The sequence below is a fragment of the Adiantum capillus-veneris genome, chromosome 8, assembly GCF_014529385.1.
Source record: "Adiantum capillus-veneris isolate H3 chromosome 8, ASM1452938v2, whole genome shotgun sequence".
Taxonomy (NCBI): domain Eukaryota; kingdom Viridiplantae; phylum Streptophyta; class Polypodiopsida; order Polypodiales; family Pteridaceae; genus Adiantum; species Adiantum capillus-veneris.
Window position 1 is genome coordinate 42,647,877 of NC_140938.1, and position 72,089 is coordinate 42,719,965.

The window sequence follows — 72,089 nt, forward strand, 5'->3', positions numbered from 1 at the left end:
ACACACACACACGCATATATATATCTACACATATACACACATATATATACATATGTATACATGTATATGTATACATATATCTATATATATATGTGTGTGTGTGTGTGTGTGTGTGTGTGTGTGTGTGTGTGTGTGTGTGTGTGTGTACATATAGATACATATACATATACATACATACATACATACATACATACATACATATATATATATATATATATATATATATATATATATATATATATATATAGTTTGATCGGGCCCTTATCCACTTATTATCATTAACAACACATGCGTTTGTAATATTCTAAATGGTATAAAGGGACTAACCATGGCAGGTGGCCAGGCACAGCACTTTGATATCTCTTTAACAATTGCTTTGTAATCTAAGGCACCATTTCGACCGCATGGAACAAGGCATAGCCTAGGGGTGGGTGCATGTGTTGGCATCAAAATCTTGGTTGAAAAGAAAGCGTTAAATTTTTGGACTCCCCCCCCCCCCCTTGCGCATGAATGAGAAGGCCCTTTTCAAAGCCAATTATAGAGAAATGTCTAAGCAGTGGACACCACTCAATTGCAACCAATCACATATCTCCAACACCTTGTTGATGGTGTAGCAACAAATTACTTCTTTCTTTGGTGGACTTTGTGTCTGATTGGGTGAAAGGTGGAAAATCCTAGGAATAAGTGTTGGAGCACAGCACTCGAAATCTACATCCTTGGACCCTACAATGTTGTTTGAGGAGACACTATTTGTGTGGCATAAAACCATGAAAGAGGTTCTCAAATTGTTGTAGGAACCATGAATTTGTTACCATACATATGTGGTAGTGATGTGTGTGAACACAATTAGGACCGCCAAGGCATTTTTCCCCTCACTAGGAGGTTTTTTCCCCCATGCATTGTATATACGCCCATCACTCTAGGGATAACTTAACTTTCATTGTGCACTAAGCAATACTACTCTCTATTGCGTGCCTTGAGATTCTTTGTCTTCTTCAATATGTGTGTGTTTCCATGCAACCCTATTTCCAACAATTGGTATTAGAGCAGGTTGCATCCTCTCAGGCTTAATCGTCAGCATCCCCAACACATGCATCCTCACTTTCTTAGATTTCGGTGAGATTTAGTGAGAATTAGCAGGTCGATAAATAAGTCGGGAGACCTTGTAGAGCTTAGTCTCCATTCAGACTCATTTCGGCTCCATTCCACTATAGGCAGTAATGTGCAGGCAATTTCATCATTTTGTGAAGAATTTCTTTCATCAAACTTCTGCTAGTACTTGGAGGCTTATGACCCAAGGAAATCCTGATTTTGTCAAGGTCGATGTATTATGCACATTGGTGTGCAAGAGTCACTTTCAAGAAAAAAACAGGGCTAAACAACGTGCATTTGAGTAGGCCTTTATTGCTACTCAAATAAAAAGTGGTAATATCAATATAGCCACTTCTCATGGTTTTTTTCTGAGTGGTAAATCACCCGTTCCTAATGCTTCTGTTGGAAGCACTTCGTCTGGGAATTCTGGTGAAAAATGGCAAGAAGAAGGTGCGTTGCCATTATTGTAAAGCTAATAATCACTTGATCAAGCAGTGTCCAAAATTGAAGGCAAAAGAGGCTAAGAAGAAAGAGGTTGGTTCCACTACAAGTGTAGCAGTTGTAGAATCTTGTATGAAAGGAGATTGTGGTGCCATGTAGATGCAGAATGGGCTTTTAGTGCAAAGTGTAGTTATGATCCTTTTGGCCATGTACATGTATGTTAGTTGTTGCACATTCTCATGTGTGGTACTTTGATAGTGGTGCTACAAAGCACATCACCTCTCATCGTGACTTGTTTACCTCTCTCGAGAATGTCCCTCGTGGGAATACAGTCACTTGTGCTTACAATGCCTCTTATCCGGTCAAGGGAGTTGGAAAGATTGTGTGGAATGCTGGCAAATGGTAGTTCTTTCACACTCGTTGATGCACTTTATGTACCTTGGATCAAAAAGAACCTTTTGTGTGTATCTGCACTTGCTAGACTTGGTCTTGTTCTCAAATTTGTGGATGCCAGATGTATAGTTCATGTTCTTAGTTTTGGTGATGAACTTGTCGCATCTGGCATTTTATATCGTGGGCTGTATAAGCTCACTTTGTATGACAAGTGTGGATAGAATCTTGCAAATGCAGTTGTGGATTCAAAGCCTATTTCAAATGCAAAACTTTGGCATGCACGTTTTGGGCATCTGAATTTTGGCAGTTTACTGCATTTGCAAAAATGTGTGCTTCTTTGCCGCCTCTTGAAGCACCTGTGAAGCATGTTTTTGAAGGCTGTATTTTGGATAAGATGCAGCGTTCGAAGTTTTCAAAGGATGGTTCAGTAAGGGCTACATGCAGGTTTCAGCTTATGCATAGTGATGTTTATGGGCCTATGCAAACCCCATCCTTAGGCAATTACCTGTACTCTGGGACTTTCATTGATGATTACTCCAAGCATGCATGGATGTATCCGCTTAAAAACTAAGTCCAAAGTTTTTATGTGCTTCAAGCAATTTCTGGCAATGGGTAAAAATATCTCTAAATGTACTATGGGCACCCTCTGCTCAGATCAAGATGGGGGGGGGGGGGGGGGGGGGGGGAGTATATGTCTCATGAATTTAATGCAGATTGCCATATACACCTAAGAAAAATGGTGTTTTTGAAAGGAAAAACATGTCGCTTACAGAGATGGCACGATGTTGGTTAAGAGCCAAACTTTACCACATTCGTTTTGGCTTGAGGCCATCATGTGTGCTACTTATGAACTTAACAGGTGTCCTACAAAAACTTTGCAGTCTATGACTCCATATGAAGCATGGAATTACAGAAAGCCATCTATTGATCATATGCAGGTTTTTTATTGTTTGGCTTATGCTTTGGTGCCACGAACGCAACGTGGATTAAAAGGCTATCAAATGCATTTTTGTTAATTATAGTATTGAAAGCAAAGGTTACAGGTTATACCATCCATAAACAAAGAATATCTTGGTTTCACCTGATGTTGTGTTTGTGGAAGATTATGTTCAACCTTTGCTATCATGTACTAGAGATATTAATGTAAGCTCACATGACATTTATGACAGTTTGTTGCCTCTTTTCAGTGATATAATCTTAAATGTAAATTCCAATGGGGAAAATGTGTAGCATATGGGGGTTTTTGAAAATGCAACGGATCAACCTATTTCTGATGCAGATGTACTTGATGTGGAAAGGGCAGAGAATGAGCAAGCTAGAGGTATGCCAAAATGGTTGGTGCATAGTTTGCGTGACAGTAAATTGGATGCACCTTTGTCTAATCATAATCGTTTAGTTTCTCACCATGCATCTTATGCATCGGATTGTTATGCTTTGGCTGTTTCTATCTTATGTGATATAGAGGAACCTATGTCTTTTGATGAAGCATAGAATTTTGAAAATTGGATGGCTACCATGCAATTAAAATATGATGCACTTATAGAAAATGACACATGGACTTTATGTGATTTTCCTCCAGGCAAAAAGGCCATTAGTACAAAGTGGGTTTGCAAGTTGAAACGCAAGTCGGATGGTGAGATTGATCGCTATAAGGCTCGACTTGTGGCAAAAGGCTATGCACAACAAAGGGGCATAGATTATGAAGAGACTTTTGTTCCCACTTGTCATATGACTACTGTGCATTTTCTATGTGCATTGGCAACTCGTTTTGGATGGGATGTACATCAATCAAACATTGTTACCTTTTTCTTGAATGGTGAAATATTATAGGAAGTTTATGTAACGTAGCCTCGTTAAGAAAGCTTTGTATGGGTTGAAGCAGTCACCTCGTTCTTGGTATGAGAAAGTTGACACTCATTTGTTTAAATGAGGCTTTTGTAACATTCCAATAGGAAGAAATTTGTATGTAAAGCGTGAAGGTGATGTACTTCTCATTGTTGTTCTATATGTGGATGATTTGCTAATCATTGGTCTGAATGAGACACATTGTTGAATTAAAGGTTGATTTGAATGCTACTTTTTGTGGAATGATCATATCCTCAGGGCTTGGCACTTCCTTATACTCTATGCGCCAGCTATCATTCACCGCCTCACTCCCAAGGGGGACATGTTACCATACATATGTGGCAGTGATATGTGTGAACACACTTAGGACCGTCGGGGAATTTTTCCCCTCACAAGGAGGTTTTCTCCTCCATGCATTGTATATACGCCCATCACTCGAGGGCTAACTTATCTTTCATTGTGCACTAATCAATACTACTCTCTGTTGCATGCCTTGAGCTTCTTCATCTTCTCCAAGCTGTGTGTGTTTCCTTGCAACCCTATTTCCAACAAATTTCTTCCTTTGGCTAGCTTCCCTCTACGTATATGAGTGCGAGGCCTATTGGGGTAAGCTTAGCTTATTCCCATGTTTCTTTGTCACCTCTACCAATTTTCTCATATGGTCAAGCTACCCTCTACAAACTAAACTATAATTTTCTCTTCATTGCTTATTTGGCTTCAACACTTTGAGCTTGTAGAGGGAGCCTTTCAAAGCATTAAGGTCAACCAAGGGTGCAATACTTCACTCTTACTAGTTCTTTTGAGATCCACATATAAAATAGTCACCAATCTTTTTGTACCACATACACATCCGCTTAAGCTTTGAATTGATTAGCATTTTTTGCATTGTCTTCAACAAGCAAGTTATCCTGCATCCTTCAAGCCTATGAGTTTACCTAACATGACTTCCATTGTTTTTCTTTATTGATAAATATTGGTGTTGCTTTCATGAAATCTTTTAGAAGTTATGGCTTTCCCTTGATGCCAACTAGTTATGTATCTAATTAAACATCATGTCCTTTTGCTTTGAAGCATCTAAAGATTAATCACATACTACATCAAAGATTGTACATTGTGGCACTTACTCGAACAACCCACATGTACATAAATTTTAAGCATTCCAAGGTTGACTAGTAGTAGCTCAACTTTGTAATTAATCTCCCTAAGTATGATAGTTTGGCAAAAAACACAAGGCTGGTTTCCAAAGGTTTACATATTTCAACTTGCCGGATTAAGGATTGATCCTGGTTGTTGATGTTAACAGTTTAGAATGAATATCAAAAAGCGTAGCAGTAATTTTTTGTGTCTAGCATTACTGCTATCAACAGAGACAATTTTAGTACCAATACATAGTTTGTGCTCATTTCTTCTTGTTTTTGTGAGGAGCATCTCCTCTAATCATTTTGTGGTTAAGATATACATGATTACCATCAATGATGTATTAAATAATAGAATTTAACTTCTCTTTTGCTATAGTACACAACTAGAACCCAAATGTAGTATTGTTTTTGTAAGCTATTGTCCTCTTCGTCACTTCGAATAATCAATGGAGGGAGTCGATGGCATAAGCTGGTTTGACACTCATGGCATGCTGGAGCAATATTAAGAAAATGAATTAAGGATATGATTTAGCTTCTTTATTGCAAGTCACTAACCAACTTATGCGATATTTTTGTACAGCGGTCTTTAGTAAGACAAACTTTTGTTATATTAAAATAACCAAAATGTTGCAAATATTGTTCCTCGTTGGAAAAGGATGCACATTGCAGCATTAGCACCTGGACTAGATCCTAGAACTTATCATTGAAACTCAATGTTTTTATAACTTTAGAGAGTAGAAATGAAGCACTCCCTACAATGAGTACATTATGACAACAAATGACAGGCAATTTCACTTATAATCACCAGTTAATGTCATGTAGCTCCATATCCAAATGGTCAAAAAATAAGTCTTCTACAAGTCTTTATATGGCATGTTTTTAGGAAAACAAAAATGATAAAGACTTCAAAAAGTATGGCATAAGTTCAATTCCATTTGTATTGTTGGTCAGTGGTTATAACTATACATCGGCTTTATGGAAATCAAGAACATTCTTTTCTATGTATTTTGATGGCAAAGAAAAGATCAAGAACCAATTTTACAAATGCGACAATGCCAACAAGGCATGTATTGCCAGTTCACAGCCACATAATGGATTAAACATGCTTAGGAATACAAGTAGCTTCTTCCCTCATGTTTTTGCCGTTTCACCAACCTGAAAGGGTGAGAAGACCTCCTGCTTATGATAGAGGTGGGTATATCCGTATTCTTGGCAAAACATGAGCGATTGTAAATCTTCTGGGCTTGTAGTAAATGTTGCCTCTTAGATAGTACATTTACCGGGTTATCAAAAGTACTAGTGCAGGAATGTTATCCTTGAAACAAGTGAACGTCACCTACGAGAGCTGCTCTAGCTTTCAGATAATGGTGCGTTCAGTGTGCGTAATTTAAACATTTCTGTTGGAGACTTTCTCCTTGCTGAGGCTACCTTCATCCCTTGCGCATGGCTGAGTTACAAGTGAGCTTTATGACAATTCAAAGGTTTCCAACAATTTGAGGTGCAATTGTTTACCCTAATAAGTTGAAGACAACTAAGACAATAGTTACAATCATTTCTCTGTTTAAAGCTTCAGGAGATTTGATACATAACATAAATTACAAGATACATAGGACAACTCTCCGGGTAATCAAATGGAAAACAGAAGCCATATTTAAACCTGATGGAGCCAATATGAACTTTACACAATTCCATATCTCTTGCCTATGTCCCAAAGTTGCAGCCATCAAAACAACAAACAAAAGTGCACGCTTGTGTGTGCGTGAGTTTTTTTTTGTGGTAGTGGTTTTGTGTGTGTGTGTGTGTGTGTGTGTGTGTGTGTGTGTGTGTGTGTGTGTGTGTGTGTGTGTGTGCACGCGCGCGTGCATGCGTGGGTGCGTGGGTGTGCGTGGGTGCGTGGGTGTGTGAGTGTGACATTACTAAAAAGAGTGTGTGGGTAATCTATAGATCAATAAGTGAACCAGCCATACGAGAATAATCGATTCTATCCTTTGTAAACTTGGATCTGTTCATGCTACAGTATCAGACTAAAAGTGATGCTGTAACCTTATGGCATTGTAGTAAATGTACACAAGAAAGAGCTTAAAACAAACAGTCAAAGGACGATTGGTATCTTGCACTATGCTAATGCTCATGACACAACTCTCGACTGCCAATCTTGGGATTCAGAGGAGAAGACGTGTGTTAGGTATGCAGTCAAAGCCCACAGGCATAGCATACCTAGAAGTTGGAGGACCATAACCAGAGTCTGCAATGACCCGTTTACAGCGAAAGTCTCTGCTGTTGCCTCCGCCCCTCTCAGCGAATAGAGTAGTCCTGCCACTAGTTGTGTTGCTCGATTTAGCTGATGCAGCCTATAAACCTGCAAAGAAGTAAGGCCTACTCAATATGTTCTTCACAGACAAATAGCCAACATAGCAAAGGTCACTCTCTATCCTTGACCAACAGCAATAATATTTAAACACCAATCTGAGTTGGCACAGAAGCTCTCAAAGCATCACCATTCCCAATGCTTCAAGAGAGAGTGTCCTCTAAAAGACAAAGACAATCCTAGCAGAAAGCATCAGCAAACATAGCAGTGACTTGCTTGTACATGGCAAGATGTACAAATGTTATTTATTTGATTTTTGGACTCATTATGTCCACAACTCCATGTCTCAATCAAGCATATTTGTTTTGCTTTATTGATAATTTAATGTCACCAGAGTTGTTGGTTGCCCCTGCTCTACAGACAAGACTACTCGTACTTTTGCATTGTCTCACATCTTGCTGCTGTTAAGCAAACGGTTTTTTTTGTTTGTTTGACCAAGGACTTGAATTGTGCATTGCATGCCCATAGGTGAAGACCTGTTTCGAATCCTAATCTTTGATAAAACCCCTCCATTCTCAGGATTCTTTTTCTTTCAAGGTTCGAGCATCTTTTTACAGCGGTGTTCAAGTATTCAATTGCCTGCTGGTCAAGGGACGAAAATTCCTTCCCTTAACCTTCAGTTTTGAAGTTTTACCCTTCTGTCCCCCAATCACCTCTTCAAGTCTCAAATAGATAGTTTGCTATCCTATGGAGGAGTTTCTAGAATGACACACCTTTAGCGCAGTCACCAATTTCTCTTTAGTCACCACCCTCATCCATTTCTGTAGGTTGTGTAGACAAATTCTGACCATGCCATGGTACCCCTCGTAACATCTTCAGAGAGTTGGTGCAAGCATCTACCCTTCATGACTGAAGATCATCACCTTGGATCTACTTAAAAAATCTCTTGCTTGAAAGCAGAGACATACCTGTCCCCACCATTACCGTCGACCCTAGCCTTTGGCATCTGACAACTGATGCACCAACTGAGAGAAAATCCCCTCTTACCCAAGCTATCCCTTTTTACTTAAGGGAGAATTTAGATGCTGCATAGAAATACAGGCCAACCATACCATAAATTCTGGCGCTAACCACGTACCTGGAAAATGATAGGGATCAATGGCCAGACAGACCACTTCTTCTCTTGAACTACATGCTCAAACGCATACTGGACTGCCAGGCCAGCAATATAAGGTAGAAGAGCTGCAGCTGCTGCTGGTCCAGTCCAAGGCCATACAATCGCAAATGCTCCAAGTGGTAGCAATACGGCAAGGGACATTGTACCATACGTTGAAATCTTGTAGCCCAAGCTGGCTCGGGTACCAGAATTCCAGGTCAATACTCCAGTAGCCTGTTGAACTTGGTGTGCAACCAGTAGAAAGACGAACACTCCAGCATAAAAGAGGGTTTCCGTGAAGAAAAGAATAAGAAAATCTGGCCAAAACATGGCACTTTAGAAAACCCAACAGCAAACGATAGATAAATTATCCAGAGGTGCCTTTCATACCTGTTACTAGAGAGTCCTCAAGTAAAAGTTCAAAAATTTTCCTCAAAAAAAACGGTGGAAGTACCACAGATGATACTAGAACAGCTGGACCAAGAACCCATAGGACAGAAATCCATGCCTCGTTACTAGTTTGAACTGGTTGCGCTGCCTTTTTTGGAACCTGTTGCTCTATTTTTGGACCAAGGGAGAAGAATGAGACGATACCAGGTCTACCCCTGTTTTCTAAGCTATGCTGTGCAACAGCATCGCCACTGCTGCCTGCATACGCAGGATCGGTAGCAATTCCTTCTGGATCAAGCAATGACTCCTTCTCAGGTTGCAATTTCACACCACTGTTAGAATCATCAGTACTGTCCAGTAAAGCATGGCAAGTAAATCTTCTGTTTTGACTGGATTTGGCAAGCAGCTCATCTGTCCAACCAGAAAGCTTCCTAATCTTGGAAACATCAAAACTGTCATGTTTATCTGCAGTGTCGAATCAAGGCTTTAGTGCCAAGATACCAGAGAACAGTGCACAGGAGTATTAGAGTTACAACAAATATATACACCTGGGTCCAAGCAAGGCCACAGACTTGTTCCTCTTAGGTTAAGCTTTGATATTCTCGACCCCAGCACTGTAGACTGACATCATCAAACACCAAAGAAAGAGTTAAGGAAACTAACTTGAGAGATCTAACAACAAAAGATCCAAAAAAGAAGCAAAAATGCAGGCTGCAAGTACTTTCCAAGAAAAGAAACCAAGGAAAGTAAGTCATATAAACATCTGAAGAAGGTCAACATTCCCGATAATATTCAACCGTCATCAAAAAGAGGGAGGATTGCCTGGCCTGCTGCCCACACCAAAAAAAGAAGAGAGAGAGGTCGCTTGCTGCCATAAAGCAAGAAGAGGGGGTGCACTGATTTTAACCCTTTTGCCAAGCAGATGGCTGCCCACTTATTAGTGGCTGGCCGGTCACTTTAAAGAAAGGTTTGAACCTGTTCAAAACTCAATAAAAACTTCTGAGCTGAAAACTATGCTTACACAAACACACCCCAAGCATCCCTGGATGCAATCTCAGGCACGAACGTAATGCAGACATAGACTCCTTAAAAGCATCTGTTTTCCCCAAAAAAGCAGCCTGCTTTTTTGAAAGCATCTGCATTCTTCAAGCTTCTCAAAACCCATCTTCATTCATGTTCTTGCATCTTTACATGTAACTCTTACCCAGTTCAAATTTCCTCCTCATACCAATGGAATATTCTCAAATCAATGCTTACATCACCCATCTTGTGACGCATTGGGAATATCCATTACCAGGCCTCTCCACCAAACTCACAGAACAACTCCTTCGCGATGCGTCATATGATGGGTGATGTTTGTTCCTGACGGCTTTTGAGTTCTTCTAGATCTACGACTCCTAACTAAACAAATCTCAAGTGCACAAATTTAAATATTCTAATTTACTTACAAAATACCAAAATACTCCATTTAGCAACATCCCTCTTAACTTCTAAGCAGTTGTCCTCAACTATAGTGCTTGTACATATCCTTCGAAAATCTAAAGATAATGTGCTCAATCATCCATTGAGCATCCAAAGTTGAGCAGTCCTTGAACTTTACCAGATACTTCCGTGTAATCTTTCCGGACTTAAGTGGCCGCTTCCGATGATGAATGATGTGCTCCGGTTGGAGTATGTCTTCTGTTTCAGGAGGTTCCTCAACAATAGGCTAACTCGAAGGCGGACTGACATATGGATGAAGTCAACTAACATGGAAAGCATTATGGATCCTCCAATTCGGCGGAACCTCTAATGGGAATGTAACATCATTCACTTGGTCAATTACCTTAAACGGCCCATGGTAACGGCTGGAAAGTTTAACCAACTTCCCCTTATAAGTCGCTAATTTCTTCAGTCTTGTCTTCTTGTCACGTGCACATCTAACCCTATGTGCATGTGGACAAGCTACTTCATGACAAGGGTTCAGTTAGCCTATCTTAGGGAGTGTTCTGGCACTTTTGTGAGTCTGTTCGCAGACCGTGCATGCCCAGGCACTTAGAGTAGATGCATATCCTATGGTTGCACACAGCATGATCATCAGCATCACCATCGGAATCCATCAGAAGCATTTTCCAATGCATGAAACAGATTTTCCATATTTTAGCCATTTTTCACTTATTATTTTTAAGTGACTTCTGTTGGGAACTCGGTAGGGCAAATGAACTAAGCAAATATAAAAGAAAACCGAGTGCTAGTGCAATCTGGCAGAAGAGGAAGCAGTGCACAGGCAAGTCGCTTGCAATAGGCATCTCTCTCTCTCTCAAGCAAGCAAGAACTACCCCCAAAGAACCCTAGCGTTTTCAGCCTTGAAGACCTGGCTTTCCTGCCCTAAACCTCAGCGTTTTCAGTCTGGACAATCAGCATTTTTCAGCAAGAAAGACCAGCGATTAAAGCCAGAAAAATCAGCGTTTTTATACGCAAGCAAACCAGCGTTTTTGATAGCAGCAGATCAGCGTTTTTGTACAGTAGAGTTGGCATTTTTGCAGCAGCAAACTTCAGCGATTTTAGCAGTTCAAATCAGCAGATAAAGCATCGTTTGAAGCCATCAAATGAGCGTTTCCAGCCAGCAATCATTAGCATCGTCGTCGTCGCCGTCGACTCCAACCTAGACACACTTTGCATCAGCATCTTGTACCAGTTTTGTGCAATCAATAGCATAGACCTCTCTCACCGTCGAGAGAGGGGCCCTTGGAGAAGGGTTTGACAACTTGTCTGGTGTCGTATTCTTCTCTCTCTAGCTCTCAGTTTCAGTACCTTCATTCACAGTGTTTATCCACTCTGTTTGTGATCACTTGCACTCTCACATTAAAGGCACAGAAGGCTCTCCCTCCCGTCAGTAAAAGGAACCTTGAGCACAGTTCGGAGCACTCATCTTAAGCAAAGTTCAACATTTACTTCCGCTGCACCTTACATTGGTATCAGAGCTTTGGCAGTGTTCTATATCACTCAAGGAAAGAACCACAAGATCTTTTTTGCTTGTTGCAGTCGCACGTGTAACAAACTGCTGACGTGTCAACCCGCTGAAGAACGGAGCTACCAGCCGAGGAGCCTAAACCCTAGAAGAAGCAGAAGCAGCAACATATTTTCAAAAATTGCCTAACTGCTAATGAAGAAGGGCTTGTCCAGCCTCCCCTTGTTTCTCTTTTCACTCATTGAGAGCGGACCGTGCACTTAGCGGCCGGCCAATCGACGTGAGGTGGGAAAAAGCAACCTTGGTGTGAGCGCAAGGCCACCAAGGGGTGCGCCCGCGGAAAAGAGAGGAGCTCGGATGAAGAGAAGATACTTCTCTAACACGGATTGCAAGCGAAAGAAGAACCTCAAGACCCTCAAGAACCAAGAACCACAAGAACCCAAGTTCCTCGTGAACTTAAGAACCCACGACTTCAGTGTATGGTCATTACCCGAAGCGGAATGGACACTTCGCATGGAGTTGATGAGCATGGCAGTGGCGAAGAAGAATTTTCCCCACCAGGAGGTTTTTCTGACCCTCCCCCTTCCCCATCTACGCCACGGATTGCACCAACTCCTATGGAGGCTTTGGTCAAGTCGATGATAGACATGATGGCACAACAACAAGAAGCAAATCGCGTTGCGATGGCACAACAAGAAAGGAAAGCAGAACGATAGGAAGCCGTGGAGCGTGAACGCCAACAGAGACAAGAAACCTTGGATCGTGAAGCACGCTTGGCGGCCGAGGAACGAAAAGAACGAAAAGCAAAAAGAAGGGAAGCTTTCGAGCGTGAGCGTGATCAAGCGCGCTTGGCGGCCGAAGCAAGACAGGCAGCTATGGAGCATGAGCGGAGCAAGCGCGCATGGCAACCGAAGCGAGACAGGTAGCTATTGAGAGTGAGCGTGAGCAAGCGCGCGAAGCAGCCGAAGCAAGACGAGCGGTCTTGGGGGCCGAGCGCGAGATACAGAGAGACCTACGCATGCAAGAGTTGGTCCGACAAGTTCTCACCTCGAAGTCCAAACCGGCCAAAGATGTTGAGATTCGGACTCCAACCCAGTCAAAGAGAAGTTGACTTTCAGTAAGTATCATGGAAAGATGGATGCTACTGTTATTCATTCTTGGTTGCATCAATTTAATGCTTATTTTGCGACAACTAAGAAGACAGGCAATAGCAAGGTTTTAACGGCAGCCATGTACCTTGCCACTGATGCCATTAATTGGTACCACGCATGGCAAGAGGCCCAGTTGGCCGCGCACCTAGAGGAAGCCGACGAGGACGCGCCCCTTTCCTTCAATTGGGCCGACTTCCAAGACAAGCAAGGCACAGTTTATGCCACCACAATACCTAGCGCGGTTGAAAGAGGATTGGCGCAATCTCAAGCAAAATGTCATGCCAGTCATGTCTTTTTCTAACCGTGTTTTGCAGCTCGGCACCCAATTATGCAAATCGGATGATGAGCGGAAAGAGGCTTTCCTTTTTGGGTTGGACGAATATATCAAGTTTGATGTAGAAGTCTTCAACCCCTCGGATCTCAACAAAGCGGTAGCAATTGCTCTCTCCCAAGAGATAAAGCACAACAAGGGCAAGCCTAAGGAGAACAAGTCGTCTCAAAGTACCTCCCAGACTTCTCAAAACCCTCAGAATGGTAAGAATGGTAACTCTTCTAGCCAATCTTCCTCTAATTCTTCGGAAAAGAACTCTAACAATGAATCTAAGGGTAAAGCTAAAGCACCTGCAAAACCTAAGCTAACCCCGGATGAAAAAGCCGCACAAGGAATTGTAGGAGGATACATAACAACTGAAGAACAAGTGATTTCTGCCAAGGAAGGTAGATGTTATCAATGTCACGTCAAGGGTCACATTAAAAGCTTGTCCTAAGAAAGCCCCACCTAAAGAACCTAAGACACCCACAGCAACCATAAGCACTTTAATGAACCAACTGAATCTTCTCATGTCTCTGACACACACATTGATGAGTCTCTCATGAAGTGTTATGGTCATGTAAAGGGTCGGCATTTTATCATATTGTTTGATCCAGGCAGTATGCATGATGTGTAGTGCCTCTCTTGTTGAAAGAGCCCGTCTAGAGGTTAGTCAGAAATCTCCTCTCGAGGTCTCTGGCTTCGCCCCCGGTATGGACTCTCTCATCATGAAAGAGTGCCTTGATGTGTTGTTTACAGTTCAACAAGCTGCTTTCCGTAGGAAATTTCTCGTGTCTCCTCTTTCAGGATGTTATATGCTTTTGGGCATTAGATGGTTTCGTAAGCATAACCCTCTCATTGATTGGGAGGCCAACACTCTCACATTAAATGCCAAGACTGACTCTCCCATGATCATTCGTGCTGAGGAGGGTCTACATTCTTTGCCTCTCATTTCTCATGTGCAGGTAAAGCGTGAATTACGACGAGGAGCACAAGCGGCATTCATCTATGCTACTCCAGTTTCCCAGAGCATTCAGGCTCCAAACAGGTATTCAGATTTGTTTACCAAGTTTAAGCATCTCTTTTTGCAGGATGATCTTCCACCCCGTCTCCCACCGGAGCGGCCAAAGAACCATCGCATCGAACTTATGGAGGGGGCACAGCCTATCAGCAAGGCTCCCTACCGTTTGAACAAGACACGGGAGGAAGAGTTAGAGAGGCAACTCACGGAGTTGGTGGCTCGAGGATTCATACGTCCGAGTGTAAGTCCTTTTGCTGCTCCAATTTTGTTTGTCCGCAAGAAAGATGGTTCGTCTCATTTGTGTGTTGATTACAGGGCATTGAACAAGATGACCGTCAAGAACACGTTTCCGATGCCTCGCATTGAGTATATCCTTGATAGACTCAATGGGGCAGGTTTTTAGTAAGGTCGATCTCAAGAGTGGATACCATCAGGTACGGGTATTCAAAGGCGACATCTTCAAGACCGCTTTTCGCGCAGAGCGAGGGAAATGGGAGTCTGTTGTTATGCCTTTTGGATTGACAGGTGCTGTGGGTACATTTAATCGTCTCATGGTAGGCCGTTTCGGCGATATGGTTCGCCGAAACGGTTGGTGTATGTGTGTTCATCTTTCTTGATGATATTCTCATTTTTTTTGCATCGTGGGAACAACATGAAAAGGATGTCGAAAGGGTACTAACCCGTTTGGATGAGTGACAGTTGTACATTGCAACTAAGAAATCAGAGTTTTTTCTCACTGAAGTTACTTATCTTGGTTATATCATTTCTCTAGACGGCGTCAAGCTAGACCCCGCAAAGGTGGAACAGGTATGTAATTGGGATTTGCCCAAAACTGCATATGATGTGCGTTCTTTTCTTTGTTTATGTCAAGCGTATGGTTCGCACATAGAGAATTTTGCACGCATTGCAATTTGCCGCACCTATGACTGATGTTTCAAAAGGAGTAAAGACGCACCATCAGCGCGTAGACTTGCCCGAGGCAGCCATTGAGGCTTTCACAGCTCTCAAGGTTGCGGTGACAGAAGCACCGTGTCTTATCCTTGCCTCTTGGGATGACCCCTTTGAGGTATGGACGGATACGAGCAATGTCGCCATCGGCACTGTGCTTCAGCAGCATGGTCGTCCAGTAGCTTTCCTTAGCCGGAAGCTCAATAGTGCAGAAAAGAACTATTCAGTTTATGATAAAGAACTTTTGTCTATCATTCACTCTCTTAAGCATTGGAAGCATTTTATGTATGGTAGAGAGTTCACAGTTCGCACAGATCACCAAGCCCTCCAGTCTATGCCTAGTGCTCATTGGAGTGATTGCCAAGCACGGTGGTCACATTTTTTTGAGCAATTTGGAGGTTTGATTGAGTATGTGCCTAGAAAAACTAACCCTGCAGATGCGTTGAGTTGTAAAAGGACAGATTTTGCCTCGAGTCAAGATCCACAGTTTCTATACAGGGGGTGTCTTTCGACAGCATGAAGAACCAATATGCGGATTCCGAGTTTGGTAAGCAATGGTTGCAGGCACTTGCTTCCCAAGGCCCAAGCAACTATCTCATTCGTGATGGTTTGTTGTCTTTTCGTCAACGTCTATGTGTGTTGTCCTCTCTCAAGCCAACCATATTGCATGACACATGATTCTCTCACGAGTGGGCACAAGGGAATGAACACCACTTTGAAAAAAATAGAAATATTCTTTTATTGGACTAAAATGCGAAAAGATGTGTTTCGTTATGTCACACAAGGCACTATATGTCAAAAGGTCAAAGCTCCTCGGGGTAAGCAGCAAGGCCTCTTGCTTCCGCTGCCTTTTCCCGATGGTCCTTTTCAAGATATTCCATGGATTTTGTGACTAACCTTCCACCTAGTTTGCATTCAAGGAACACTCAATGTTTGACAATTGTTGATCGTTTCAGCAAGTTTTGCATGTTGATTCCTTGTAAGGCCACAGTCACTGCACAAGATGTAGCAGGGTTGTTCATAAAGCATTGGTACCCCCTTTGTAGTTTGCCAAAATCGATTGTTTCAGATAGGGATGTTAAGTTCACGTCCAATTTTTGGCGCGCACTCTTTGAAAATTTTGGCACTAAGTTGAATTTTTCATCAGCTTTTCATCCACAATCAGATGGTCAGACAGAGAGTTACAATCAATTGGCTTTTGATGTTTTAAAGTCATATGTGCATGATCAACAGTCTCATTAAGAGCTCTATCTCCCATTGGTTCAAGCTATTTTGAAGGACTCTTTTTCCTCTGCCATTGGTCGAACTCCGTATGAGGCGATTTTTGGGAATTACAGGTTGGCTCGCTACTGCTGCTCGCACCCCCATATAAGGGAAGTATGTGCCACTTCCCCCAACTTTCCAGCCCCGTTTTCCAGTGATTGCTCGCGTCCCTTGTATTCGGCACTTTCTTATGATATTGATCATTCGTTCGCGTCCCTCATTCTCGTGTCCCTCTTGCGTTCAGTTTTCAAGTTGTGTTCTTGTATGTGCGTTTGCTTGCCTGCAGGTCCCGTTTGCATCGCAGGTGAGCCGACGCGGCCCCGTTTCAGCGACGCCCCGAACGAGGGCGTCACACTTGGTATCAGAGCTTCGGCTCGAGTCCCCGCCGACCCGACGTTGGCCCACGGCCCGTGGTTGTCACCACGTTTTCGGCCCGTTCTGCCTCGTTTTTCCACGTTTGCTCCGCGTTCTCGGCGTTTTCTTGTATGTGCGTTTGCTTGCCTGCAGGTCCCGTTTGCATCGCAGGTGAGCCGACGCGGCCCCCTTTCAGCGACGCCCCGAACGAGGGCGTCACACTTGGTATCAGAGCTTCGGCTCGAGTCCCCGCCGACCCGACGTCGGCCCACGGCCCGTGGTTGTCACCACGTTTTCGGCCCGTTCTGTCTCGTTTTTCCACGTTTGCTCCGCGTTCTCGGTCCGCGGGGCCCCGTTTTGACCCGTTTCACCGCGTTCCTTGCGTGATCGCCCCGTTTTGCCCCGTTCCGCGCGTTTTCTCCACGTTCTTTACAGTTTTTAACCGTTTTGCCTCATTTGACCCGCGTTTCGCCCCGTTTTCACCGCGTTCTTCGCAGTCTTGGCTCGTTTTGCCCCGTTTTGCCCCGTTTTTCAGCGTTTTACCTCGTTTTGCCCCGTCTTACACCGTTTGGGACCGGTTTTCACCGTTTTTGAGCAGTTTTTCGCAGTTTTCGCCGTTTTGGACCCAGTTTCGCACTGTTTCATAGTTTTTCAACGTTTTCAAGCCGTTTTGCACAGTTTGTCAGTTTTCGACATTTTTGAGTTTTTTCTTTTCGGTTTCGGCCACAAAAATACAGGAATGGCTGGAGATCAAGAATATGATGACGGCTACAGAACCGAGCCTGATCTAAATAAGAAGAAGAAGAAAGAAACGAAGACAAGACAGGATGCACAAGACATAGTAGAAAGAAGACTCGAGGCCCGCATCATGGCCTCCGTGGAACAACAAATCAGCCTGATGTCGGCTAACCTGGGGGAATTGATTCAAACACAGCTAGGCCAACGGTACGAAGACCAACCCGGTCCCAGCAATGTCAACACGCGACGTAACACCCAAAGACGGACACGGCCCGAAGACGAAGATGATCAGGATGATCGAAGTGAAAGACGCTACTACAGCCCGGACCGACATCTAGAAGACGAAAACCGACTTGGAAAATTCAAACCCAGTCCCCCAGAGAAATACAAAGGCAACCGCTCCTCACTGGCACTCAACAAGTGGTTCAGCGAGGTAGAAGACTACATGCAGTGGAACAGCATAGGCAGACGCAGATATGTGCAAGTGGCCAAAACCTTTCTGGCCAACGACGCCTATGTCTGGTTCCTCACTGAACAGCAATCTAAGCACTGGGAGGACTGGGAGGATCTACAAAAAGACATGCTAAGCTACTTTGTCCCAGAAAATGAGGGCAACAAAGTTAGAGATTCGTGGCGCGATCTACACCAAGACGGCCACATATCAGACTACATTGTCAAGTACCGGCGACTCATGCTCCAACTCCCATTGATGCACGCAGCAGACAGGCTGCATGGGTTCCTGTACGGCCTTAAGCACTGGGCCCGCCGAGAGGTAGAGAAACAGAGTCCCAACACCTGGGAAGTGGCCGCCAACATGGCAGAAAAGCTCCGAGACTCAAACACCATACCAAGTTTGCCTCCAAACAACCGTCCCAACAATTTTGCACCCAACCACTGGCCTAACCCACCCGTCGGGCAAGGTCGCGGATTTGTACAGAATAACAGAAGCAATGTTACCCGCCCCCCACCGCCCAATCTCCACCCGGGACTAGGCCGCGGAAATGGCGCCTTAGTCCCACGCAGCGTTTTTGCAAGCAACTCCTACAATCACACACCCAACAGTTTTGCCTCCCAGAACTACAACGGCAATAATAACAACATGTCCCCTGACCGCGTGTGGTGCAACGACTGCAAGAAGCATCATGGTCCCTACTACGCTTGTGTACGCACGCGCGATTACGCCTCAACATCATATGGCAGAGCCAACACCATACAAATCGAAGAACCACCCTCCCCCCCCCCAACGAAGAATCGAAGAAACGGCTGACGCTAGCGCTGACCAACAACTTCGGATTGGAGCTGTAGCCCTCCACCCTCAATGCATGGCAGCATCAATCACGGACATTCAGAACTTGTACGTCCAGACAACGATTGGGACCCAGCAACAATGGATCATGGTAGACTCAGGTGCTACACACAATTTCCTGTCCCCTCAGTGCAGCACGTCAAGTCAGGGTAGAGATGGGTGAATTCACATGTCGCCTAGACTTCATAGTGGTCCCAATGGACGACTTTGAGGCCATCATTGGTCTGTCCTTCAACGACAAGTATTTCATTGCCCTTCTCGGCATGAAGGTGGATCAGTTACTGCTGAATAATCAAGGCAAAGCAGTGACAGTGCAAGGCGCCAGACTCACAACGAAGCAAGCATTCACCCATCAGGCGCACACGCAATCCAAAGTCCCTACCACCAACCGCCAAGACCCTGCACAGTTAGCAGCGATGAAAGGAAAACAGAAACTCCCAGAATACTCGTCCCCCAAACTCAACCTCATGAGTGCCAAGCAAGCAGAGAGGGCTCTCAAGAAAGGAGCTCAGGTTCATCTCTGCATCATGCAAGCAAAGGAGCAACCCACAGCAAGGCTCAACTCCATCACCATCGAGCAAGCTAAAGTGGGCGACCCCTCCCTTACCCCCATCCTCCAGAAGTACAAGGATGTGATGCCCCCATAACTCCCCCCTGGCCTACCCCCCCCTCGGCAAATTCAACATGAGATTGACCTCATCCCAGGAAGCACACCCCCGGCAAAGGCCCCCTACCGCATGAACGACACCGAGCTCAAAGATCTCAAAAAGCAACTCCAAGAGTTAGAAGACCAAGGGTTCATCCGACCAAGCAGCTCCCCTTTTGGCGCCCCAGTCTTGTTCGTCAAGAAGAAAGACGGTTCGATGCGACTCTGCGTGGATTACCGGGCTCTGAACAAAATCACTATCAAGAACAGGTACCCAGTCCCCCTCATGGAAGATCTGCTGGACAGACTACAGGGTGCCCAATACTTTACTCGCATCGACCTCCGATCGGGCTACCACCAAGTCCGCATCGCCTCTAAAGACATCCCGAAGACTGCCTTCCGCACCCGCTACGGCTCCTGGGAATGGATAGTCCTGGGGTTCGGTCTCACCGGCGGTCCGGGTACTTTCTGCAGAATCATCCATGACAGTTTCCGCGACATGATTGACGACTACCTCATCACTTACATCGATGATCTGCTCATTTACAGCAAAACCTTAGAAGAGCACCAGAAGCATGTCGCAGCAGTACTCCAGCGCCTCCGGGAACAACAACTTTATGCCAAGCTGGAGAAGTGTGAGTTCGCGGTCCAGAAGATCGAGTTCCTTGGTTTCATTGTCACATCCGAAGGAATTATGGTGGATCCCAAGAAAGTGGACGTTGTCATCAAGTGGGCCCCACCGACATCCATCAAAGAGGTCCGAGAGTTCGTGGGTTTCTGTCAATACACCCGCCGCTTCATCCGCGACTTCAGCAAGATTGCGGCGCCACTGACAGAGATAACCAAAGGCCACAAACCCTTTCAGTGGACCTCTAAAGAAGAAGAAGCATTTGAGAACCTAAAGATAGCCATGTGCAGTACCCCTGTCCTCCGACTTCCCGATTTCACCAAACCCTTTGAAGTCCACACCGACGCCTCCGATGGTGCCATTGGCGGTGTCCTCATGCAAGAACATCAACCCATCGCCTACGAGTCCCACAAGTTCACAGATGTGGAGACCAGATGGACCACCCATGAGAAGGAAATGCTCGCTGTCGTCCACTGCCTCCGAAAGTGGCGACACTATGTCCAAGACAAACACACCAAGGTATACACGGACAACATCTCCCTCAAGTATTTCCAGACACAACCCAAACTCACCCCCAAGCAAGCTAGATGGCAAGATACTCTCGCAGAATACGACATCGACATCATACACAAACCAGGTACTACAAATGTCATGCCAGATGCTCTCAGCCGCATGCCCACCCTCACGGCTATCTCCACAGCAACCAGCACTTTACGCCAACGGATCCTCGACGCCCAAAAAGCTGATCCTGCTGTCCTCCGCATGCTCAACGACCACATCTCTGGGAGAGCGGCAGTGGGTCTTTTTGAAATCAAAGATAACCTCTTCTACGCACATGGAAAAATCTACATCCCCAATGACCCAGAGTTAAAGAAAGACCTCATGTGGGAAGCTCATGACTGCAAGCTAGCTGGACATGGGGGCCAGAAGAGGTCTTATGACAAACTCCATCAACACTACATGTGGCCAAAAATGAAGGACGACGTAATCGACTACGTGCGTACCTGCCCAACGTGCCAACTGGTCAAAGCTCAAAGAGTCAAGCCTGCTGGCCTCCTCCACCCAATGCCAACACCCTCCCGGCCTTGGGACATGGTAAGTATGGACTTCATCGTCGACCTCCCCCCCTCCCACGGCCACACCACCATCATCGTGGTCGTCGACTACTTCACCAAGCAGGCTCACTTCATACCGGCCAAGCCTCCCGTCACAGCCTATCAAGTCGCCAAACACTTCTTCGCCAAAGTATTCAAATACCACGGCCTCCCATTAGCCATAGTTTCTGATCGCGACACCCGCTTCCTCAGCGACCTCTGGCACGAGCTCTTCAAACTGCTAGGAACCCAGCTCCGCTTCTCCTCCGCCTACCACCCAGAAACCGATGGCCAAACAGAAAGAGTCAACCAAGGCATTGAAGACTACATCCGCAACTACGTCAAAGCAGATCAAAAGGACTGGTCCGAATACATAGACATCATGGAATTCCACTACAACAACTCCATCCATAGCAGCACTGGCTACACCCCCTTCGAGCTCTCCACAGGTAAAGAAGTCATCACCCCTCTTGCACTGGCAACCGGCGACGTGCATGCCCAGGATCTGGAATGTGAAGAGTTTTTGCAGCAATGGCAAACACGCATGCAAAGCGCAAAGAAGAGTCTCGAGCAAAGCAAGGTACGCATAGCCAAATATGCCAACCAAAAGAGAAGACCGGCCGAGCTGTTCCAAGAAGGTGATTTGGTACTGGTAAGCTCCCAAAATATCAACCTCCCTCAAGGCCTCTCCCCGAAGTTCAACCACCGATTCTACGGGCCATACAAGGTGCTCAAAAGCTACAACGACATCACCTACAAGCTGGAGCTACCCCCACAAATCAACATCCACAACGCTTTCCATGTAAGTCTCCTCAAGAGGTTTGCACCGGATAGCACCTATGGTCGGAATGTCCCCGAATATGTAAAGGATGGCCCGCCCAATGAGCCGGAGGCCATCCTAAAGTCGCGCTTTGGGCGCCGGGGACAACTATTCTATGTCAAGTGGCGCAACCGACCCATGACGGAATGCACGTGGGTACCTGAAGAAATCATGCTCCGTCTCGGACGACCCCTTGTGCTCCGATTCTACAACATGCCCACTGAAGAGGAGGACATCGATCAACATGACACCACATAGAATAGTCCTCACCCCCCTTGTAAATAGCACCACCCTAGGTAGCTAGACATTTTGGAACAACAACAAACTCTCATCTTTGTAAATATCCACCCCTCAACCTCGGCAACAAATTTTGTATCGGCACGCCTCAAAACCCCGGCTTGACGTGGGCGTCAAGCTCTCTCAACCCGGGGGAGTATATAAGGGAAGTATGTGCCACTTCCCCCAACTTTCCAGCCCCGTTTTCCAGTGATTGCTCGCGTCCCTTGTATTCGGCACTTTCTTATGATATTGATCATTCGTTCGCGTCCCTCATTCTCGTGTCCCTCTTGCGTTCAGTTTTCAAGTTGTGTTCTTGTATGTGCGTTTGCTTGCCTGCAGGTCCCGTTTGCATCGCAGGTGAGCCGACGCGGCCCCGTTTCAGCGACGCCCCGAACGAGGGCGTCACACCCCACCCCCTATCGCCATCTCCTCCCCCCCCCCCCGGCCATCGCTACCCTCCCCCCCCACTGCCCTCGCATCGCCCCCTTGCCTGCCCTCTAGCGCGTAGCACCCCTGCCCGCCTCCTACGTGGTCTCCCAGTCTGCTGTCCATCCGCCTGCCGTGCTGCCTTTCGCCAGCCACGCCCGCTGCCCACCCCTTCCCCGCTACCCGTCGCCAGCCCCCCTCTTGCTGCCCGCCCGCCCGCTGTCCCCCGCCGCTACCATGTCCGCCTGCCGCGCCCCCTTCTTGCACTTTACCTTTAGCCATTGCCCCTCCCGCTCCATTTTACCTTCAACCACTCCTGCTTGTCGAGCCTCACCAACATCCTTGACGTGCTCAGTCCTGCAGGACTTTCCCTCTTCATCAACATTTCTCCGCCTTTTCTTCACAGCAGCAGACACAGATGGAGGCTCATGCTCCGCCACTGAGGAACTCCAATGAAGTCCCCTCGCCCGACCCCGCTAAGCCCATCATTCAACTTGCTCTTTCATCGACAGAGCAAGCGAAACTAGCCGCAGAGGTAGAGCGCATGCAAGCGACTTCTGTCATCTGCAAGATTCTCGCACCAGACCTAGCAGAGGAGAGCTGCGTGATCTTCTCCAGGCCCGCCTTCTCGCAGAGGTGGGCAAGATCTTGGACGTTCAAATCCTCGGACGAGGCTACTACCAGATCGAGTTTGAGACCTCCGAGATGACATCCAAGGTCATCGCCATGAGCCCTTTGACCATCCGAGCAGTTCGAGCCCACTTTCGACAATGGAGACATGGTTTTGACCCTGCTTCAAATGTTTTGGTAGAGGAGGCAGACATTCCCATCTCCGTCTGCTTTCCTAGTTTGCGGAGGGAGTACCTACTACTTTTGTCTAGGATAGGCTCAGTGATTGGGATTGTCCGGGAGACACCTCGCACGGCAGCCTCAGTAGCTGCCAAGGCGGCCGGCATTCCCTCAGTTCGCGTTCTGGTTAGGGATACTCACACTCCCGAAGGTCATCCTACTTCCTCGGGTGAGTGGGGGTTGGTTTAAACAAAGCGTGGAGTATTCGGGCCTCCCGAATCAGTGCTTCATTTGTCGACAGATGGGCCATCTTGCGAAGGCCTGTCCACAGAGGAGGCCCCGACCTACACCACAGGCCCAGCCCCAGCCTGCAAGGGCTTGCCAGCAGCCACAGGCAAAGACACAGAGCACACAGACAAAGCCACCCTCCGAGCCTGGGGCTCCAGCGGAGGAGGGATGACAACAGGTTCGTGGTCGACGACGGCAAGGGCCACAACGACAACCTGGCACTCAGGGTGGTCCTTAGGCTGCCCAGCAACAGGGGTTCCCATGGGGAACCGATTCGGTCCTCTAGAGCAGGATGAGGTCCCTGCTCCAGCCCCCACCTCAGCTTCACCCTCTACAGCCCCCCCTCCCCCCGAGTTCCCCCCCTCCTCATCAGCCCCGCCTCCTGCTCCCGCCGCTTGGCCCCTCTACCTTTGTCGATCCCCCTCGCCCCTCTTCTCCCCCACTTCCCCCTCCCCCACCTCCCCTTGCTCCTACACCCCCCCCTCCCGCTCCAGTTCCACAGTCGACCCAGGGGACAGGGCCATCCTCGACTGCTAGGAGATCTCTTGGCAGCACCTTTGCCACGAGTCGCTTGGCGAGAGAGGGACAGCCTTTCTTGCGACCCCCTCTACAGGTACAGACGTCTCCCTTTGCAGCAGTCCCTCGTGGTCTGACGAGCTTTGACATTCGGCACCGATGGGACTTCTTTGACTACGACTTTAAACGCTTTTTCGACGACTCCTCAGCAGACCATGAGGCAGCCTGCTTCAGGGTTCATGTTCTGTTCCTTGCAGCTAGGGGGATAGAGGCCTTGGACTCAGCGGTTGGCTTCTCTTTTCCCCTTTGCGGCAGGGACCAGATTGAGTGGACTCTCGACTCAGTGTTGGAGTGGCTCCAGACACAGGTCCTAGAGTTCTCTCCCCACATGGGAGACCTAGGAGTTACAGACATGCTTCAGACTCTGTGACCATTGGCCAAGTTTGTTATGACCCCTCCAGATGCAGCAGGATGTAGACACAATGTGGTTCACTTCTTTGCTTTACAAGCATCTGGCATGCAAGATCTGGTACTTCCTTCATCATGTTGATGACTCCTTTGAGCGTGTGAATCATATACTTTTCTAAGGGGAGAAGGTTATTGCCTGGCTTGGTTATGACTGGGTAGTTGAGAACAGATGGTCTCCTACTTTGCTAGGAATAGAAGCTATCCCAGGATCGCCATCTGTTAATGGAACAATAGGTTCGGTCGATACGGAGATGCTGTGGAGCGTTTCTGCAATAGGTTTCGTTTGTTGGATGCTGCTCAAACCATTTCCTTCGCCAGGTTGGTTGATTCTCGATGATCGTTTGTACCTATATAGTAGTTACAGGAACATCCTTGTAATCTCCTTTATGATTGGGCTCGATGGTAGGCAACATTTTTCTTTTCCGTAAGAGCCTCCTGCCTCATCAATGGAAGTGCGATCATTTTATACCCTAGATTCTTCACCACTTCGTCAAGTGTGATCATGAGAAGAGCAACTGACTCCAACACCTTGAGTTCATACTAGAGATACTTTTTGTGTGAAGGATCCTTGAATTCTGATATCCGCCGCTAAATTTCATCTTTTGCAGTGTCAGAGATTGATGTCGAGGCTAGATCTTCAAATTCGTGCATTGATGTTTTTGTGCTCGTACTTGGCATATCTGCATGGTGAGTTTCGAACGTGAGTTGTCCATGTCCTTCTGTTTGTGTGACTTCTATAGGAATTGGCTGGGCTTGCTTTGTCTGCGTTGCGCTCTAAGCAATCAAGTCTTTTTTTGCCTTGGCCAGTTGTTTCCTCAGCTCTTCAACCTCTTCATCTTTAGCTTTTTGCAAAGCTCTATGCCCGGCTGCTATGATTTGCCTGTCGTACTGCTCTTGAGCAAGGGCATTCTTTAGATCCTAGACCTCTTTTGTCAGCGAGGTTGGTTTAGCTGACGTACTTGTTGAACTTGGCATCTCTTGCAAGGCTAAAAGCTGTCTAAGAGTCTTGCTCACCACTGCATATGACTCTCCAAGCTTTTCATTATGTTCCCTCTCTTTGGTTAGCTCTTCCTCTAGTCTCTGTTGCTCAACCTGCAGATTTGTGTTTGATTCATTGAAAGCCTGAACTTCCTTGTAGTAATAAGCAGCAATTTCTTGTTCTCTCTGTAATTCTGACTAGAGTTGTAATTGTACTTTCTGTAACTCCTCAATTTTGTTTTGCAGTTCCAGATTGTTTTCAACCACTTTGGATGCCTCCTTCTCTGTGTCCTCCAACTCTAACTTGCGCAGGTTGTAGAGTGCTCTTTGACATTGAAATTGGAGCTTGATCTAGTCCAAATGTGCGTCGATGTCAAAAGACCTGATCAATTGTGTCCCTTCATCTACCACAGCCTGCGAATGAGGCGACCTTGGGTTTTGTTGACCTTTTCGACCTTGATCAGAAGTACCAACCTCAATCGTCGTTTTTTCTTCTATTACCTGTGCTTCATGAGCAACTGAAGTTGTGGTGTATTGCTGTCTCATCTTCTTGAACTGTCTACTTTGGTGACTAACACTTTGTCTGTCATCTATTCAAGAGGATCCATGGTGCATTCCTCTATTTCCTTCTCAACCTCTGGATTATCTGACTCTGGAGTAGGGAAATATATTTTTTCCTCTTTTTCCTCAAAGGGAGTTTCTCTCTCCTTTGACCTAGCTTCATCGTTGTTTGGCACATCTGATTCTGTTTCTTCGCTATTAGTGTCATGTTTACTTGAGCTTTGCCTTGTTTGCTTTATCTCTGGTTGCAGTCTTGTAGATGGTCTTGCTACTGGCTTCACTGCTCTTTTGGATTTGTAAATTAGATCCAGTTGTGCTTCAGCAGGTGGTAATTCATCAATCATGCCTAGCGCCTGGTAGTCAATTTTGGTCAGCATTGGTCCAGCATTCATATATGACTTGCTTTTGTGACTTCCTTTGATGTTTGCTTCCACTATATTGTCAAGGAGGTAGTTGTCAAAGTCACAGCTGACCACTCTTCTTTCTGCCAACCCCATTGGCTATGACCACTGCCATGTGCAAAATTGGTTCCGTGTAGCGCGGTGGCTTTTGCACTTTGAAGTGTTGCGACATTAGCCATAGTGGCAGCTCTGTCTCGGAATAGATCAAATCTTGATAGGTCAATTTGTGTCCTTTCTGCTTTAGAAATGCCTTGTCATTTTCTATTGCCTTGGTTTTTTGCAATAAATTGTGTGTTCCTTGCTGTACGTGAAGAGCTTCGTTGATTATTTCTGCATTGATTTTGACCTTGACTGTAGCTCCGTCTTTGTCAGTGAGAGTGGCTTCCCCATTGTACTGAATTAAAGCTAATAAGTTCATAGGCTCTTCACAAATCTGTTCCCCATGGAGGTAATCTTAAGAAACTGTCCAATTGTAGATATCTGGCCCCTTCTGGCACTTCGGATCTTTGGTGTAACGCCCACAGTTCCTTTGGAAATAGGGTGGCCTTCACTATCACTCCATCTACTGCTTGGAACTTCCCGATAAAAATGTTTGCAGGTATTGTTTCTAGCTCCTATTCTGTGATGTGAGCTTTCTCGTTTGAGGAGATATCAATGATCTCGTATGGAGCCACCTCCCACTCCTTTTGTGCTTTCCTGTGGGGCATCCTGAGACCAATTTCAAGTTGAAAATAGGGTTAAGCAACAACCAAAAATGCTATCGGGAAGCTTGAAAAAAATGCAAACTTTGACTATAAAATGAAAAATGAGTATACCTTTGTCAAAACTACCCCAAATTTCACCAGTGCATCTAAGGTTACTATAGTCACAAAGGCATGAGATCACAGATGAAATCTGGCTCTGAAATACATTGATCGTGATCCATGTTATGAAACATTCTGAAGATATGATGATACCATCTGGTAGGACTCATCAAGGTGATGCCTTGGTCCAAAAATTTTGAGATTTGGATCACTGGTTAGGAACTTAGGCCAATTCTTGGTAATTTTCTTCAGAGTCCCAACGTAACCGCGAAACGTTTCACCCCGAAACGTGGCGTTTCACCCCGAAATGTTTCACTCTAGGCTACGGCCTCACTGAAACGTTTGACCGAAACGCCAGTTTTGTGTATATATAGAGTTATATACTGACAAAATAGGTGTTCATAATGCAGTGAGTAGAAACACATGCTATGTTAACCTTGAAATAGCATATACATAATAAATAAATAACTATTTAATGGCCAAATTCTCTAAAGGAAATTTTTTATTTCAGGCGTTTCACTCCAGGCGTTTCACCTTGCAGGTGAAACGTTTCGGCCGTTTCACCCGTTTCGCATTTCAGGCCTGCTGAAACGCGTTTCGCGGTTACGCTGCTTCAGACTTAGAGAATTTGGATATTTTGGTTGGGATTTTGGGACCCAAATGAATTGATACTTCTGGCTAGACTTGGTGTGATGTTCTGAATCATATGATGTGATTTTGTCTCCGTTTGGATAAAAAGGTACATGGATCGCGACCCATGTTGGGAAGGGTATTGGGGCACCCTTTTGCATACATGTTCCTATAGGTCTTCCTAGCACACTGGTGAAACTTTTTCAAGTTTGGACTTATTTTTCCTGTGTTTACTCAAATTTTCAGTTTATGGTCATGTCTGTCCCGTCTTGACTATATCTGTTCTTTTGGATCCAATTTTGAGCACCTTTCTTGACTGATATCTGATAGTTCGTTGACTCCCGATGATTCATGCCTGAAAACCACTGTTTTGCCCAACTCCCTGCCAAATTTCATCAATTTCTAGATTCATCTGAAGTGAGAAATCGATGCAGGCAATCCTCACAACTTTATAGGTATCCCTTTGCTTTGCCCCTTTAGTGTTGCTTCTCTTGATCTTTAGGTTTTACACACTTCCGGATTCCCTTTTGTTTTGTACTGCTTTAGAATAAAGCCACTGGAAAATGCTGCTCTGTTAGTGGGTTAGCTTCATGCTCCCATCCCAACCCTATTCCATAGTGTTTTTTGGAAATAAGACCATTTTAGCCTTGATTAAATCAAAAATGACCCTTTGCAGACTGAAAGTACCAAATCACTTGGTTTAATGATTCCAATTGTATAGTTAGTTATCCTTTTGCCTCCTCCAATCAGTGATCTACTTCTGCCTTGTTTTCGTCATCAAAGTACATGGATCGCGATCCATGTTGGGAGAAGTTTTGCAATTCCAATTAGTAGAGTTTACCCTTGGGCTTATGGGGAACTCATTGCCCAAAGTTTATTATTTTGAGGATTTTGGGAACATGGATCGTGATCCATGTTCCAAATCCTTTTGCAACTGTTTTTGCATGGGGTAATTCTGTCAAATGTCAAGGGTCTACTGAAGAGAGGATTTTGGTTTTGGGCAAGTTTTGGACTCCCCAATTAGCTCTGACAACTTGCAGAATTTTCGTCTTGATTTTGATCTGAGCTATTGTTTTGGTGTTGCTCATGCAGTGTGGAGCATATATAAATATTCTTGTAGGATTAATGATCATACCTGTCAGATCTGGTGGAGTAAGGGCCATTGTAGTGGTCGTAGCATGTAGAAACAAGGCAGGATTCTCTAAGCTTCCTTGGCTCTCTCTCTCTCTCTCTCTCTCTCTCTCTCTCTCTCTCTCTCTCTCTCTCTCTCTCTCAGTGAATGCAAATGAGATTAACCTGCCCCATTTTGACCATATGTTCCCTACCTACTCGGAATGCCCCATTCATACTTACCTCCATTGCTCATATCTTCCTGTTCATATCACCTGTGGTTTGAACCATTCTTCATTCGGATATTCGGTCGACCAATGGCCTTTAATCTGCAGTTTTGATCCTTCAGAAGTTGGATCAAAATCCATCTTGTGCCAAACCTTTTCATATTTGTCATGTTTAAAGCCCTTGCTTTGAAGATTCGGCGTTTGCTCTCAGAAGTCAATTCCGACTTTCTTGGCTCAAGTTATTAATTTTTGTTGATTATTTATCTTTTTTAGATTTTTAGTGTTTAAAAAATAAAAGAAAATTTCCACAATTATTATTAAATGTCCAAAATTTTGTCAAAATTATTGTAATCACTCATATATACATATTCTTAGCCTGGCATCTTATTGTTCGTGAATGGTGTCAATATGGCTCATGATTATGCCTGCTACGAGCTAAAAAGCTCTGAAAACCTGATAAAAAAGAAAATAATATATACAAAATGATGATTATCTTGCTGCTAGTTTTCTCCCCTTCCCATAGTGAGTCGTCCTTGACGAACATGTGTCAAAGTGCATGGGAACGAAGTAAATGTCTATGCATAGCCGTATATTGTGGCTCTAGGATGCGAATGAAAGATATGCATGGGGTAACAAAGTGCGGTGCAAGATGTGGGTTCTGAACCATATGTTCACGGTTGTTGATGATGGGGTTAGTTTGAAGCGCGTGGTCCAAACAAAAGAAGTTGAAGAAGACGTGCTCTGTCTTAAACAGTGGCACCTCGTAGTTTTGACACTGCATAGTCTTGTGATTAATGACTCTTTTTTGGATGCCACTGAAATTGCTTTGATGTGGATTTCGAGTTCGAGGCATCTAGTCCGCGAGTTGGTTTCGGTTTCCATTTCAAATGACTTCTTCTGGTTGTTGATGGTTTGCTTGTATTGACTTTGTTTTCTTAACAAAATTTGTAGCTTTTTGTGGTTGCGTGTGGTATGGATTTGTTTGTGCGACGTAGGTTAAGTTTCAGTACAATGTCGTTTAGGTATCCATATTTTCTTCGGATGGGTTTGTATAATGGATTTTTTTACCCAAATTTTTTTGATCACGTTTCTAGAACATTCTGGTATCGGATAAGGGATTGGTTGAAGAGGTTCCCATAGGTAATCTGATTGTACAAATGGTGTGGCGAAAGATTTTTCATCTAACATGAGTTGTAAGGTATCATTCTGCCAATTTGGTGTGGTTTTATAAGTGCGCATCCACGACACTCCAGAATGACTGCTTCATTAAGGTCTGTATCTGCAACTACATGAAATTGATGAGGATAAACTTTTCCCTCATCAGTTATTGGTAGATTGACATGTCCCAGGCTGTTCATTGTTCCTTGGTTGGCCACCTTGAACCAATAGTAATTGGCGTTAGAGGTTCCCTTGTCAATTTTAAAATGTGGAGTAGTTGACGACATTTGCTCGTGTCCCAATGTCCACTAATGCTCGCTCGGTGGTACCATCATGAAGTTGGAGTAAAATTCGTAGATCTATGCCACCTAACCGTGTAGGCTCCGTTTATATTGATGCTACTGGAGGGAGATTAATGCAATTATTCTGCCGGCGAAGGTTTGCTTGTTCCTTCCGCTTTAATATTCTGATCTTGGCCTCATCTTTAGCCTGCTCCTGAATAGCATGGGCTCGATTTCTCCGCTAGTCTACTGCATGAATTGTTTGGAGCTCTTCTGGTGTCAAAGGGAGAAGATATTTTTTTAACCTGCACCCACTTATCCGATTAGGCATCTCCTCACCTGCCAATGTTGCAAGCTTGATGGCGCCTGTCACGTGACACATCCCAACCCTATGTGTCCGTGGACAAGCTACACCACAGCAGGGTTCAGTCAATCCAGTCAAGTCTAGATTAGCAGTGATCTGGCACTTTTGTGAGTCTATTCGTAGAACGTGCATGCCCAGTCACTTAGCATAGATGCATATCCTCCGGTTGCACACAGCATGATCATCGAAATTCCCATCAGAATCCATTAGCATCAATTAGGGGAATTTTCCAATGCATTTAGCCTATTTTCCTATTTATTGGTATTTTCACTTATTATTTTTAAGTGACTTTCCAACAAAAGTAGGTAGGGCAATTTTGCTAAGTTAATATATAAGCAAACCCAAGTTAGCACTTTCTGGCAGAAGAGGCAGCAGGAGCTTCCCACTCAACAGGCAACTTCTCAGCAGTACCCTCCCTCAGCAGTAGACCCTCGCCATCCACTCCTTCTCTTTGGCGTTTCTCCCCTACAACAAACCATCGCCTAGAGCCCCATCTTTGGCGTGTTTCCCCACATCAGCCTATCACCCTCAAGCATCAAAGTCTAGCGTTTTTCCTCCTGACCATCATCAGCGATTTCAGCCATTTACTAACGCTAGCATCAGCAGCAGATTCAGCGTTTTTCTTCATTGAATTCAGCAGAGCATCATCAGGCACATCAGCGTTTTTGCTTTGAAGATGCAGATCAGCCTAGCGTTTTTGGCAAGAGACATATCCAGCCAGCGTTTTTTATTCTCAGCCCCTTACCGCATCAGATCCCCGCAGTTTTCAGCCTAGACACAAAAGCAGATCAGCCCCCAGTCGGTTGCAGATGTTCCCCCATTTTCAGCCATAAAAACGCAGCCAAAACAGTCATTTTCAGCCACCGAACAGTCCCGAAATTCAGCAATCAGAAGATCTCAGATTTCAGCCACCAAGTCGTCGTCGTCATCACTGTCGTCGTCATTGGCATAGTCCCATTGCATGAGTCCATGTCATTCGCATTGTACACCTTTGTGCAATCAAAGTAGACCACTCTCGCCGACGAGAGTGGGGCCTTCGGAGGAGGGTTTTACAACCTCTCGGGTGTCGTATCTCTTCTCTCTCCTTCTCTCAGTCTCATTCACTTGCACGCACAATCCACTCAAATTTGTTCGTGATCATAGCACTCTCCATAAGACGGAAGGCTCTCTCCTTCCCTAAGAACTAAAAGGAACCTTGAGCAATAAAGATCACTAATCTTGAGAAAATACAACATTCATTCCGCTGCACCTTACATTGGTATCAGAGCTTTGGAAGTGTTCTGCATTACTCAAGGAAAGAACCACAAGAACTTTTTGCTTGCTGCAATCGCCCGAACCCAAGTTTACTTGGGCGTGGCGATTCCTAATCGTGTTTTGTTGAAGAGTGACAAGAATCCCAAGAAAGAAGGGCTTGTCCAGCCTCCCCTTGTGTCTCTTTTCACTCATTGAGAGTGGACCGTGCACTTAGCGGCCGGCCAATCGACGTGAGGTGGGAAAAAGCAACTTTGGTGTGAGCGCAAGGCCGCCAAGGGGTGCGCCCGCAGAAAAGGGTAGAACTCGGGTGAAGAGAAGATCATTCTCCAACGCGATTTGCAAGCGAAAGAAAACCTCAAGAACCCCAAGAACCCAAGACCCTCAAGACTCAAGAACCTCAAGAACCCCAAGATACTCAAGAACCTCAAGAACCTCAAGACCCTCAAGACCCTCAAGAACCAAGTTCCTCGTGAACTTAAGAACCAAAGATCCTAGTGCATGGTCGTCACCCGAAGCGGCATCGATACTTCGCATTCAGGTGATGAGCATGAGAGAGGCGACGAAGGATTCTCCCCACCAGGAGATTTTTCCAACCCTCCCCCTTCGCCATCTACGCCACGAGTTGTCCTCATTCCTATGGAGATGATGGTCAAGTCGATGTTGGACATGATGGCACAACAACAAGAAACGAATCGAGTTGCATTGGCACAACTCGCAAGCAAAGCAGAAGAACAAGCAGCAAAGGACCGTGCACAAGAAGCCAAGGACCGCGAGCGCAATGAAAGAAACGCCACACTTGTTGCAAAACAAGAAGAAAATCGACTTGCTCAGGAACGTGAGCACCTTGCTCAGGAACGTGAGCGCATTGCTCTTGCCGCAAAACAAGAAGAAAAACGACTTGTTTTCGAACGCGAGCGCGATGAACGAGAGGCTCAAAGGGAGATTCGTCATCAAGAATTTATTTCCCACATCCTAGCCTCGAAGACCGAACCACCCAAAGATCGTGGGAGTTCGTCAAGTGGCGCAAGCCACGACGTGGATTCCAACCATCCAGTCACAGAAAAGTTGACTTTCAGTAAGTATGACGGTAAGATGGATGCTACAGTTATTCATTCTTGGTTGCATCAATTTAATGCTTATTTTGCGACAACTAAGAAGACACGAAATAGCAAAGTTTTGACGACAGCTATGTACCTTGCCGGTGATGCCATTAATTGGTACCACGCATGGCAAGAGGCACAGCTAGCCGCGCACCTTGAGGCAGCCGACGATTTCACGCCCCTCTCTTTTAGTTGGGCTGATTTCCAAGACAAGCTCAAGACGCGGTTTATGCCACCTCAGTACCTAGCACGATTGAAGGACGATTGGCGCGCTCTCAAGCAAAATGGTATGCCGGTTATGTCTTTTTCTAATCGTGTTTTGCAACTAGGTACCCAATTACGCATATCGGATGATGAGCACAAAGAGGCTTTTCTCTTTGGATTGGACGAGTATATCAAGTACGATGTCGAGGTATTCGATCCAATCGATCTCAACAAAGCGGTAGCGATTGCTCTCGCACAGGAGATGAAGCACAACAAGGGAAAGCCTAAGGAGAACAAGACTTCCACAAGTACCTCGCAGACTTCTCAGAACCCTCAGAACGGTAAGAACGGTAAGAATGGTAAGAATGATAACTCTTCTAACCAATCTTCCAACAGTATCTCATCAAAGAATTCTTCCAATGAATCTAAGGGTAAGGCTAACACAACTGCTAAACCTAAGCTCACTCCAGATGAAAAGGTAGCACAAGGAATTGTAGGAGGAGACATCACGTCGGAAGAACGAAGCACTTATTCTAAGGAAGGTCGTTGTTTTCATTGTCACATTAAGGGTCACATAAAACAAACATGTCCTAAGCTTGAATCGAATGAATCTAAAGAACCCACAGCACCTACTCCATCTGTCAATGCAATGAATGATAACACGGGTGTGCCCAAAGTTTCTCAGGACCCTCTCATTGATGATTCTCTCATTAAATGTTATGGTCGTACGTCGGAGCACCATTTTGTCATATTGTTTGACCCAAGTAGTATGCATGATGTGATCAGCCCCTCTCTTGTTGAGAGAGCCCGCCTCGAAGTTAGTCCGAGATCTCCTATCGAGATCTCTGGCTTTCGTCCTGGTATGGACGCTCTCATCACGAAGGAGTGCCTTGATGTGTTGTTTGCAATTCAACAGACTGCCTTCACTAGAAGATTTGTTGTTTCTCCTCTCTCAGGATGTGATATGATTTTAGGCATGAAATGGTTTCGTGAAATAAACCCTCTCGTTGATTGGGAGCCTAGCACTTTAACTCTCAATGCCAAAAGTGATTCTCCTACTGTCTTTCATGGAGTAGACACTGCTCCTTCTCCATCTCTCATTGCTAATATGCAGGACAAGGTTGAAAGGATTCGAGATAATGAGACTCTCTCAGTCTATTTTTCTCCACAGCATGACACACAGAACTTGCATGATTATGAGAAGCATGATGATTTGAATGATAATGATTTGCGTGATGATTTGGATGAAAAAGACAAGCATGATGAATTGCATGAAGATGCTGTGATTGTTCACAAGGATGATGTGTTAGTTGATGCTTTTCCTAGCGAAGCTCACCTCGTTGTAGATTCGATCAATCACGAAGAAGCGATCTTGGCTTTCGAGTCGAGGTCCAAAGAACCCCCACAAGACGATTCAATCATTCAAGCAGAAGCGATCTTGGCTCTCGAGCCTTGGTCCAAGGAACCATCACAGGAAGTATTATGTGTTCGCATGATTGATACGCACGCATTGTTCGAGTGTTTCATTCGTGAAGGTTTCCTATATTTTAGTCAGCATCATTATGTGATCCCTTTTCCTAGGCATGACATTGTATGTTGAGCACGTTTCTCTCATGGATGAGCACAAATGTATGCGGATTGTTTATGAAAAGTTGAAAAGTTTGTACGTAAGGAAGTCACATTCCATGTCTATTCCTTGGCATGACACAGTTTCCGAAAGAGCACATGATTGTATGAGCATCAAGCATGGGCATTTCCATTGTGATTTGCCACAGTTGATTGATTTCGATCAAACAGAAAAGATTCGATCGCATTGTTTGCATGTGTTTGATGAACGGATTGTCACTCCGTCTCTATGTTCATCTCCATTGCATACACAGTCTTTAGAGAAGAAAAGATTTTTTTCCTTCACTTTACATGGAATGGGTATGTTCATGGTTTTGTGTTGGAGATGGTTTCAGGAATTTTCAGCCATGGAGATTCTTGAAGACCGAAGATGCAGGACTCTAGACGAAGTTGAAGCATCAAAGGAGCCACAGAAGACTTTGAGTCGCTTTCGGCGTGGCCCAAAGAAGCAAGCGTTACAGACCTTTATGAAGTTCAAGTACCGCTCGACCCACACAGCAGAGTGGGCCGACGAAGAGTCCCTTCCAGGATTCCGGCTACTGTTGGCGGTCTCCCTCGACGCCATACAGTTCGGTACCAGTACCTCACTTTGAAAAGGAGGGGATGTCACGTGACACATCCCAACCCTATGTGTCCGTGGACAAGCTACACCACAGCAGGGTTCAGTCAGTCCAGTCAAGTCTAGATTAGCAGTGATCTGGCACTTTTGTGAGTCTATTCGTAGAACGTGCATGCCCAGTCACTTAGCATAGATGCATATCCTTCGGTTGCACACAGCATGATCATCGGAATTCCCATCAGAATCTATTAGCATCAATTAGGGGAATTTTCCAATGCATTTAGCCTATTTTCCTATTTATTGGTATTTTCACTTATTATTTTTAAGTGACTTTCCAACAAAAGTAGGTAGGGCAATTTTGCTAAGTTAATATATAAGCAAACCCAAGTTAGCACTTTCTGGCAGAAGAGGCAGCAGGAGCTTCCCGCTCAACAGGCAACTTCTCAGCAGTACCCCCCCTCAGCAGTAGACCCTCGCCATCCACTCCTTCCCTTTGGCATTTCTCCCCTACAGCAAACCATCGCCTAGAGCCCCATCCTTGGCGTGTTTCCCCACATAAGCCTATCGCCCTCAAGCATCAAAGTCTAGCGTTTTTCCTCCTGACCATCATCAACGATTTCAGCCATTTACTAACGCTAGCATCAGCAGCAGATTCAGCATTTTTCTTCATTGAATTCAGCAGAGCATCATCAGGCACATCAGCGTTTTTGCTTTGAAGATGCAGATCAACCTAGCGTTTTTGGCAAGAGACATATCCAGCCAGCGTTTTTGATTCTCAGCCCCTTACCGCATCACATCCCCGCAGTTTTCAACCTAGACACAAAAGCAGATCAGCCCCCAGTCGGTTGCAGATGTTCCGCCATTTTCAACCATAAAAGCGCAGCCAAAACAGTCATTTTCAGCCACCGAACAGTCCCGAAATTCAGCGATTAGAAGATCTCAGATTTCAGCCACCAAGTCGTCGTCGTCGTCACCGTCGTCGTCATCGGCATAGTCCCATTGCATCAGTCCATTGCATTCGCATTGTACACCTTTGTGCAATCAAAGTAGACCACTCTCGCCGACGAGAGTGGGGCCTTCGGAGGAGGGTTTTACAACCTCTCGGGTGTCGTATCTCTTCTCTCTCCTTCTCTCAGTCTCATTCACTTGCACTGTCACAAAACGGGAGCATACACGAGCACTTGGAAAATCTGAAAATTATAATTCTTTGAAAACATGAGAGAAGAGAGAAGATCGACACAGTATTGGGGACCAGAAGATGGGCTGGTCCCCCCCCGTTAAGAGTATTCTTTTATTCAGGGAGAATTCTTATACAAGCACGAGAACCCGAGGAAACCCCTCCGTTTTGTAATCTTAGACCCGAAGGTCGTGCTTCCCCGTAAAGGGCTTGGGCACAAGGCCGTTCCTTCCCGTAAGGGACTTAGGCGCGAGGCCGTTCCTTCCCGTAAGGGACTTAGGCGTGAAGCCGTACTTTCCCGTAAGTGACTTAGGCGCGAAGCCGTACTTTCCCGTAAGTGACTTAGGCATGAAGCCGTACTTCCCGTGAAGGGCCTTCCCGTAAGACGGGAGATTCCTGCAAAACAAACCACACAAACACGCGACAACAATTCGTATGGCGAATCCACAATAGATACCTGTTGCTCTTGCGCGGGAAAAGGCGACTTCCGTGCTTCGTAGTCTCGCGATCTCTTGCGGCAGAGTCTTCTCTTGCTGACGTTGGTACCTCCCGTGAGTGAGGGCATGTGGTGCTTTTATAGCTCCCTGGCCATGGCACGAATAACTGCTCGCGTAGAGATCGCGGCCGTTTTTTTTTTTTTTTTTTTTTTTAATTTGCGTTGTTCTACCCGAAATAGGGAGAGAGAATTCGTTGGCTGAAAACCAATGCATTTAACAACACTTCCCAGGCGTCCCTGGATGCAACCACATGCACGAATGCACGAATGCAATGCAAACATAGATTCCTCGCGGGAAAGCGTCTGCCTTCCCGCGATTGTTCCTGCTTTTCGTAAAAAGCTTCATTGAACCCATCTTTATTCTTGTGCTTGCGTTCTTAAGCGTATTTTCTTACTCAGTTCGGATTTCCTCCTTAGCCTACGGAATGCCCCCTTTCTAATGCACCAGTCACCCATCATGTGACGCATCAGGGGCACCCGTAACCCGGCCCTTTCCACCGAACTTACGGAAACTCCTTCGCGATGTTTACCGTCACCCATCAAATGACACATCAGAGTTGTCCGTTCCTGATGGCATTTCCTGTAGCTACAATCTTTTAACAGTTCTTAGTGTACATATTAAAATATCCTAATTTCATAAAAAGAAATTAATCATTAAAAATAAGAAATAGTCCAATGAGCAACATCCCTCTGGCTTCTAAACAGTTGACCTCAACTGTAGTGCTTGGACATATACCTCCAGTATCTCGGGATAAGCTGCTAATTCCTCCTGCGTCATCCACTGAGCATCTAGATTCGAATAGTTCTTAAACTTAACCAAATACTTCCGTGTTATCTTTCCGGATTTGAGAGACCGCTCCTAATGACTTACTATCTGCTCCGGTTGGAGTATTTCTTCCGTTTCCTCAACCTCAGGAGGTTCCTCAGCACTAGGCTGGCTTGGAGGCGGTCCCACATACGGCCGGAGTAAACTGACATGGAAAGCATTATGGATCTTCCAATTAGGCGGTAGCGCTAATCGGAACGTGACATCATTTACTCGCTCAGGGATCTTAAACGGCCCATAATAACGGGTAGAAAGTTTTACCACCTTCCCCTTATGAGACGCTTGTTTCTTAAGTCTTGCCTTCTCAAACTTGAGTAAGACTAACTGTCCGACTGTTAAGTCTAGATTCCTTCTGTGCTTGTCTGCAGCTTTCTTATGCTTTTCCTGAGAGCGTAGAATAGCTCTCCTAACTTGCCCGTAGGCTGTGTCCAAGTCCCGGACAAATTCATCCGCTGCAAAGATCTTATCCTTAGTTAAAAGGATCGGTGGAAGCAAAGGCTTACCATAGAGAATCTCAAAAGGTGCTTTCCCCGTCGATGAGTGTATGGTATTGTTATACGCATACTCGACAAGAGGCAAATATTTCTCCCGGTCAGATTGCCGGTCTGACACATAAGCTTTTAACATATCCAATACTGTGGAATTGGCTATCTCACTTTGCCCGTCCGTTTGAGGATGATAGACAGATGAGAAATTCAGCTTTGTATCAAGATTATCCATCAAGGCACGCCAAAAATTTCCTGTCATGCGAGGATCTCGATCGCTCACAATTGACTTAGGCATTCCATGATGCTTAAAGATCTGTGCCAGGAAGACCCTAGCCATATGATCTGCTTTGATCGTTTTCTTGACTGGTATAAAGTGTGCTTGCTTGCTAAACCTATCCACAATGGTCCAGATCGCGTCATTTCCAGTCTGAGTTCTAGGGAGGTCCATGATGAAGTCCATGGCAATACTTTCCCAAGGTTCATTAGGCACAGGCAAAGGTTGTAGCAACCCAGGCGTCTTATGCCGATCATACTTCACTTTGGCAAACCAAGCATTCCCTGACATACTTATCAATGTCTGCTTTAAGGCTAGGCCAAAAGAAATATCTTTCCATTGCTAAGGTCGTAGAGAGAATACCCCGATGACCCGCATAAGGCGAAGCGTGTGCTTCATCCATGATCTTCTTTCTTAATGGTTCCGCCACACATATGGCCTGATGGTGGTAGAGATAACCGTCCCAAATGGAATAGGGAAACTCATTCTCTCCACGATGTAGCTTTCCCCAAATGGTGGAGAAGTCTGGATCATTCGGATACAAATCCGGTAGTGCTTCTAATTCTTGATGATACACCGAAGTGATAGCGTTCACCCTTGGCCACCTAGACAATGCGTCCGCGACCACATTCTTACTCCCAGCCGTGTGAAGGATCTGGAAGTGAAACATAGACAAAAAGTTTGCCCATCTCATTTGCTTCTCAGATAGTTTCCTTTGCGTAAGAAAATACCGCAAACTCTGGTGATCAGTCTTGATCACAAAATCCGCTCCTAGAAGATAGTGCTTCCAGTTGGATAAGGCGTGAATCACAGCCATGAGTTCCTTTTCGTAGATTGATGCATGCAACTCTGCATCCTTACGCCGTCTGCTTTCGTAGGCCACTGCATGGCATTCTTGGTTTAACACTGCTCCGATGCAATCGCCTGAAGCATCGCAGTGAACCTCAAATGGTTTTCTTAAGTCAGGCACTATCAAAATAGGCCCATGGCTTAGCAAGTACTTGAGCCGATCAAAAGCTCCTTGTTGTCTCGATCCCCATCTGAAAGGAATCTTCTTCTTTGTCAAATCATGAAGTGGTCCTGCTACATGAGCAAATCCTCGGACAAACCGTCGGTAATACGAACATAATCCCAGGAAACTACGTACATCATGTACCGTAGTGGGAACAGGCCAATCTTCTACCACTCGGATCTTGGCAAGATCCATACTCACTTGATTGTGAGAGACTATATGGCCGAGATAGTGTATCTCTGAGAGAAAGAACTCGCTCTTCTTTGCATTCACATGCAACTCATGCTTTCGCAATTCTTGAAACACTAAGTCCAAGTGCTTCCGATGTTCCTCTTCTGACTTAGAGAAGATGAGTATGTCGTCAAAGAATACTCCCATAAAAGCTCGATACGGCCTGAAAATGCGGTCCATCATGCGATTGAATGTCGCAGGAGCATTGGTCAAGCCGAAAGGCATTACCAAAAATTCATATAATCCAAAGGTTGTGCGGAAAGCAGTCTTATGGACATCCTCAGGGGCGATCCGTATCTGATGATACCCACTCTTTAAGTCTATGCGACTAAAGCCACTTGCACCCTGCAACTTATCAAGTATATCATCAATCCGAGGGATCGGAAAGCGATTCTTGATTGTGATCTTGTTTAAAGACCTATAGTCTATGCACATTCGAAACGTGCCATCTTTCTTCTGCACCAGTAGAATTGGAGAGCAGTAGGGTGAAGCACTTGGCCGTACTAACCCTTTCTCTAGAAGCTCGTTGACTTGCTTCAAAATTTCCTCTTGCTGAGCAAGACTTACCCGATAAGGGGGTTGATTGGGAGGCGAGCTACCCGGTATGAGATCTATGCGGTGATCTTCCGGGCGTACAGGAGGGAGTTCATCAGGAAGTGTTTCCGTGAACATCTGGAATTGAGTTCGAGCTTGGCGGTGAGGGTTCCTTCCTTGCTTTCTCTTGCCTCATAGAGGCTTGTTCTTGCCGTTGCTGCTTTAGCGGGCAATCCGGTTTCATATGTCCTTTCTCGCCACAGTAGAAGCATCTTCCTTCCTCTCTGAAAGTTTGAAGTTGAGTAGGAGAAAGATACTTAGTTCGCTTGCCAGTGCCCTCTGGCTTCTTGGAATGATCATCGTCCCTAGATGGAGGACGTTTTCTTCCATGGCCCCCTTGGTCATCGTAGACCCCTCTTTGTCTTGCACGGTAAGTGCTATGCTCCATCTTTCTGGGCGTCCTAGTTGAGTGCAAATCCTCAGCAATGATTGCTGACTCCATCATCCTCTGAAGAGTATCATGCGGATACACCTTCATACTCTTTCGAAGCTGCGGTTGGAGACCCGCTTCGAACTTTCGTTTCTTTTCCTCGTCGGCAATCTTCATGGAGGGAGTGACCTTCAGAAGAACTGACCAATACTTGTCCACATAAGTCGTTACTCTTTCATGTTCCTTCTGGGCAAGCCAGTCCCATTCCTTCCGTATGTCCTGCTCGAAGTCAGGCGGAAGAAATTGTTCATAAAATTCAGATTTGAAGCTCTCCCAAGTTCTGGCCTGAGAACCTTCCAATATCTTGGCTAACCACCAATTACTTGCCGTTTCCTTGAGGTGCATCCCCACATGGCGTAATTTGGATCTTTCTGTGAAGTGCCCATTGGTAAAGGCGACTTCAAACTGTCTGATGAAGGACAGTGCTTTGGAGATGTCTCTCCGTCCGTTGTAAGTTTCGAACTTGATGTCCTTGTCGCCCGATTTGAAGACTCTCATGCGATGTTGAGACTTGCGACCATGCTTCTTGAATCGAGGCTTATCTTTAGGTTGATGTAGGGTAGTGGCAGTAGTAGCGGCTTCCTTCTTCTGACGAGATGATCGAGAAGTAGAAGTATAATCAGGAGAGTAAGATGGAGATGAGATAGAGATGTCCTTGCTCTCGTCTAGCAAAGAGAGAGCTTTTTCCTGGCCTTTCCTTGAAGTAGGCCATTCATTCCGATCAGAAGATCCTTTGTGCACCTCGGCACGTTCTTCTTCTCTTGCCTCCTGTGGTCTCACGCCAACAGTGTTGTCTGGATGCTTGGGTGCATCAGTTCCATTCGTTTTCTTCATTCCGCCCAAAAGCTTTTGGACGTCTGGCAACAGTAAGATTTGTTGCAACTCCGCAAGCTGAACTTGCACTTGTTGAAGCTCCTCTTCAACGCTTCTCCCTTGGCCCGACATGGTTCTTCCCGGAATCGTCCGTCTTTGCAGAGAGAGAGGAGTCCGAGCTTTGATACCACTGTCACAAAACGGGAGCGTACACGAGCACTTAGAAAATCTGAAAATTATAATTCTTTGAAAACATGAGAGAAGGGAGAAGATCGACACAATATTGGGGACCAGAAGATGAGCTGGTCCCCCCCCCGTTAAGAGTATTCTTTTATTCAGGGAGAATTCTTATACAAGCACGAGAACCCGAGGAAACCCCTCCGTTCTGTAATCTTAGACCCGAAGGTCGTGCTTCCCCGTAAAGGGCTTGGGCACAAGGCCGTTCCTTCCCGTAAGGGACTTAGGCGCGAAGCCGTACTTTCCCGTAAGGGACTTAGGCGCGAAGCCGTACTTTCCCGTAAGGGACTTAGACGTGAAGCCGTACTTTCTCGTAAGTGACTTAGGCGTGAAGCCGTACTTTCCCGTAAGTGACTTAGACGCGAAGCCGTACTTCCCGTGAAGGGCCTTCCCATAAGACGGGAGATTCCTGCAAAACAAACCACACAAACACGCGACAACAATTCGTATGGCGAATCCACAATAGATACCTGTCCCTCTTGCGCGGGAAAAAGCAACTTCCGTGCTTCGTAGTCTCGTGATCTCTTGCGGCAGAGTCTTCTCTTGCTGACGTTGGTACCTCCCGTGAGTGAGGGCATGTGGTGCTTTTATAGCTCCCTGGCCACGGCACGAATAACTGCTCACGTAGAGATCGCGGCCGTTTTTTTTTTTTTTTTTTTAATAAATAAATATTTGCGCTGTTCTATCCGAAATAGGGAGAGAGAATTCGCTGGCTGGTTTTGTTGCTTTATCTTCTAAGTGGCTGCCCACTTATTAAGTGGGCGGCCGGCATATTTTAAAATTGGTCTGAACCTGCCCAAAAACTCAATAAAACCTTATAAGTTAAAACCAATGCATTTAACAACACTTCCCAGGCGTCCCTGGATGCAACCACATGCACGAATGCAATGCAAACATAGATTCCTCGCGGGAAAGCGTCTGCCTTCCCGCGATTGTTCCTGCTTTTCGTAAAAAGCTTCATTGAACCCATCTTTATTCTTGTGCTTGCGTTCTTACGCGTATTTTCTTACTCAGTTCGGATTTCCTCCTTAGCCTACGGAATGCCCCCTTTCTGATGCACCCGTCACCCATCATGTGAAGCATCAGGGGCACCCGTAACCCGGCCCTTTCCACCGAACTTACGGAAACTCCTTCGCCATGTTTACCGTCACCCAGCAAATGACCCATCAGAGTTGTCCGTTCCTGATGGCATTTCCTGTAGCTACAATCTTTTAACAATTCTTAGTGTACACATTAAAATATCCTAATTACATAAAAAGAAATTAATCATTAAAAATAAGAAATAGTCCAATTAGCAACATGCACGCACAATCCACTCACTTTGTTCGTGATCATAGCACTCTCCATAAGACGGAAGGCTCTCTCCTTCCCTAAGAACTAAAAGGAATGTCACAAACGGGAGCGCATAACAATATAAAATATACTCGGATAAATAGAATTTATCATTTAATACTGAAGCCAAAGGATATATAGAGAGAAATAAATAGAGAGATAGAGAGTGAGAAGATCGACACAGTACTGGGGACCAGAAGATGGGTTGGTCCCCCCCCCTTAAACAGAATCCTTTATTAGGGAGAATCTTTTTACAAGCACAAGAACCGGAGAAAACCCCTCCGTTCTAATTCTCTGACTCGATGGTCGTTCCTTCCCGTAAGGGAAATCCAAGAGATGAGCTCTCAATCCTTTTTCCGTCTATACTCGGAGTTGAGACTCCGCAGACAATTTCCGAATTCCGTTTCCGGAATTCCCAAGCGTAGGCCGAAGCCTTCTCGCTTCTCCTTCGCGATGAAGTACCTGCAAACACACGCAAACACGCGACAACAATTCGTATGGCGAATCCACAATAGATACCTCTCGCTCTTGCGCGGGAAAAGCGACTTCCGTGCTTCGTAGTCTCGCGATCTCTTGCGTTATCTGATGGTAGAATCTTCTCTTGCTGACGTTGGTAACTTCCTTTCAGTGAGGGCATGTGGTGCTTTTATAGCTCCTTGGCCACGGCACGAATAGCTACTCGCGTAGAGATCGCGGCCGTTTTTTTTTTCGTTTTTTTTTTTTTTGTTATTCTACCTGAAATAGGGAGAGAATTCGCTGGTTGGTTTTTGTTGCTTTATTTTCTAAGTGGCTGCCCACCTATTAAGTGGACGGCCAGCATATTTTAAAATTGGTCTGAACCTGCCCAAAAACTCAATAAAACCTTATAAGTTAAAAACAATGCCTTTCACAACACTTCCCAGGCGTCCCTGGATGCAACCACATGCACGAATGCAATGCAAACATAAATTCCTCGCGGGAAAGCGTTTGCTCTTTCCGAAAAACTCGTTAAAATATTTCGCTTTTTAAAAAAAGCTTCTCAAAACCCATCTTTATTCTTGTGCTTGCATCTTTACGCATATTCCTCTTCTCCAATTCGGATTTCCTCTCGACTATGGATATCCCCTTTCCGATGCACCCGTCACCCACCTTGTGACGCATCAGGAATACCCATCACCTAGTCCTTTCCTACCGAACTTACGGTACAATCCCCTTCACGATGCTCTATGTCACCCATCCTATGACGCATCAGAGATGTCCGTTCCCGGATGGTCGGATACTTCTTACTGATGCTCCCCGTCACCCATCCGTTGTGACGCATCAGAAGTACCCGTTCCTGGTGGCCTTACAGATATTCCCTTTCACCGTGTTCCCGTCATTACTTTGAATGTCATTACTTTGAATGACGCACTAGGGATACTCTGTACTCGGATGTCTCCAGTGAGAAAAACCCTCTCACTTAAAATTCCAATAATTCATTTAGAATTATTTTTCCTGTTGTTCCAGGCGAGAAAACCCTCTCACTTATAAATCCAATAATTCATTTAGAATTATTTTTCTGTCAGATAAAGCCAATTTAGAAACAAGGAACCTTGAGCAATAAAGATCACTAATCTTGAGAAAATACATCATTCATTCCGCTGCACCTTACAGCGCCACTTTGCGATATATCATGTATTACAAAAAGCCCCATCCCTCGCTTTTTGAGTTTTTTGAAGTGTTGCTTTAGGGTATATACCAAAACGTAGTCCCCTTTTTGGAACTCCTTGCTAATCACATGTTGATCATGAAAATCTTTCGTTTGTCATGTTTGAGCATATATTCTTGCTACCGCCCTCATTCTGGTTTCATCTAGTTGCTCCACTATGTCTAGTCTTTCAGATAGTTCATGTCCCGTCCATCCTAACTGTGTTGCGACTCGAAGCGTGTTAATTAAGAATTCCATGGATAGAATCGCATGAATCCCGAACATAAGATTAAATGGAGTGGTTCCTATGGAAGTTTTAAATGCTACCCTGTAAGTCCATAATGCTGAGTGTAGCTTTTGGTCCCAATCAGTTCTTGAGTCACTATTTTGGTGAGCACCGTGCATAAGAGTTTATTGGTACTCTCGACTTATCCGTTAGCTTGGGGGTGATAGCGTGCTGATTTGCGATGAATCACCATGAATTCGTCGAGTAAGCTTTCAATGACTTTGTAGTGAGTTCCTCTATCACTCACAATTTCAATGGGTAGACTGTATCTGGTAAAGATATGTTCGAAGAGGAACTGTCGTAGTCCGTGCATCGTTTTTCTGGGTCGATTTTGCTTCCACCCATTTGGTCAAATAATTTGTGGCTACTATTATGTATTGTGCGTGCGTCCGGTATGCAAGAGGTATGATGTGGCCTATAAAATATATGCACCACTTGGCAAAGGCTCATACCCCCATACTAATGATTCTGTAAATCTTTCTCTTTTTGAGAATGATTGAGATTCTCCTTACGTTTTTGAATATAGGAACTAGATTGATTGTTTGCATCTTATGAATGACTCGTGTGGGAATGCTCGCTCATTGGCATGGTCAATGTCTACTAAAGATTTGGCTTAACGTCTGTTTTGCAAACATCAAGGGCAATCACTCTTCTTTTAAAGGGAGGCCGAGGGCCGGGAAGGGGGGCGGGGGAGGTGTGTTAATATGTTAATTGATGGCGTGGCGTGCTTGCACCACATTTGAAGAGGAGTATAGCTGAGCCACCGCGGGAGCCAGATATGTCCGTGATTAGGGCACGAATCATTGAGAGTTGTACAGAGTGCTGACGTGGCATGTACAGGCATGACACTGAACAATAAAGAGGTTTTAGTGCCAATTATGAGAAGTGTTGACTTTTCTAGTGTCTTTGCACATCAGCTTCTTATGGCAGCTTACTTTGGTGCTTTTGAGCATATGTAACAAACTTGGACACTACAAGTCGAGAATCTACCGCGACACCACAAATAATCACTTCAAAACAGTTCACACTTTACAATTGATTAGACATTGGCCTGGTGGAGTTCCGTGCCTAGAGATATTGGCCCCAAAGACTGGCGCACCTTTCAGTATTTCTTTTTGTATTAATCAGCAATCCAAAGTACAAGCGAGTAGCCGGGACTCACTCTCAGACTCTACGTCCATATGCTCTAAGAAGTGAGAGCCCAAACTACTTATTTAGAGAGTTTACAAGGGATGCTAAAAGCAGAGCCCAAAAGCTGAAAATCAAAAGCTTTTAAAATAAAGCACTTCCAATGTTTCCCTCACAAGCCATACTTGGCAATAAAGCAAAGCTTTTAAATAAAAGCTCTCTCTCTCTCTCTCTCTCTCTCTCTCTCTCTCTCTCTCTCTCTCTCTCTCTCTCTCTCTCTCTCTCTCTCTCTAACTCCTGCTTGCGTAGAATAAAGCAACAAAACTGCCACAGATCTGCCCGCCAAAAACACCGCAAAAAGCGGACGTCCATACTTCAAGCCACGTAGCAGATTTTCCATGAATTGCACCGTATTTTCCAGCAACCAGCCACGTCAACATTTCCAGTGTACAAAACAGCCACGTCAGCCTGCCAGGGGTGTGTGTGTACTGGGCAGCCACGTCACAGAGTTGTGACATACCCCCCCTCTTGAAAGAATTGTAATCGCCCTCGATTACGCCTGCAAAACAGACAGAAGCCATAAACTGTCTTAGCAGATACGGACTATTAGTACCGACGCACTAGGAACACACATCTAGCACATGTACCAATCGACAGTCACATCACATGACATCATAGGACATCACATGACATCACAGGACATCACATGACAAGTCACATTCAACATTCATTCGGATCTCAGACCATGATTTATCGGCAATGCAATTAGCAACCGCATCTAGATCCACTCAGGACCTCATAGATGCCCGGTTGACTAATCTCTATTGCAACCATGTCTATCGAGATCATTCAAACCAAAATGCTGCAGTCATTTCGTCTATCAGTTCCTGCACTTAAACAAGTCGAGAACAAATCAGTTCCATATTATCCGGAATTCCATTTCGTAAAGTCATACAGCAGAATATCCTTGAAGCTCAAAGAGACATCAGTGACTCTAGTATTCTAAAAATCGAGGCATCTGTTGACAAAGGAGCGGAGTAACTCCACTCTTGTGTAACCCACTGCACCAGATCTCCATCCAAGATGAATTCGGGGTTCCATTTGGAGTAGACTATGCTAAACCAAAAACTTCAAGGTAAAGTTTCACAATCTGAGGAGTATCTGCTAGGTACTCCTCCTCCATCCACTTCGCATCCAACGCAAGATAGTTCTTGAATTTAACCAAGAACCGCCTTCTCACTTTACCCTTATTCTTTTTGTCCTTATGTGCCAATATCTGTTCAGGAACAAGGATCTCCTCGTTTTCTTCCACTTCTGGTTGCTCATCAGGCTCCCCATCTTCGGACACATCACCAGGTTTCAAAAGACTGGCACCCCTTTCGGTATTTCTTTTCGTATTAATCTGCAACTCAAAGTACAAGCAAGTAGCCGAGACTCACTCCCAGACTCTGCATCCAGATGCTCTGAGAAGTGAGAGCCCAAACTACTTAATTAAAGAGTTTACAAGGGATGCTAAAAGCAGAGCCCAAAAGCTGAAAATCAAAAGCTTTTAAAATAAAGCACTTCCAATGTTTCCCTCACAAGCCATACTTGGCAATAAAGCAAAGCTTTTAAATAAAGCTCTCTCCCTCTCTCTCTAACTCCTGCTTGTGTAGAATAAAGCAGCAAAACTGCCGCAGATCTGCCCGCCAAAAACGCCGCAAAAAGCAGACGTCCGTACTGCAGGCCACATGGCAGATTTTTTGTGAATTGCGCCGTATTTTCCGGCAGCCAGCCACGTCACCATTTCAGCCTACCAGGGAGTCCTTGCCAGGGGGGTGTGTGTACTGGGCAGCCACGTCACCGAGTTGTGACAGCATAGGTAAAAATAACTGTGATATTTTGAGGTCGCATTTTGGGTGCTTTTGGACCCATCCCTTTGAAAGAGAGGTCAAGGGTGCCATTAGAGGATGGACCAAGCTTGCAACCTTGTGGATGACTCAAAGGGAGAACATGGCTCTCGACATTTGTAAACTTTGACTTCGGCCAATGGAGTAAACGTTGAGGGGCCAACGCTTCTAGGAGGGGAGCTTCGCCACTTCGTGTCTCTTGTCTACTATGTTCAATTCTCCCTAGACATGCGTAGCTAGCAAATAGGTAAAATTTTGAGTTGAGTTCACAAATGAGCAACTACATTGTGAAAGCATACGAAAATTCACATTGACGAAATAGCATTTGCAAACATGCCTAAAAATTTGATAAGCAAATTAACTCATTACGAACGAAGAAAATCCTATATGTAATAAACAAAAACTTGAACCAAGAAAAAAACTTGTCTAAGCCTTTAATAAACAAAAAGAATGACAAAAAAAGAACAATGTGGCCATACTCATCTCCACCAGCAAGTTACGCTCTTCAAATAAAACACTTGAATGTTCAAAGTTCTACCACGTAATAGTTAGCAGAAACAAAATCATTCCTGAAGGAAATGTGGAGCCGAAAACTTAAAATTACATTGAAGCTAAAATCTTAAACGTGCAAGTAGAAACTAAATATGTCAACCCTGTCAAAGTTAGATGCATGACACAATTGATAACCTCCTTGAGTATGATTACGCTGATCAAAACCATGTCGGGCCATACATGCGTAAATAAAAATGCTCTCTACAAAAGGCTTCCTCCTCAATATGGCATTTATGTGCATGCTATCTTGTCAGGCAAGCATGTGTATTCCCCATGCCAAAAAAGTATATGAGCACATGCATCAGATCAAACATGTGGGCCGCACACACAATGTGTGCAAACAGAACGCGTGTGATAAAATTGAAGGCATGGGAGAAAGGACCAACCTGACATTTGTTTGGAGAGAGGCTGAGCTTCCTTGACGAAGACGAGAGTGAAGTGGCCTGAAAGAAGGTGAGCGAAGGAACCGCTCCAGCAACCACCATAATCTCTCTCTCTCTCTCTCTCTCTCTCTCTCTCTCTCTCTCTCACACACACACACACACAACACAGGGACACACAGAGTGTGTGTTTCACTCTCTATCTCTCCCTTTCGGCCTCTTGCTAGCTCGCCATCACGACTCTTCGAGATAAATTGCCTAGTACCTTCTTCTACTCTGATTCTTGCTAATGGACGCTAGAATGGTTAAAATTATCATTTCTAGTAGAGGAGAAGGGCATGTTTTGGAAGTCGATTGATCCAATAGCTCCCTCCCTCCCCAATTTTTATTTAAAAAGGTCGAGAATATTCCCAGATGTTCTTTTATTTTGGTGTGCTTTCTTTCATGGCAATCCCTTTATTTTTACATGCACTAGTATAATGGCGCCGCCTTCGGTGACAACACACAAAGGGAAATTCTTGCAACGCTATGTAAAAGAAAAATATTACTTTACACATTAGATAGAACCATGAACTCTCCTATAAGAAGACAACACATCAACCTACTCATACTTGATTAATTTTCACTCCTCATAGGTATGCCTTCACAATGCAGGCAAGTCGTCCCTCGTCGACCAAGTAGCAATCATTATCCACATATCGCAAAGCAGCGGGTCCCATGGCTTCATACAACAGGCCACTCGACCAATACTTGGAAGGCTCAAAGCAAAGTAGATTTTGATACGATGATGGTCGCGGATCACCTCTTATGAGCTAATAATGCACTAATCACACAACATTCTCTCTCTCTCTCTCTCTCTCTCTCTCTCTCTCTCTCTCTCTCTCTCTCTCTCACACACACACACACACACACACACACACACGCGCGCGCTCACGGTGGCGACATAGAAAAGCACACACTAACTCATTCGCATAGGCTTGAGATGTACTATCCTTTCTTTGAATAGACCATCTCTCTCTCTCTCTCTCTCTCTCTCTCTCTCTCTCCCCCCCCCCCCCGGTATATATATTGTGCAACTCTAGAGTTGGACCTGTTTCGTCCCCCACTTCAAACCTGACCTTGGGACATACATTTGACAATTGCCATAGTACAAAGAGCTTGAAGGAGATTGATTGAAGGATCTAAAGAGTGTACACAAACACACTTGATAGCTACCAAAGTAAAGAGCCATGAACGTCTAAACCAATTTTAGAGGGCAAAAGGACACTAAGACTCTCTTTTGAGAATGCCATGATTTAGCTTCATTTTGCTTAAAGTCTATGTGGTAGTGCCTTTCCTTGGCCACCTCTTATATTGTGGTTGATCTACTCAATCCCAACCAACCCTCTCCCCACATGGGATCTTGTAGCAAGATAAGTAGTATCGATTAGAGACTCTCTTTCTCTCTCATGTGTTCTCTTGGAATTTTTCCTACGATGTTAATATCTCTCTCTCTCTCTCTCTCTCTCTCTCTCTCTCTCTCTCTCTCTCTCTCTCTCAGAACATCAAAAGCCCCCCTGAAAGGTAAGGGCTTCAAATCAAACCCATATCCACAGTAAAGCTCCCAACAAATCTTTGTGCACTTTGTGACAAAGTGAGCAGCAGCCATCACAATCCAACTTTTTACCATGAATACACCAAAGATCACAACGAGGAGCTGACCGAGTTTTGTAGACATCGTTGCAGCATCGAGCAAGAGCGATCAAATTGGACAGCTTCAAAGAGCCCTTGACCAGCTTATGGAAGAAAATCGGGATCTCAAGGCTCGCCTTGGCAAGCTTGAGGCGCGCTTTGACTCTATGGTCAATCTTGCCACAGACAAAGTAAGAGAAGTTGAGGCGAAAGTCACCCACTCTCAGTCTATGGCCTTTGCAAAAGTACAAACTTGTGTGAAAACAGAGTTTTACAAGCAAAAACTCCAGGAAGAGAATGCCCTTAAGATTCGGATTGGTGGGCTTCCCTCACCATGGTGCACCTCAAAGAGGCAATCATCAAGTTCAACAATATTATTCAACCCATTGACATCAAGCCAGAAGCCTTCCTGGGTTAACGAGACACACAGGAAAGTACCACCAGAGCATTGCCTTCTCACTTTAAAGGACAAAGAGGAGCGAGTGAGGCTATTGCGCCAATCTTGCCTCCTCAAAGGAACAAAGGTTTGATTGCTGAGGAGCTTACCATGAATCAACTCAAGGTCAAAAAGCGCGAGCTTGAGAAGGTCGAACGAAGCCCGAAAGCAAGGCAAATGGGCAGTCTACTGAGAAGGGAAGGCCATCATTCAAGAGTTCCGAACTCCCAAAGGGAGTCTCCCCTTACCTAACCCTACTTAGGTTTAGATCTTGTTTCCTTTCTTTTCTTATCTTCTACCCTGTTCACGCGCCCTCATTCCTTAACTGATATGTATCCAATGCCTTGTTTGAGGACAGATAGAATGGGCACCCAACTGGTCGGACACGTAGCCGGACACCACATTTGTACTCTATTAGTTTTCCGAGCTAATGTAGTAATACTCTGTGTAAATCCTTATTCAAGAGTAGTGGATCAATAATGATATTTGTAAAGGTCCATGTGAGTCGGCCACTGGCCATTTAGAATGCCCTAGGTATAAAGGCCAATAACCTTAATGTGAAAGAAGGCTTATCTTTAGAGAAGCAGGGAGCTCTGAAAATGTACGCTCAAGCTACGAAGCAGCTTCGACTTGTAATCATTGCAACTAATGATTGGGTAATCTATTTTCAATTCTGAAATGTGCATTATGTTCCTCTCTCTTTACTCTTTCATTCAAGTGTAAGCATTGTCAGTTTTGTTGAGGTTCGCAACTACGTGTTAGTGAGCCTAATCATCATATTTGAGTGCTTAAATCATTGTTTTTAGTCATTTTGACCATAGGAGAGTGTTCCTAGACCATAGGTCGACCTTTCTAGACTGATCTGTTGCAATTTTCAGGACCTTTTTCATGATGGATCGTGATTTTGGTACCTTGTCGGATTGCGACCAGACTTGGTAGGATAGTACCTCTAGGTGTCTTAGATCTCCTCCTAAAGTTCCGTTTCATTTTGAGTTCGTTCGAGTGCCAAAATGGCATGATGACCTAGAGTTGTGACAAAGGACATAGGCATATTTCCCTGATCTTTGAGTGTTAGTTTGCTTGTAGAGTTGTTGTGTTTGCTTGCTAAGGTTCACTTCTTGCTTGTTAAGGTCTTCGTGCCCCATCCGAATCACTTTCCTGAGTATTGACATTATGTTAATACCAAAAAGCTATGCTGCAGACGTCCGTCGCGGCGATCCGCTACCATTGGCATTGTTGCTGGGGATATGATCTTTAGATGGTGAGTGACCTAGTGCGTATTTAGAGCGTTCTTTTTTGAAGATTTGTCTCTCCATTTCATTTACACTTTAGCAGTAAAGCAGCTAGACACGGGGTTTAGTGCTTGATAGAGTCTAGAAGTCGAGAACTTGCTAGATCTATTCTCGAGAGATAAAGAGGGTTGTGAGTGGATAGCCAAAAGCATTTCATTCTTTGATTTTCTCTATGCTTTCAGAGTGTTGTATCGTTTTTCGTTTTGACTTTATTTTGTACCGTTCAGTTTGTTTTTGTTTCATGTTTCATTTCAATACTTAGGAGTAGGATAAGTAGAAACTACCACCATCAAATTTGAGCTAAAAGATCGAAGGAAAAAGGGTGAAAATCATATTTTGGCCGAAATGACCATAACTCTAAAATTCTAAAAATTTGATGGTAGAGACCTAAAAAATAATCCAAATTCGAAAATTTGTCAATCAAGGGCATCAACAAGCAATCTGGAAAGTCTGACCAAAATCTGTGGAGGAACATGGATCGCGATATATGTACCCCAGAGACCAATTTTGCAAAAAAGTGACCAGTGAGACTGTGCATCAGTGGGACATTGCTATGATCAAGTTTGCTTGAAAGAAAAACTCAAAAATCACATCAGAATTGGCTGTTATGACAAAAACAACAAAACAGGCATTACAGACACAAAATTTGAGATTTTTCAACTTTTTGGGATCCAAATTCAAAAAGGGGTGAGATTTGGCTTCTACAAGAGATAGAGAGCATGCATAACAAAATTCATGAAGAAATGCTGTCAAACATGGATCGCGATCCATGTACCTTTTGACATTTATGGCTAATATTTGACAAGTACATCCCTGATAACTAGTGGGACAACTTTCCCAAGAGACACAATGTCAAAAAAGTGAAAAAAGTGGGTCAAAATGGCCAAATACAGAAACTAGTCAAAAATCGCAATGTAGACAGAAAAACTCACTTTTGACTAGGAAAAAGTCGGCCAAATTCAAAAAGATTTGGGGAAGAGTATCACCATAACATGGACTATAAGATGACCAAGTTTCATGTCAAAATGAAGTCAAACGTGGATCACGATGCATGTACCTCATCAAAAAAAAAAGGTTGAAATTTGAACAGTAGGTAGCTGGTACCATTTGGAACAACTTTCCCAAAAGAACTATATACAAAAAAGTTATAAAAAGTGGTCAAAAGAGCAAAAAATAGAACATTGTCAAAACTGTCATAGCAGACTATGGAAGTCAATTTTGGTTGGGTAAAATTGATCCAAATCCAGAAATTCTTTGTGGAGCAAACTACAAAGATAACAAGCTATCATCACACCAAAAATTCAGATCCAAAAGTGGTGGAACATGGATTGTGATCCATGTACTCCTAAGAAATTTTTGAACAGAAACTTTTCCAGCCTGTAGCAGAGACCATTGTGAACAGAAGTCCCCAAAGAAGCATTGTCAAAAAAGTTCAAAAGTGGGTCAAAAGGGCAAAAAATAGTTCAAAGTGAAAACCCTAAACCAGATCTGTGGATTAACTTTTTCCTGACCTAAACACAATTCCAAATCACACAAAAACCATATAGTAGGGATTAGCAGACCAAGGGCCAGCTGTGAGTCAAGTTTTGTTACCATCTGACACATAGATGCATGGATCGCGATCCATGTTCCTCTGTACAGACTGATGCCAAACTTGCACCATAGCTAGAGGACATCACAAGGAGTCTAGTGGTCTTTTCAAAACTGAATTTGGATATCAAAAACCAAATCAAAAGCCTTGAACTGCCAAGTACTATGACAAAGTGCTAGAATTGACCTAACTTTCAATCCAGAGGTCCATTTTAAAAAATGTTGATACCATAGGCCCTCCTAATCATGCCGATTCTGATGGTACCAAAAAAATAATAATTTGGGCTCCAAACATGGATCGTGATCTATGTACCCATAGTGACAGCTTGACTTGAAACTTTCCAGCCCAGTAGTGTATACACAAGGAAAATGAGCAAATTTGGATCAAAAGGGTGCAAAACGGATGACTGACTGAAAACCGTAGTGTAGACCTAGTATTGGGCATTTGACCTATCAAAACAAGTCCAAATCCAAAAATATTTGAGATTTAGCTTGTGGACATACTCAGGAACAAGCTGCCAAGAGATCAAGTCTAGATGTGTTGAACATGGATCGCGATCCATGTACCTCAACCTCAAATTTTGATGAAAATTGGTATATAAGCTGCATACGACCTCTCTACACATTGTCAAAATTTGGAGAAAAAAATTTGTAAGAAGAACATGGATCGCGATCCATGTACTTCAGCATAGTGGGGGTATTTGACTTTATGATCGTGTAGACATACGTGAGTACATCTCAAATCTCCAATTTGAGCTAAAAATACCTTCTAGAGACCAAGATACAAGCCAAAGTTCCTGTATTTTGGTCATGAGAGTGTTTTGAGTGTTGTTTCAAGTGCAGTTCACCAAAATTGCTCTAACTTTTGATAGACAACTCCAAATCGAGTCAGGTATAGCTAGGAAGATAGCTTGCGGGCAATAGCACACCCTCTTTGGATGCCCCCCTCCTTGAACACATCCCTACAATATCTCACCCTTCTAAATCATCACATTCTTGAGAGTTCTCTGAAATCGTATAATACCTCCCGCTCCAAAACTCCCAAATTCATTGAGCAAGCCCTTAAATCACTCATGATGGACACCTCCATCATCATCAAACCGGTAGACAAAAACTTGGGTTTAACCATTCTCTCCAAATAATGGTATGACAAAGAAGCTCTTAGGCACCTTAATGACCTCACCACTTACCTACCCACCATCCCGCCATCTCCTAGCTACCTTGCCTCTCTCCTTTGCTTGATAATACATAGATTTAGCCTTCTTCCCCATACAGATAGAAACTTCATTCTTGCACCACTTGACAAGCCCTTCAAACCTTGTCCCATATACTTCCTTCCTAAATTGCACAAGCCCTCTCTTGTATCCCGCCCCATTTGTTCATATCAAGGCTACATATTTGAGAATGCTTCCAAATGGCTTCACCATGACCTATATCCCATCTTATTAACCTACAATCAGCATCTCAAAGACTCTATACCTCCTTATTAGAGACCTAAAAAACTTACCTTTTCCTCCCTCGAGCCTTCTCTTCACTTTTGATATTTGTTCCCTCTACCCTAGCATTCCAATGGTTCAAGGCTTGGAAGCTCTTAAACTCACCATCAACAACCATTTTGCTTCCCCAAAAGTTGACTTCATTATATCCTTGGCAACCTTGATTCTCTCACACCACTTTATATCTTTCTAGGATAAGGTATGCAAACAAGTAAAAGGCACAATAATGGGTTCAAACTTTGCAGTGGTATATGCTTGCCTTTTTCTTTGCCACCTAGAGACCAAATCCTCACTTCTCCACCATTCACACCTAGCTTTCTTCAGAAGATACATTGATGATGCCTTTGGAGTTTGGGTAGGTAGTCTCGACTCCCTTACACTGGCGTTGGAAACCTATGTTGGGCCATTGCATGAACATATCAAAATAACCCCCTCCATCTCTAACTTTGAAGCCACCATCCTAAACTTACATCTCTTTAAGGGCAAAACCTTTGGGATTTTGGACTCTAATTGTCACCAAAAAAAACCTCAACACCTACCAAAACTTCCTTGGGTTTCCTGGCATCCTACCCATCAAAAGATAGCCTTTATTAATTTTGAACTAAAAAGTTTTATCTTGAGAGAAAGCTCCCTTAATGCATACCTCCATATTAGGAACCTCTTCTTTATGCGGTTAAGAAATAGAGGCTATCCTAGGAACTTCCTTGTTGAAATTTTTTGCTCCATCTCATACAAAGAAAGGGACGACTTCTTTCCTTTATACCTTCCTCCAATAAGAAGAATCCCGCACTTCTGAAACTCCCCTTCACCCCAAAAACTAGGAGAATTAACCCATCCTTTAACATCGCAAAACCACTTCATTTAGCCCTTTCTTGCACACCCTCTCTTGCTCATCTTGATAGACCCAAAATATGCTGGACCAATGGACCTAACTTGCACTCTCTTCTGACTCACAACAAATCCCCTTAAATCTCCCTTCCCTTTTTTTCACCATTCTTACCTTATTTGTTGTGATATATGTAGGCTTACTAAACTTTGAAGGTTTGCTATTCCAACTCGCTATTCTAACCGGTTTTTAACACTTACGCTTCGATAAGTCATGTTTTGTACCTCTTAGTTTTGTATCTTTTGATTTAGGACTACCCGCAACGGATGCCTCCCTTGTATATTTCTCCCTTTGAGATGGTGAATTTAGCCCTGGGTTTTATTTCTTTAATTCGGATACTTAACCTTAATTTTTCTCGTTAACAATGCATTTTCCTCGATTCTAAAACTGTTGGGGTATAAAGCCCAATGTGGTCGCCCAGGTAAGTGGGCGGGCCGCCAGGTATGTACACATATTCTTTTGTAAAAACCTAATAAGAACTCACTATGCTCTACACATTACAGTAGAGCGAGTTCACCATATCGTCGTGCTCTTCTTCTCGCACTCTCTCTCGCGTCGCACTTCCGCTCGTACTCCTTCAACTGGTATCAAAGCTCAGATCGAGGCTCAGGGCAGCACTGCAGGAGGCTAGAGTCACTAGCTGAGATTGGAGTGAAATTAGACAGGCGAAGACACGGCCCCAAATCCTATGGTCGAGCCTGAAGGGCTCGGTGTTCTCAGAATTTCATTCTGAGGTCATCTCGGCCATCGTTCGGCTTCGACAAAGGTCTGCACAGGCCATTTTCGACTACGTGGTCTCAGCGGGTGCAGATCCGACTCTGCAAATTTGGGGTTTTTCGGCCTACGACTGCAGGTGCTGAGGATATCAAAACTCCCAGAGTGTTGATTTGTGGCTGTCTACACATCGAAGGACGGCTCACAGTTCTTGGAGGCGTGTCACATACGACACGGGCGCATCTACACACAGACTATAGGCGACATCCACTAGTTCATCAGGTAGCTTGTGTTTGCTGCTTGATATTCCAGATTTCATCCTGACATTGCAGGTACATCCACATGGGATGTATTGTCAGAGATGATGTATGTCTGTTGAGGGTTTGCTGGCTGTGAGTCACGCAGCAAACAACCGCCGCAGCGGTTACAGTATACAGTAGGAAATTTGTGGATGTATGACTTTGTGGGAAGTCTATGTACTGTCAGATTTACTGCAGCCTTTGTTGAGGGTCGAGTGAGGTTTTATTGAGTTCGGGGATTCTCGAATGTTGAGATCCTTTCGGTGATACAGGTCTTGGAGCGATCCCTCGAGCACCCTTAGATAGGCAGCTAGGATGTATTGATTGTGAGTTAGACAGTTGGGATTGCATCTTTGCTTTACTGCCGTTGAGGCATTGTCACAGTCTATGCTTACAGGACCGTGACAGGACAGTCAGAGACAGTACAGGTGCAGGACAGGTTTACCCGCAGCTTACAGTGTCAGAGAGACAGTGTTTTTTGAGCTGTTTTTTGGTCTGTTTTTAGTACACCAGAGCCATTTTACAAAGGAGACTCTGCCAAAATTTCTGCAGAATCTGAAGCTTTCTTGGTTCATTTGATAGGTTGATATTGGTTCAGAGGTCAGTTTACAGGGGAAACTCTGTCGAATTTTTTCCAGGAAAGTAAACTACTGTGAAGCGTAGCTATGGCTGGATCACAGGACACTGCTCTTTACAATATCAAGAAGCTGGATGGAACCAATTTCCCATTGTGGAAGAAGCAGATTTGGCACGTGTTGGTACAAAAGAAGCAGATAAAACCTATAAAGCTCAAGGGGATAAAACCAGAAGATATGGACGAAGATGAATGGAGCGAAATGGATGAATTGGCACTTTCTACCATTATGCTGACTTTGGCAGAAAGCGTTTACTTCAATGTAGCAGACGAGATGTCGGCTTATCAAGCATGGTTAAAGCTGAGTGATCTTTATGAGAAGCAGAGTGCAGCTTCACAGGTATACTCGCTTAAGAAGCTTGTTGACTTGAAGATGAAAGAAGGGACACCTATGTCCAATCATCTGAATGAATTCAACACAATCTATAGTCAGTTGTCAGCTCAAGGTGTCAAGTTTGATGAACCTGTTAGAGCTATGTTCCTGTTGATCACATTGCCGAAAAGTTGGGACACTTTTCGCACAGCTTTGAGTAATTCTGCACCTCCAGATGGTTTGAACATAGCAAGTGTAGAAGGAAGTCTGCTTACTGAAGAAACCAATAGAAAGACAATGGACAAAGGCAAAGGAACAGCCTTAGTTGTCAGGGGAAGGACCAAAGAAAAGTACAAAGGTGGAAAGAGGAATCAGTCTCGTAGCAAGTCCCGCAGTGCTAAAGGCAAGAGTGACATAGAATGCTACCATTGTGGCAAGAAGGGTCGCATGAAAAGAGACTGCAGAGAATGGAAAGCAGAAAAAGGCAAAGAGAAAGCTGAAGACCATGGTGAGAAGAACAAGTCCTCAATGAAGATTCAAGAAATAAATGTGACAAACACTGTTGCAGAGGATGACAGTCTAGTGTTAGGAGACATCTACTTCTTGAAGAATACAATGGACTCAGCACTTCTTACAGCATCTGATGGAAATGCACTGAGTGACTGGATTATAGACTCAGGGGCATCACTTCATGTGTCTCCAAACAAGGAGTGGTTTACCTCTTATGTGACCACTAAAGATCATGTTCGGCTAGGCAATGGGCAGACATGTGAGATCTTAGGTGTTGGAGATGTACAATTGAAGTTTCAGAATGGCTCTTCTTTCACGCTGAAGAATGTGAGACATGTTCCCGCAATTACAAAGAGCTTGATCAGCATAGGTTTACTTGATGATGGTGGCTACGTCACCACTTTTGGACAGAACATGTGGAAGATATCCAAGGGTTCTATGACAGTAGCACATGGAGTAAAGTCTGGAGGACTTTACATGATTTATGTATCAAATGTCTCTAAAAATGTAATCAATGTAACCGAGCAGCCGAACGTTTCTTTGTGGCATAGCCGGTTAGGACATATGTCCAAGAAGGGAATGGAAATCTTCTCTCGTTCTGGTTATTTGCCTGGCTTTTCATTTAATGATTTTGAATTCTGTGAACATTGTCTGTATGGTAAGCAAACACAGCAGCCACATAAGCATAGAAGCAGTAGAAGAGATACACAGTTGGCACTTGTTCATAGTGATTTGTGTGGACCTATGCCTAACCTATCTCTAGGGGGAGCTTCTTACTTTATGACATTTATAGATGATTACTCGAGGAAAGTATGGGTTTACTTTCTCAAGCACAAGGATGAAGCGTTTAGTGTTTTCAAAACGTTTGTGACACTTGTGGAGAATCAGAGTGGCCAGAAGCTTAAATGCTTACGCACTGACAATGGTGGAGAGTATGTTTCAAAGGCCTTTCAGGACTTTTGTGAGTCAAAAGGTATAAAACGTGAACTTACTGCTCCTTAAAATCCTCCTCAAAATGGTGTTGCTGAGAGGATGAATAGGACCATACAAGAGAAGGTCATAAGTATGTTGTCTAATGCACAACTGCCAAATGGGTTTTGGGTTGAAGCTGTATCAACAGCTGTTCATCTTGTAAATAGATCTCCTAGCAAGGTTTTGCAGAAGGATTCAGTGCCAGAGATGGTATGGTCAGGCAAAATGCCCTCATACAAGCATCTCAGAGTTTTGGCTGTGAGGCATATACTCACGTTCCAAAGGAATTTAGGAACAAACTTGAGCCAAAGAGTAGAAAGTGCATCTTTCTAGGCTATGGTAATTCTGGTGAGATGGGGTACAGACTTTGGGATCCCGAATCCAGAAAGGTTGTCCGCAGAAATGATGTTCACTTTAATGAATCCAAATATCATTCTAAACCAGAGAGGGTTGAGGAGATTAGAAGAGTTGTCTTCCAAGAAGATGGACCTGCACGTGCAAGACAAAATGTCAGGGCTCAAGAGGAGCAAGGACAGGATAGAGTGGAACCACAGGTTGTGATTAGAAGAGTTGTCTTCCAAGAAGATGGACCTGCACGTGCAAGACAAAATGTCAGGGCTCAAGAGGAGCAAGGACAGGATAGAGTGGAACCACAGGTTGTGGCTGAGCCTGAGCCACCTATTGTGCGTAGATCTGGACGTGTCACGCGACCTCCTGATAGGTTTGTTCCATCTATGAACTATGTCATGTTGACTGATTGCAATGAGCCTTCATGTTACAAGGAAGCAGTGCAAATGAAGGACTCCGGGAATTGGCAATTGGCCATGCAGTCAGAGATGACAGCTCTGCATAAAAACAAGACATGGAAGCTAGTTAAATTACCACAGGGCAAAAAGGCTCTACCATGTAAATGGGTTTACAGGTATAAGATCACCGCTCATGATAGTCAGCCAAAGTACAAAGCAAGGCTTGTTGCCAAGGGCTTTAAGCAAGAACAAGGCATTGACTTTGATGAAGTCTTCTCTCCGGTGGTCAAGATGACTACATTGAGATGCTTTCTTGCATTGGTTGCCATATTAGATTTGGTGTTGCACCAAATGGATGTCAAGACAGCGTTCTTGCATGGTGATTTAGATGTGGAAATTTACATGCAGCAGCCAGAAGGGTTTGTTGAGAAAGGTAAGGAAGATTGGGTATGCCAGTTGTTAAAGAGTCTTTATGGCTTAAAACAATCACCGAGGGCATGGTACCATAAATTCCACAAGTTTATGCTTTCTCAAGGCTACAAACGTAGTGAGTTCGATCACTGTCTATATACAAAGAAGGCTAAGGATGGTAGTTGGCTGATCCTTATTTTGTATGTGGATGACATGTTGATTGCTGGCAAGCACTTGGAAGAAATTTCAGCTTTGAAGTCACAGATGGCAAAATCGTTTGACATGAAAGACATGGGTGAGGCAAGTCATATACTTGGTATGCGCATTGAGAGAGACAGATCAAAGAAGTTGATTTGGTTATCTCAAACAGAGTATATTGACAAGGTTTTGCAACGTTTCAATATGGAGAAGGGAAAGGCACTGAGTGTTCCATTGCCACCATATGTGAAACTTAGCAAACAAGATTGTCCTGTGTCTGAGGAAGAACAGGCTGAAATGGATAAGATTCCATATGCGTCTGCAGTGGGTAGTTTGATGTATGCAATGATTGCTACTCGCCCAGACATTGCATTTGCAGTGGGAGTAGTAAGTCGATACATGTCAAACCCAGGCAAGAAACATTGGGAGGCAGTGAAAGGAATATTGAGATACCTGAAAGCTACAAAGAGTATGCGTATATGCTATGGGAGTCAGGAGCTAACTGTAAAGGGTTTTACAGACTCAGATTATGCAGGTGACTTAGACAACCTAAGGTCTACGTCAGGGTATGTCTTTACATTGGCTGGTGGAGCAGTATCATGGCGTTCTAGATTACAAGATTGTGTTACTCAGTCTACTACAGAGGCTGAATATGTTGCAGCATCAGAGGCATGCAAAGAATCAATTTGGCTTAATCGACTAGTAACAGATTTGGGAATCAAAGAAGAGATGCCTGTGTTATATTGTGATAGTCAAAGTGCTATACAATTGGCTCGCAATCCAGTTTATCACTCAAAGACAAAGCATGTGGATGTGAAGTATCATTTCATCAGGGAAATGCTCGAGGATAAGCAACTTCAGCTTGTCAAAGTTCACACCACAAAAAATCCTGCTGATCTACTTACAAAAGGACTTCCCTCAGAGAGCTTTGCGCATTTTCGCAAGCAGTTAGGTGTAGGGTAGTACATCACTTCTCTACATCTCTTGTATATTAGCTTGTAGAGTAGCTTCTCTCACACTTAAAGTACCACATTGGACTTTAAGTGGGAGGTTGTTGGGGTATAAAGCCCAATGTGGTCGCCCAGGTAAGTGGGCGGGCCGCCAGGTATGTACACATATTCTTTTGTAAAAACCTAATAAGAACTCACTATGCTCTACACATTACAGTAGAGCGAGTTCACCATATCGTCGTGCTCTTCTTCTCGCACTCTCTCTCACGTCGCACTTCCGCTCGTACTCCTTCAAAAACTTAACCGCTACCTCTATTGCACGTATCTCAAACTCTACATTCACTCTCTACAAACCCCCATATAACTATAAAAGTTTTCTTTGCATGTGCTCTCCCTTTCCCTACCCATTGATTGTGTATCGACGATTACGTATTGTACCCTCTCGTAGCATACCCATACCTTACCACCGGCACCCCCACCCCCATCCCCGACCCCCGATCCTTCTACCCAACATGCACACTCTCTCACACATGCACACAAACCAAACCTTGTTTCCTTCCCATTTGACCTTTTCCTTTGCTTTTACCCCTTCAAAGTTAATAACAACCCCCCCCCCCCCCCTTCCCCCTTTTTTTTCCCCAAAACTTTAGATTGTCCCACACTTGTTACAACTTGAATTCAAAACTTTCCCTCCTCTTATACTCCCTCCAGTAAACTCTATATCCTTGAATTTGGGCCTAGAGTGTGCTGGAAGGTTAGGTTGAGTTTTGGGCCAAGAGTGTGGTGGAAGTAAATGTTTAGCTTAAAAGAAGCTTGGGGGTTTTTTATGGGGGCAAGGTTAACTTTGCTCAGGATTAGACTATTTATGAGGGCAAGGCTAACTTAGTTCCAGGCACCAACTTGGCGAGACAAAAAGTGGTGACAAGCTATAAAATTGGTGTGATTTAGGCAAAACTGATAAAAGAACTTGGAAGGGTTGCATCTCCACTGGATGCATGTGGAGACTTACAAATTACAATTTTGAACAATTGTAAGGTGGGGTGCAAGTCTGTGCAGGTATGTTGTTAACTGGGTCCTAGGAGTGCATAGTTAAGAAAACAGAGGTTGGTTATGATAATAACATTGTAGCCAGTTAGGTAGGTGCAAATAACAAGCATGGAGAGGTGATAGGTTAAGGTATGCAAGGTTTTAAGACAACCAAAGTGGGGCAAGGCTTAATTTGGTTAGCATTAGAGTTTTATAAGGTCAGGTTCAGCTTAGTTCTAGGTCACCAACTAGGCGAGGCAAAGACTGGGGAATGTACGAGGGGAGAAAAAATGGTATTTAACTTTCAAGGTAAGGTCATGGATGATTAAAATTGTGGGTTATAACATGCAAGGAAGGTGGGGTTATGGCATGCAAAGCTATTAATTTTAGCAAGGTGTGGATGTACAAGATGAAGGGATAAAACATACATAGAAGGGTGGGATCAAATCCACATAAAGCTATAAGACTGGTGTCTTTCAAATGAGGGTAAAGTGATAAATTACTTGGAAGGGTTTCATCTGCACCAAATGTATGTGGAGATTAATAAACAAATTGTACAATTGTAAGGTGGGGTGCAAGGCCGTGAGGGTAGGTTGATCACAAAGGTCTTCTAGCAAAGGATAGTTAGGTTGCCTTGGGTTAGCAAAGATAAAAAGGACCTTGTATGTTGAAAAAATTTGTTCTGGTAGTGGATAGTCAAGTATCTCAAGGTTTGTTACAAAAAGAAAATCCTACAAGGTGGGGCTTGGGTGAAAGAGGCTAAAATAAGGGCAGTATAAGTAGATAGCCAAAAAGAACATACACATAAAAAATTATGTGAATGGAAGGAGAGTATTACAAGAAAAAAAGTTCTTTGAGGGGTTTTGGTCGGCGGTTGGTCGTTTTGCCAAGGTTTAGTGAGGATTCCACCATTTGGATGCCAATGGACAAGTGCCTAAGAGTAAAGGGATTTTCAAGGGTGCTAGGTATCCAATACTATGGATGCTAAGGGCTAGGGATCTTGATGAAGAGGGATTGCCAATGACTAGGCAAAAATATCTACAAGTGGATGTCAAAGGATAATGTATTATATGACCACTTGTCAAGTAGAGAGAAAGGGTTGCATGGAGACAATAAGGGGTGCTTGAAGGTGGGAAGTCAGGTTTTCTCTGCTCCTGGGTTTGATGGAAATGGTGGTTTCTCGGCTTGGGTAGTGTGAAGCAAGCAAATAAATGAGACAAACGGATGTTTAACTAAAGCAGGGGCAAAGGAATAAGGCTTGAGCTAGCTACACTTTAGGTCTCAATACCAAGAGAACCGATTGGACTTGATGTTTTTGCAAGGGCAAGGGACCTATATCTGGCATGGATCATTACTGGTGGAATAAAGGAAGTCACAAGACCAAGGATCATCACTTGTGGATGCAAGTTTTGGATGGTTCAAACACATTAGACACTCCAACTCAATTCTTAGCACTAAGGACACAGGCTTTTGATCCCATTAAGTAGCTAAAGTTTGTTGGCTTGTCCATCTGACTAAACTCTTTCCAAAACATACTCATTGCATCTACAAGCAATGTAGGAGATAATGAGTAGAACTTTTTGATTAGCTGAAAAATAAAGAGAAAGGGTAGGTGGGGGAAATTTGCAGTAAGGGCATGTTGCAATGTTTAACCTCTTGTTTCCTGGCTCAAGTAACTACTCAAAAGCGTAAAGCAAGGGAGATAACCATGGAAAAGATTCATTTATTATCATAAGTAAGGTATAGAGGGAGATTTGGCAACGACACTCTACAGAGTAATGGGAATGAGGCTTTGGAGAGGGAAATAAGGTATTATAACTTGGGTCAAGGCAAATGCACGAGTATATGTTGGGGGTCCCATCGTTGCATAGCTCCAATGACCAACAAAATTATCAATCCGGAAGGATGAGCTACCCGGCTAGGGCATGGAAACACTCACACGATTAGTGAGCTAATCATGGCAACATGAATGGTTAACTCTATGAGGTGAGCTTCTCGGCCTATGGAGGAGCTAAGACACAATGAAGGGCAATCTCCACATCCACTTCTCTTCACCTCTAATCAACCCAATCACACACACTAACAAATGCAAGATGCACACAACACTAATCCTATCATGCAACACACTAATCGCAAGCACACACACATAGATCTATTGAGCACCACACTCCAATCAAACCTACATGCACACACAAGCAAAAGAGGGCAATCACACAAGATTAGAGAGGGATTAATCACTAATTAGTTATGATCTAGCTAATCAAAGCATCATAGGCAATCATAAGAAGCATGAGAGAGGCTAGTGAAAGAGAATTAAGCATTGATTAGTGTTAACCAAGTCACATGAGGAAGGATAAGCTCAAGGACTCCATAGACACACACCTCATGAGCTCTCACCAAAGAGCGCTCTCAACAAATGAGCTTGAGAACCCTAATTTCTTTTACACACTATCTTATATACCTAGGGTAAAAAGATGCAATGTCTGGGTGCCCAAGGCCTTTACGGCTCCACCACTTATTGAGTTTGCCACCTAAGCACACTAACTAACCTGTTCTTTACAACTTGGAACTCCCATTGAGCCCATAACACATTAAAATATTACATTGGCTTGAAATAATTCGGGAATTTACAATACGTGACCATTTTGGAAAAACGTGAAAAATGTGTAACTCCAATCTTTACTGCTTCTTCACTTTGATCTTCGATGTGCATTCATACGTCTTCGGTCTTTAGCAGCTCCTATTAACTGACGTTGACTCAATTAAAATTCCCCCCTTCCGATTTTAGTACCCGTCCTCGGGCACTGTTGAAAAGTGTCCGTGGAGGCTGTGAAAGGTTTTTGATTGGTTGTTGATGGACTGATTGTCTTCATTTGTTATCAAATTTGTTGATGAGGTTCAATTTGTTGCGGCATCTTGATTGGTTTGAATATATTTGATGTGAGAGATGATGTTGCATTTGTCCGTTGTAATAGCATAATGATGAGGCTTCTGTTTATATATGAAAAGTATGTACAAGGGAAGTAGAATGATGGGGTTCTAAATTAGGGTCTAATACCTAGATGACCAAAGGGAAAAAACCCAGTGGGAAAAAAGTGCCTTTGGGATACGCGCATTACTAATAAAGTACTCAAGGGATTCTTTGCTGATAGATATAGAATTAAAAAGGCAGCAAATATGAGAAGGTAGCATGATGGAACATTGGTTTGCCTGTTGTAGTTCACTCAAGGTGCATAGGTGGAAGCAAAAAAGAGTGTCTAATGCATATGTCCAATGATAGGACATCCTATTTATGCATATACAAAAATGCATGGGAAACAATATGTTGTGCAAGAAAGATTTTGAGGGGTTCTTCAGAAAGATGGTGTAGCTATAAAAGCATATGACATGGCTTTGAAGGCTGGCACCCCTTCAAGAATGGTTTTTGTTGACGAGGATATATGCTCTCATCTTACTGTGCACTGTGCATGAGTGCTAGACTCTACGACACTCCACCAATTGTAAGTTAATAGACTTTGACTCTTATGCTCATCTCATCCAGCATGAGCAACACAACTTAGATATGCTCAACTCTTCCAGCTTGAGCGTAAGTCTAATAACTACTTAGCACAGAGTTTAATATGACTTGAAGCTTTGGGTCTAATGCTTTGCTCATTTTAAGACTCAGCAGCTCTACTCTATGTCAAAGAGTGTTTTTTGCACCCTGGTGGCTTGACTCTTTACATTCTTGTGCTTACTACAAACATTTCTTCATGTAAAAGTAAGCTTGAATCCTCAAAAAGAGGATTAGTGAAGGACAAAGTTGGCAGTGAAGGTTTCTTTTGCCATACTTGTTTTATCTTCCTTGAATCTGCATTTGCATTGGTTGGGTTGTCCTTCTTTGACTGTGAAGACTCCATTATCTGTTTGATTCTCCAATTAGGCCTGTTGATAGGAGTCTTTCATGTTGTTGTAGGCCTTTGTTGATAGTTGACATTTGACTTTTGACTAGGAGCATTGAAAGACTTAGGAATCCAAATCTCTTGATGACATTTGTATCTCCATTGTTGACTTTTCTCGTTCTAGGTTTTGTCAAGTTCTTGAGATCTTCATGCAGGTCTGGTGTAGTTGCAGTTGGCTTGTGGTTGACTGGTAGCCAAATCTTTGTATAACCTGCGTAGAATTCTTGTCCAAGAGGAAGATTCTTTGAGATCCATCTTTGTTCTGTATCCTCTTGTGAGCTGTGGTAGACTTTAGCATCTTTCAACGTTGTTCTATTGTATACCTGCTTCTTAGGTATCCTAGGATATTGTTGAGGTTGATACCTTGTGGGCCTTCTTTCTTGGGAGGGTCCTGACTTCACTTCATATGCTCTAACCTACGGTTTTGGCACCCATATCTGCCTACTACCTCCATAGTACTGTTGTTCCTTTAAGCTTCACTATGATGCTATCCATCCCATGTGTTTGTCTTTCTATGTTGATTTCTTGTCTTTAATCCAAACCGGATCATTGACTTTGACTAAACTGCTCAGAACAAACACGTGCTTGACTTTCCTTCTCTTTCTTGAGTACTTTGGCTGATATACCTTTGTTTTTCTGGGTGGCTCCTTAGAGGTTTCAATTGGGTCAGCAATTGACTTGAAGTTTTGAAAGCCTGACTTGCTTGAAGAAGCTAATCCATGAGGGTTATTTGATGTAGAGGCATATTCAGTCACACCTTCTTTGCTAATCGGTTGAAGTTACACTTTAGCTTTACCTTTTTCCTTTGAAGGCTTCACCTGAAACTTCACCTGCTCTTCATGATTTTGAATACTAAGGGTAGTAACCATTTCTTTTTGACTAGCCTTACCCATGATTTCTCTGTTACTTGGCTTGCCCTGAGTAATCTCTAGAATGCTCTGAATGTTATGTGAAATCATATTGCAATTTGCTTCTTTATTCGGTAGAGCATTGCATCTGACATTCTCTCCTTTTGTATTGCTGAGAACTATAGTTATTCTCATTGTTGGTTCTATTCAAGATCTTTGTCCAGCTTTTGCCATGGTCTCATCTTGATCTAACTCTGTCTCTATGGAGGGTGGTGAAGGAGTACGAGCGGAAGTGAGACGCGAGAGAGAGTGCGAGAAGAAGAGCACGACGATATGGTGAACTCGCTCTACTGTAATGTGTAGAGCATAGTGAGTTCTTATTAGGTTTTTACAAAAGAATATGTGTACATACCTGGCGGCCCGCCCACTTACCTGGGCGACCACATTGGGCTTTATACCCCAACAACCTCCCACTTAAAGTCCAATGTGGTACTTTAAGTGTGAGAGAAGCTACTCTACAAGCTAATATACAAGAGATGTAGAGAAGTGATGTACTACCCTACACCTAACTGCTTGCGAAAATGCGCAAAGCTCTTTGAGGGAAGTCCTTTTGTAAGTAGATCAGCAGGATTTTCTGTGGTGTGAACTTTGACAAGCTGAAGTTGCTTATCCTCGAGCATTTCCCTGATGAAATGATACTTCACATCCACATGCTTTGTCTTTGAGTGATAAATTGGATTGCGAGCCAATTGTATAACACTTTGACTATCACAATATAACACAGGCATCTCTTCTTTGATTCCCAAATCTGTTACTAGTCGATTAAGCCAAATTGATTCTTTGCATGCCTCTGATGCTGCAACATATTCAGCCTCTGTAGTAGACTGAGTAACACAATCTTGTAATCTAGAACGCCATGATACTGCTCCACCAGCCAATGTAAAGACATACCCTGACGTAGACCTTAGGTTGTCTAAGTCACCTGCATAATCTGAGTCTGTAAAACCCTTTACAGTTAGCTCCTGACTCCCATAGCATATACGCATACTCTTTGTAGCTTTCAGGTATCTCAATATTCCTTTCACTGCCTCCCAATGTTTCTTGCCTGGGTTTGACATGTATCGACTTACTACTCCCACTGCAAATGCAATGTCTGGGCGAGTAGCAATCATTGCATACATCAAACTACCCACTGCAGACGCATATGGAATCTTATCCATTTCAGCCTGTTCTTCCTCAGACACAGGACAATCTTGTTTGCTAAGTTTCACATATGGTGGCAATGGAACACTCAGTGCCTTTCCCTTCTCCATATTGAAACGTTGCAAAACCTTGTCAATATACTCTGTTTGAGATAACCAAATCAACTTCTTTGATCTGTCTCTCTCAATGCGCATACCAAGTATATGACTTGCCTCACCCATGTCTTTCATGTCAAACGATTTTGCCATCTTTGACTTCAAAGCTGAAATTTCTTCCAAGTGCTTGCCAGCAATCAACATGTCATCCACATACAAAATAAGGATCAGCCAACTACCATCCTTAGCCTTCTTTGTATATAGACAGTGATCGAACTCACTACGTTTGTAGCCTTGAGAAAGCATAAACTTGTGGAATTTATGGTACCATGCCCTCGGTGATTGTTTTAAGCCATAAAGACTCTTTAACAACTGGCATACCCAATCTTCCTTGCCTTTCTCAACAAACCCTTCTGGCTGCTGCATGTAAATTTCCACATCTAAATCACCATGCAAGAACGCTGTCTTGACATCCATTTGGTGCAACACCAAATCTAATATGGCAACCAATGCAAGAAAGCATCTCAATGTAGTCATCTTGACCACCGGAGAGAAGACTTCATCAAAGTCAATGCCTTGTTCTTGCTTAAAGCCCTTGGCAACAAGCCTTGCTTTGTACTTTGGCTGACTATCATGAGCGGTGATCTTATACCTGTAAACCCATTTACATGGTAGAGCCTTTTTGCCCTGTGGTAATTTAACTAGCTTCCATGTCTTGTTTTTATGCAGAGCTGTCATCTCTGACTGCATGGCCAATTGCCAATTCCCGGAGTCCTTCATTTGCACTGCTTCCTTGTAACATGAAGGCTCATTGCAATCAGTCAACATGACATAGTTCATAGATGGAACAAACCTATCAGGAGGTCGCGTGACACGTCCAGATCTACGCACAATAGGTGGCTCAGGCTCAGCCACAACCTGTGGTTCCACTCTATCCTGTCCTTGCTCCTCTTGAGCCCTGACATTTTGTCTTGCACGTGCAGGTCCATCTTCTTGGAAGACAACTCTTCTAATCACAACTTGTGGTTCCACTCTATCCTGTCCTTGCTCCTCTTGAGCCCTGACATTTTGTCTTGCACGTGCAGGTCCATCTTCTTGGAAGACAACTCTTCTAATCTCCTCAACCCTCTCTGGTTTAGAATGATATTTGGATTCATTAAAGTGAACATCATTTCTGCGGACAACCTTTCTGGATTCGGGATCCCAAAGTCTGTACCCCATCTCACCAGAATTACCATAGCCTAGAAAGATGCACTTTCTACTCTTTGGCTCAAGTTTGTTCCTAAATTCCTTTGGAACGTGAGTATATGCCTCACAGACAAAACTCTGAGATGCTTGTATGAGGGCATTTTGCCTGACCATACCATCTTTGGCACTGAATCCTTCTGCAAAACCTTGCTAGGAGATCTATTTACAAGATGAACAGCTGTTGATACAGCTTCAACCCAAAACCCATTTGGCAGCTGTGCATTAGACAACATACTTATGACCTTCTCTTGTATGGTCCTATTCATCCTCTCAGCAACACCATTTTGAGGAGGATTTTAAGGAGCAGTAAGTTCACGTTTTATACCTTTTGACTCACAAAAGTCCTGAAAGGCCTTTGAAACATACTCTCCACCATTGTCAGTGCGTAAGCATTTAAGCTTCTAGCCACTCTGATTCTCCACAAGTGTCACAAACGTTTTGAAAACACTAAACGCTTCATCCTTGTGCTTGAGAAAGTAAACCCATACTTTCCTCGAGTAATCATCTATAAATGTCATAAAGTAAGAAGCTCCCCCTAGAGATAGGTTAGGCATAGGTCCACACAAATCACTATGAACAAGTGCCAACTGTGTATCTCTTCTACTGCTTCTATGCTTATGTGGCTGCTGTGTTTGCTTACCATACAGACAATGTTCACAGAATTCAAAATCATTAAATGAAAAGCCAGGCAAATAACCAGAACGAGACAAGATTTCCATTCCCTTCTTGGACATATGTCCTAACCGGCTATGCCACAAAGAAACGTTCGGCTGCTCGGTTACAT

At 44.1% G+C, this 72,089-nt stretch overlaps 1 protein-coding gene across 1 annotated transcript; it reads right to left on the reverse strand.

The window, feature by feature from the left end:
- Positions 1–6,874: 6,874 nt before the first annotated feature.
- Positions 6,875–50,174, reverse strand: LOC147452043 (uncharacterized). Its single transcript, XM_086517869.1, has 5 exons — positions 49,833–50,174; positions 9,313–9,385; positions 8,765–9,229; positions 8,357–8,691; positions 6,875–7,269 (listed from the first exon to the last, which is right to left on the reverse strand). The coding sequence occupies exons 1-5, from the start codon at positions 49,929–49,931 to the stop codon at positions 7,039–7,041; spliced, it is 1,203 nt and encodes a 400-aa protein (XP_086373995.1). The 5' UTR covers positions 49,932–50,174; the 3' UTR covers positions 6,875–7,038.
- Between the last annotated feature and the right edge of the window lie 21,915 nt (positions 50,175–72,089).

Coding starts and splice junctions, on each gene's coding strand:
- LOC147452043 (XM_086517869.1), bottom strand. CDS start 49,931: ATGGTGGTTGCTGGAGCGGTTCCTTCGCTCACCTTCTTTCAGGCCACT. Junction 8,692..8,764: donor TGAGGACTCTCTAGTAACAG/GTATGAAAGGCA, acceptor TGTTTTGGCCAG/ATTTTCTTATTCTTTTCTTC. Junction 7,270..8,356: donor TGATCCCTATCATTTTCCAG/GTACGTGGTTAG, acceptor ACTTCTTTGCAG/GTTTATAGGCTGCATCAGCT.